Below are 72089 nucleotides of genomic sequence, written 5' to 3' on the forward strand. Positions count from 1 at the left end.
AGGGTCACTAGTGTAAGGAGTCAAACCAAAGCACAAGGCTTGATTATGCTTCCAAAGTTTCAGAGACATGGTTGGGCTCCATTATTTCCTTTCTCCTTTGGTTTTAAACATTGAATATTTACCTTATAAGAGTATCTGCACTTATGGCAGGCCTTTCTGTGTCATATCACAGCATATTCTTAGGATATGTGTGCGCCAGCCAACTCAGGAAATAGGTCAGTCAACAACCCAGGGGACAATGCTCTTTGTTTTCTGGTTAAGTTTCTGAGGGTGCCTTAAATGGCCATAAAACCATTATAAGAACTGATTTTAATTCTCCGTTGTCCCTATTGCTTTTAGTAGTTTGTCAAGCCCACGTCTCTAATGGAATAGACAGATAAAAATTCCTGCTTGGCCAACCAGTGCTGGTGTGGATGTGGGGAAAAGGGGACATTCTTTCACTGTTGGTGGGAATGCTGACTGGTCCAGCCTTTCTGGAAAACAATATGGACAGTCCTTCAAAAACCAGAAATTGGGCTTCCATATGACTCCACAATACCACTTCTTGGAATATATCCCGAGGATGCAAAAAAGCACAGTAGAAATGACATCTGTACCTGTATGTTCATTGCAGCACTGTTCATAATAGCCTAAATCTGGAAACAACCCAAGTGCCCTAGAACAGATGACTGGTTAAAGAAACTTTGGTACATCTACACAATGGAATACTATGCAGCTGTTAGGAGAGATGCAATCATGAAATTTGCTTATAAATGGATAGACATGGAGAGTATCATGCTAAGTGAAATGAGTTAGAAAGAGAGGGACAGATATAGAAGGACTGCACTCATTTGTGGCATATAGAAGAACATCACATGAGGCTGACACCCAAGTACAGTAGATACAAGGGCCAGGAGGATTGCCTCATAGCTGGAATCCTGCTTCATGAGTGGAGGGGAGAAGGCAGATGGAATAGAGAAGGGATCCCTAAGAAAATGATGGCAGGAGGAATTGGTCAGGATGGGAGATGTGTGCCGAAAGTAGATAACAGACCAAACATGATGACCTCTCAGTGTCTGTGTTGCAAGCCATAATGCCCAAAAGTAGAGAGAGAGTATGGGGAATATTGTCTGCCATGGAAGCAGGGGGACAGTGGGAAAGGGGGGGTATACCCGGGATATTGGTGGTGGGGAATATGCGCTGGTGGAGGGAGGAGTGGTAATTGTGTGATTGTAACCCAAACCTGAAAGCTTGTAACTATCTCACGGTGATTCAATAAAATGAATAAATGAATAAATAAATAAATAAATAAATAAAAGAAAAAATCCTGTTTGGAATGTTGAGAACATATATATACTTAATAATTTTCCAGCGCCATGATAATTTGTCTTATAACCATCATTTACTCCCAACATATGTTTCATTTTCCACTGACTCCCTATTTTTTATGTTTTTTGGGTTCAAAATTTCATAATTCTCAATTAGGATTTACTCATTTGTTGATATTCTTGTCTCTTTCATAACGTACACCCCAATTCTCACTTCCAGTGACCTATCAAGACAGTTCTGTCCAAATAGCTTTGCACCATCTGTCTAGACAATGATTCATCTGTTTCTGTAAAATGTGCTTCACAATGCTTTTATACCCAACCCTTCTGCATCATTTCTGACATAGTTTAGTATCTTTCAGTTGGACCACAGCATGGCCTAATATCCAGATTCATCCAGTCACATCCAATTTTTCCTGCATGGATGCCAGATCAGTTCTAAATCAATATCATCTTCTTGACCCCAAACATTTACTGAGTACCACCTTGCAGGAGAGAGAATATAAATACCTTTCACTTCAATTATCAGGTCCTTTGTAAAACTACCAACCTGCTTTTCCAATCCTGTCTTTTCTTGGCATGTTCTGCGCTCTGGCAACCAGATAATCTAGGGGCTTTCAAATATATCCACGTATTTATTATTTATAGTTGCTAGTTTCTCTTCTTCTAGAATGCCTGTTCTCTTATCTCTTGTCAAAGTCTGGGTATTTTCAATATATGCTTATCTATTTCAAATTTCTCTATAAAACCTTTGATTTTCATTCTTTCTTCTTTTTTTTTTAGAAAGTCCCTCTAGCAGTGATCAGGACCTGGTGTGTGTGTGTGTGTGTGTGTGTGTGTGTGTGGTGATTCCCAGTGATACTCATAAAGGCAATGTGGACCTGATGGCTAAGTGCTAGGTCACAGTGATATGTTACTCAGTGCAGTAGTTCTGGTGGTGGTGAAGGGTCATTTCCATGGTCACCCCAACTGTGGTTGGGAAGTCACGCACATGGTACCAAGGATAGAACCTTGGACATACCAAGCATGTGCTCTGTTACCTATCACTGAGCTACCTCTCAGGCCCTGTTTCTAATATCCATCATTTGTCTTAGGAAAAGACACTTTGTTTTACCCATCAAGGAACAGTACAATCCACCTCTGCTAGATGAGCAACATCCAGACTGTATCCTACTCATCTTTGTCTCCACGATGGAGTCTTTGTGCTTAGTACAGAGAGAAAAGCATTTAATGAATATTCATAGAATTTGTTAGATGTCCCTGCCTCTATTCACTCTTGCTATAAGCTCATTTAAATAATCGCTTAATAATCAAGGCAATAGAAAGGTCTCTTTTTGTTTCTTTATCATATGTAAGGCTTCAAAACTCACTCACATCTATTATTTCAACTGATTTTCATAAATAACTTTTCCAGGCAGGCAGGAGAGATAATATCTACATTCTGTAGATAAGAATACTGAAGGTCATAGAGGGGAAATAAGTTGCCCAAAGCTACAAGCAAGTAAAGAATGTAGCCATTAATTGAACCCAGAACAGCATCCTGATCGGCAGTGGGAGGTCAAAGAATGCACGGTCCAAGCCCTGTGCGGGCCAGTTCTTCCAGCATCATCGAACTCGACAGCCTCAGACATTCAGGGTCCTTGTCTAAGGGAAGCCAGTTGGGTAAGGAGAGTCGGGCTGATGGTGTTGTGTGTTCCACAATCATTTTGAATTTGTGCCTATTTTTCTCCTTTCAGTCCCTGATAAAGATACTGATTGTCATAGGAGCACCAGGAAACTTGGGCTCTTTCTTAAATGAAGACATAATCCCATCCTTCTTTTCAATTTGAACATTTGTCAGATTCTTGCTGCACCCAGCTCATCATGAACCTCTTGGAGTGCCTTATCAGTAACCAGTCATCAGATGCCCTTGGGATGGGACCTAATTTTCCTCCTTTGGGAGTGCCCCAAACTGACCCCTCATTGACCTATGATGATGATGTATGCATCCAGTCTTCCATCTGTTCATGGATTCATTTTCAAACAGATCTTCACAGATCTCTACATCACCATGCACTCCATCTCCCTGCCTTTCCTTCTTCTCTTCCAGAGAGAAGAACTATACTGAAATTATTTATAGGTTAATGCATTTTCTTTTCCTGGAAATGCTTGTGCATTTTAACAATGGACTTAGCCAAAGGAATGTGAAGGCTTTATGAAAGAAAGGTGGAGGTAGAAAACAAATTTGGGTAAGAAATTTCTTTCTAAACAATCCTTGTATTGTTGGGGATGGGTTTTATCTCTAACTTCCAGTTGAAAATTAGTTGAGGATAGATTTAATCTTGAATTTCTAGGTCCTCCCCACCCCAAATCATACCTTTCTTTTGTTATTCAGCGCACTGAAAATGAAAGTGACAGCTAACATTCCTAAAAATACTAGTGATAGCTCATATGGCACAGGTTTTCTGTAGCTTTTCTATCTAGAACTCAGGTCAGATTATTTGATGGACATTGCCATTATTTGTAAAACAGTTTGAGGGGGGACATGGTGCAGAAGGAGTTTTCTGAGATTTAATTACATTGAGATTATTACAAAGTAAATTCGGAGACATAGGGAAGGCAAGAGCACCAATTATACTTGGTCCCAGAAGTGTTAGTAATCCATGTCCCACCCTGTTTTACACCTCCTTTCTTTGCCTTGAACTTCAGTGTTATTTCTAGGGTCTCTATTTTCAAAGGACTTCCTGGTCATTCCTTCTCCACACCTGGATGGATGAGTGAAGTTTAAGAGTTGCTGGTTTTTCTCAGCATTTAATGGAGAACCTTACCTGGCAAAAGCAGACTAGTGAGATATACAGTATGGTACATGAAAACAAATATGATCCTTGGGTTCAAGTGACGTGAAAACCCTTCCAAATAACTTTACCTTTTCACTAGGCAAATATAATTTCTGAGATCAGTTACATTTCTTTTAAGGTGGCAAGAGATTTCTTTCCTCAAATCCTAACTTTGCTCTTTTACTCCATTACTCAGAAATGCAGTCTGTGTTCTCAAGGTTTTGAAATATCAGACACTTGAATCAACACTCTCATTTCATGATCGTTCGATACAAATGAGTCACATTAAGTGGCATGGTACACATTCAAGAATTCATTTATTTGTCCTTCCCCCCTCCAAGTTTAGCAAAATTATCACCTATTTCCTTTGGGTTGTAAACAATGCCCCTTCTCAGAGTTCAGAGCCCTTCAGAGATCTGAGAGCAGGTGCAGTTGATTTGTGCTTTTGCTTGTAGTCAGCTGGCTGATAACAGCGGGTTCAGTGCACAGTTCTATCAATGCATGTGGTTTGGAAACTTTCCCTGCTCTGTGAAAATTCAGTTGGATATAAGAATAAATGAGAATCGCTATTAAGAAGTTAAAGGTGGTAGTAATTTCTCCCAGAGCAACCTTTATATAGGATCTCATATCATTGACTAAGACTGTTTGTTGCTCTATGAGTAACTCCGTGTGACAGCTAAGATACACATTGGTATATTTGAATGGACTGGTCAGTCAACCTTAGAGACTTAGGAATGAATTATTTCACAGTGATCAGATTGGTGATCTGAAAAATTCTTTTGTTTATATCTAAACTTCTAGTGACAATCAGACATAGTTTCTTTAATTTCAGCAATCCAGTTTTATTATTTCCTGATAGAAAATTTTATTATTTCCTGATAGAAATCTCTTCAGTCTTCTCTTTCTCTTTTCCACTATACTTGCAAGGATGAATGTCAACATATTCCTGTATCACTTTCTGCACAACTTGCTCAACTTGACTTGGTAGTTGGGATGCAAAGTTTGTCATTGACAGTGCCATGGAATGGAATTTTGGGATTTGAAAAGGAATACCTCATGAGTAGATGGTAGCTTCTTGATTAGGTTGATGGTCTTTCCTTCAAGATCATGATATTTCACCATCCAGATAACCATATGTGGATCAAAATATTCTTTGCGATGGGCTTTTATGAACTTGTGGTGTCACTGTATCTCTTGGGGAACTTCTTTAAATTTGTGAAACAAGATTATTTTATGTTTCAGTATTTCTATATTTTGGGGTTAGAGGCCATGCCTGGTAGTACTCAGGGCTTAATCCTGGATCTGTGCTCAGGAGCCACTCTTGGTGATGCTCGGGGGACCATATTTTGTGCTGAGGACTGAAATGCAGTTGGTTGCCTGTAAGGCAAGTGCCTTACCCCTTGTACTATCTCCCTGGACCTGTGAACAAGTTTATTAAATGTAAAGCACAGGTTTTCTTTCAGGGATTCAAAAAGATATGGAATATGCTTGTTAAAGATTAAGCTGATCTCCTGTGGGATAGAACTAATGAGAGAAGTGATTTTTTTCTCCTTTAAGTCCTTAATTTTTCCTTCCATCTCTTGGCAAACATGGTGTAAAAATCTCTGAAGACCACTTAGCATCTCTGTAGCCTTCATAGACTGAAGGTCACTCAATACCTTTTGGATTCTTTGAGATAAATGCATCAGTAGTTCCCCCCACTCCCATTTAATTTGTAGGAATTCAATTAATTCAGATTTCACCATCAGGTCTTGGAAATAGGAAAATACTAATTTTAACCCACTCAGGATTTCTGAGTGTGCCCAGGAGAGCACTTTCGCTATTTCCCTCACGGCCATGGTACAGAGCTCATCTCCAGTATACATTCCACTTCTTCCGGGGATCTGGAATCGGGTGAACTTCAGGAAGTTGATGAATGACTCAATCACATATTTGACGGTCGCACTGTATTTCTGAGCAGCTCCGATTAAACCATCAAACAGTGTACTGTGGAGTTTCTGAAAATCAGCTCGACCTTCCAGAGCCAACAAATCCTGGTAGAGATTCTGGGTCTTGTCTTGCCACTGCTGGTAGATTCCATTGGTACTTCTGGCTACTCTCTGGAGCCTGGTGTCAGCCTCATCAATCTGCTGCTTAGCAGAGTGATAGGCCCACTCAGCAGTTTTTTGAAGGCTTCTTTTCACTTTTAAAGAAGCATCTCTTAGGTCTAATCCTGTATAATTCTGGTGGTACCCATTGACACAGTCATAAAGGACTCCTGTGGCCCTGGGCACGTTATCTTTTATAGAGCGTAGCAATTTGGAAGCTTCTTCCCAGTTAACCTTGATCTGAGAATTTTCAGATTTATGGTACCTGAATATGCTGAGTGTTTTATTTGGAGTAGACTAAAATCAGGAAAAAAATAGTAAAATGAAAAGAGCATGTTATTAATTTTCTGATTATATCATATAGAATTCTAAACCGTTATTCTGTTTTATTATAAGTAAAAATCAGAGGGTCTTTCATATTCGGAGGAGGAATTATCTCTCATATATCAGTTCATGTGTTTGTCTTTCTTATGGTTAAAAAGACCCATCATTGTTATATCCTCTTTATCAGGTGCCTTAGATAGGATAAAATTATGCATGGCATTTCCATAGTAATACTCAGTAACTTGAAGGCCTTCATCTGGGGAAGATTGAAGACTGGGAGAGTATGGGAAGAAAAAGGAGGAAGACAGCGTGTGAGAGTCAACAAAAGACCACATTAGAGAAAGGAGAAGTGGCACAAAAGGGAGGGTAGAAAACCCGGGCAGCAGAGCCTAGGATACCAATTTCAGAAGTCATTCATTCTTAAGCTCAGGATAAGCCTTAGCAAGACAGAGATATTTTTTTCTCTCCTTATGGAATTTTTGATTTATCCTTGGTAGGGCTTGTTAAAAGCAAAAGAGAAATGTAACTTTTCATTTAAAATTTTTGTCACATGAAGAATTTTGAAGGCACAAATACTTTAGAAATCACTATCTGAGAAACATACTTTGCATGTAGCAGACTGTCCATGATCAATAGTTCCCAGATTTATTGGTCTACCACCCCATTTAAAAATATCTACCTTTTTATTTTAAGTGAACAAATATGAAGAGCCTCCCTCCCATTATACCTGAAGCTATTACCTATTATGGCTTCCTTTGAATCTTTACAGCACTTCTTGGGGTGAGGCAGAATCACCCACTTGGGAAATATTGGTGACCCTCATCTCCTTTTCCCCAAAGTAATAAAATTAAATGGTAACAATGTCATGTATTTATTGAATACTTAGAATCAATGAAAGACCCATACTACTCTCTGGAGAAGAGTTCCTCAGAGCAAAAGTTCAACACGTGGCTCGGGTTTTAGCTCTTCTGGTAAAGTCCTAAGAGAATACTTTGTACTGACAAATTTATCTGCCCAAATTTAACTTGCTCTTAGGGGACTCACCTGAGGTTGGTAGTAGATATGCCATTTTAAGATATTGTCATTGTCATCCACATCTATAGTCACAGTGCCGATAGCTGGGGAGGCCACAGAGGAGGAAACGCCACGTTCACCTGACTGGTAGCGCAGATGTAAATCTGTGAATGTTGGACTAGTGATGTCAAGGTGAACATCTACTATCCAATCCCTGAAAGTAGAAGAGCAGATGAGCCGTTGTGAAAGGAATATGCAAGTGGTCAACAACACAATGATTTGAAAAATGGTGGTGTGACCATTAAAGTTCCATACCCAAATCCTTTGTATTTGCCATCTTCTTTATATTCTGCTTTGAAGTCACGATGTGCAAATGTCCCATTCATCCGGCAGACTAATGCTCCATTTTCAATTCTGTGTGTTGCCACAACTGTATTAAAGGAGTTTATATTTCATTAGATTAACAGAAACAGGATGTAAACATTTTTCATTATGAAAAGGGAAAATTCTATCTTCGCTAAATGCCTTACATGAAATATGCATACCACAATTTAAAACAAAATAGAAAACATTACTGGTCTTAAAAGTATTACAGAAAAGTATTTTCTTTCAAATTACCCTACTCAAATAGCAGTCATTATTTTACAGGTGGCTTTGTACATATTAACATGTATTTTTCCTCTATTGCTATAGAAAATAATTGCACCTCTAGTCTTAACTAAATACAAAATTATTTCCTTATAACTCTGATTGAAAAACATGTAACATCTAGAAGAGAAGTCAAAACATTCACTTACCATTTAGGTCATATTCCAGGAATTGAAGGCTTGAACTACAGGTGGACTCCAGGAATGTCTCAACATGGTCAACTTTGTTTTTTAAACCAGAAACCCAATTAGCACTATATAAAGGAGAGGCCACCATAAAACGTGCCGTAAATGTTCCAAAAGAAGGAATGAAAATTCCAGCAGGTATAGAAAACTTAATGGGAGGAATTTCAATTGTTTGCTCAGGCATAATGGTGGATGGCAACTCAAAGTCTGCAATCTTCCTGGTTGCCTCGTCTAGATCCCAGTTAATAATGCCAAATGAAACTCTTTTTGGAAGCGTGAACTTGGACATAGTTAGCCGAGATTCAGGCACAGTGATCTCAAAGAAGGGAACCGAGGAGTCTTCTGGTTGGAAATATTTTGTTAACACATCAACTTTGGGAAATGTTAGTTTGGGTAACAGTGGTATGTTGAGGTCAAATGGAAGACTACTTAGATTCTTGTAGACTTCAATTTGACTGAGGTTAAGTGTGTAGGAAGGAAACTGGAGGTTTGTAAATGGAACACGGAATGTAGGCGTAACAAGAACTGAATTTAGGTTATTTTGTTTCAGTCCTGGTATAACGAACTTATTAACCAGTTCTTGAACAGGGAGAGAGAAAAGGCGGATATTGGGGGCTTTGTTGTACACAAGAGCAGTGGAAGTGTGGAGGTACTGTTTCCTATTAATGTTGCTGCTTATGTTCAGCTTTAGGAGGTCCCATAGGCTCTTATCATAAACTGGTAGAACAAAACCACTGAGGAAACCTAGGTATCCTTCTAAGGAACCTGCCATGCTAAGGCGCATCTCTTTTGGGTCATTGGAAAGCTGTACGTTGTTATATAAACGCCCAGAATGAATCTGGACCTCACTCTTCCAGTGGGATTTCTGATTCTGAGTGTCAGCCTTCAGGGACACTTCCTGGACAAGGGACTTGATATCAAGGAGAGAATTGGGCTGACTTGCACGGACCTGAACAAGGGTTGTCATTTTCCATGGGGAGAGTTCTAGGGTGGCTTTGCTTGCATGATTTCCAGATGTTAAAAAGAGGTCCATCAGCTGCAACTGATTTTTTGCATTGTGTTCCCATATGGCATAGATGCGTCGGAAAGAGGCTTCTCCAGCAAAAGTTTCGTTTACTTCAAAGTTCAAGATACCATCAACTTTAGAAGTTCCTTGCAGCTTCACTGCAGATCGAGTACTCTTGGAATTAAAATAAGTGCTGAACTCACTGGCAATAGTTCCTAAATACTCCCGTGAAAGGACTGACCCATTAATATCTCCTTTGGTAGATGACTCAATGGAAAAGTAAGAAGTAGGATTTTCCAATAGGAACTTGTGGTCAACTGTCCCAGTAGCGGTAGAGCACAGACAGGGGGAATTGAAATTATATTTTAATTCAATGAATGAAGAGATGGCATGTTTTGACTTAGTATTTCCATTAAGTTCTTGTGTAAAATTCATTGTCAAAATTGGAAGGTGGATTTTTGCAGTTGTTGCTACTGATGCTTCCATGTTTTTCTTGGCTAAGCTAATGGTACTATCATGCTTGCCTTCAACATATTCATTACTTAGAGACAAGGCTGTGGCTAATTTCAAACCTCTTTTTCTGGTCAAACTTGAGGTGCCCTCTAATTTGTACTGCAGTGCATCAATGACAGATGAAGAGGATGTTATGACATGAGCAACAATATCTGATTGGTTATAAAGTCCAGCATTGGCATTCAGTGTAATGACACTTGATTTAAAGGAAAAGTCATAGGTAATATTTCCCAGGGCTGGAATAAAAATATTCCTTGGGATACTCAATTCTTTGAATTCTGGAAGAGAAAGCTCGAGAAACTTAGGGAGGTGAAGGGTTGGTAGTTCTGGAATTGGCAGGACTAAAGTATATGAGGGCACTGAGAAGCCAGAACTCAGGATGGTGAACGTGGGGGTGTTGATCGCTCTGGGGATCACATAGCCGAATGGAAACATCTCTATTGTGAAGGGAGATGCTTCAATATTGACAACAGGAATGGTGTAGCCTGGAATTTGAAAGGTCCTTGGGTTTTTGGTGTCAGATTTTTCAACATTATACTCATCATATTTAACTTTTGCTTCATTATAGGATTCAATAATGAAACCAAATGTCTTCTCTCTGACTTTCTCAACTTGCCTGATAAAGGAATTGATATTATGATTAAAATACACATAAAACATAGCCAAAGGATGTGGGATGGGATACATGTCTTTGTTTTTCTTATACTGAGTCTTTACACTTAAGTCAAATGATTGTTTTGTTGTTTTCAAGAATTTCTTCAAGCCTGTTTTTTCCCATATGGAGAAATTTTTCACCTGTGGAGTTTTGAGCATTGTATAAGGTAGGGTCATTTCAGGAATTGTTAAAGGAATATTTAAGAAATCCAAGTTGGCTTCACCATTCATTCCTACATGGGCATCTATGCTGTTCTCATTGTTTCCAGCAGAGAAATTTTGATTGTACTTGTATTGATTAAATCTGACACTTGCTTGCCAACTTGTTTGCTGAGCACTAGGATTCAGAAACAGAGCGTAATTATTCAGAAAGTCAATCTTCCCTGTTAATTTCAATGGAAAACTCACTTTCAAATTCCCCTCATTGTTTGTGGAGGCAGTCACCTCAAATGGTCGTGCTGAAAAGGAAAGAGAATTTTTTAAAGTTCCGCTCACTTTTCCATTTAAATGAGCATCATGATTGCCAGTCACCGCTGCTTCCCCTTCTCCAAGTAGCACCGTGCCTTTGGCAGTTAGAACACTGCGGCCCACGTGCTGAGATTCAACTTGCGACTGGATTTCAAATTTAGAAAAGTTAAAGAATGCACATTCATAGCTCAGACTTTGGTTTACTTTGAGATGTTTGCTACGGATCTCATTCAATAATCCGAAGGAGGAGATGGGTCCTTCCAAAGTGAAACTGATTTGTGTTCCTTGTGTTCCTTCATCTGAGAATCGGGGACAGGCCCATTTCCATGACCCGGTCCCAGAAGATGTCCAGTCGATATGTCCAACTTCCAACAGGGTCTTGATTTCGTTACGCAGGTCAGCCTGACTGGAGAATTCCAGTTTGGGGAAGTTCAGTTTGTGGGAGTACTTGGTGCTGCTCTCCAGGGTGAGCTGGTTGTTAATCTTCAGCAGCAGACCATTTCTGAACTCCAATGTATTTTTGTCTGTGTGCAAAGCAGCCACGGTGTTTGATTTCCCCTTAATGGCATTTCCCCCAAATTGTACTTCACTGTCATGCTCTGTTTTCAGGTACTTGTTGGAGAACCTCGCAAATTCCTTCAGAACCAATGGATTCATCTTTGGGTCCAAAAGTTGGGCATTTGCTTGAAAGTGAAAATTGAGAAGTTCTAGTTGGGACACTCCTTTGGCAGTGATGGAAGCTGCAATCTCTGAGTTGTTCACTGAAGAAGTGATATTCTGAATGTTAGCATTTAAGTCTAATGTGAAAAGGGGTGACTTGATTTTCAAGATGCTGTAGAGCTTGCCAAAAGCAGGCACTTCAATTTTGTGGGAGAGGCGAGGAAGCTGGAATTCTGGGATGTGAAATTCTGGAACTTGATAATCTCTTAGGTGAAGATTTGGGATTATGAATTCTGGAACTCTGAATTCAGGCAAAGTGATATTTGGCAGAGTGATGCAAGCAAGAATGATGTCCACTCCCTTTAGATCTCTCAGATAGACTTCTGGAACCGGCCACCGCAATTCACTGCTCAGCATTTGATCAATGGTTCTGATGATCTTTATTTTTATTTCTACCAAATCAATTGTAAAGGAAGGGACATGGAAGGTACGGAGGACAGTAAATTCTGGTGTGGAAAACTTGGGTGGGATTTTTATCTCTTTCAATTTTTTGATGTTGATCTGAAATGATGGAACCCTCAGATCTGTCAGGGGGACGATGAAGGCAGGGGTCTGATATGTAGCTTCCTGAAGGGCACGAAGACTTACTTCAAACACAGGCATGGTCCCAAAGGTGGTCTGAATTTCAGGAACAGTGAATCCTTGTTCTACCAATGCTTTCACGCTTTCAGCCCAGCTGCGGATAGAATACTGTTCTGCAAAGTCAGTGAGGTTCTTAGCAGCAAGACGCCACCAGTCAGTAATGTAAGTGACAAGGGTGTTATACAACTGGCCTATCAGAGACAGGTATCGTTGAACTTCCTTCTGAATGTCCATCTGATATATCCGGTCTCGTACATCCTCTAGAGTGTCTTGGAATTTTTCCTGCATGTAAATCAAATATGCTGAACTTAAAGGCTCTTGTAACCAATCAAAGAAAAACGTTATTTTGGTGTTCTTCAGGTTCTCCAGGTAGAGTGAGAGCGTAGCCTTCAGATCCTCTACAAGCAGTGTCAGTGCCTTTGCTTTTTGTGGGAGTTCCAGAGCCTGGATTTCATCATTGATTCTCTGGGTCACCTCACGGATTTTGCTATTGGTTTCTTCTATAAACTGGTAGTAATCAAATGACTTTAATTTGTTTAGCAACATGGCGAGGAATCTGTTTACTTCTTCAATGAAATTTTTAAATGACAATGCTTTAAGCTTCTGGGTGGTATCATCAATAAACGTAACCAGTTTCTCAAAGTGGACTTTTATCTCAACTTGCTGTAAAGCATTGCTTAGTTTCTGCACAGTCTCTTTCAACTTATATTGATGGGACAACTCTATTAATTTATATATTAAGACCTGGATGTGTCTATCAATTTCAAACGACTCAATTAGCTTATGGAACATGACTCTGAAAGCATTAATTTTCTCAGTTACTTTTGAACCTTCAATAAGACTTTTTACACAGTATTTGATATGTTCAATAATTTCCTTTATTTTTTGAAATGGAATTGTAGCTCTCAACCAATCCCAAAGCACTCTGACATCAACAGTCTCAATATATTGCTTTAACTTTTCAGCAAAAAGCTGGATCTCTATATTTTGAATCTGTGTCTTGAGTTGCTGCAATTTGTTTTGTATCTGGATTCTGATTTGATACTTAGTATCCATAGTTTGAACCCAAGATGCAATACTATTTCCAATTTTATTTAAATCAATCTTTTCAATAAAAATATATATGTCATTAATTACCTTTATGAAATTTACTTTGATATGATAATGTTCATCAAGAATTTTTAATTTTTCAATGATTTGATCAATGATCTTAGCAATAGTGATTTTTAAATCATGTAAGTCATAATTATCTTTAATATACTGATCAAATTGTATCACATAGGTTTGTAGTTGAAATAGCATTTCATTAAGGTTGATTTTGGCATTGTTCAATGCGATTTTTAGATCATTTTCTGTAATTCCATAATTTTTTGTGAAAACAGCTAGTTTCTCCTTGGCTTGTGAAACATGCTTCTCCCAGTTGGATGCATCTATGTAATCATTAACTTGCTGTGGGAGTTTGATCATAGCTTCTCTGTAGTTCCTCATGAATTGATCAATATTGGTATGCCTCAGTTGTCTCTGGATGGTTTCTAGTGCAGTTACCATTGCTACTCGATTCTTCTCAAAATATTCTGGCATGTCTTTTAAAAATGGGAGATTGATAGTGTGAACATCTTGGTTCTTATCATATTTTACAGAAGCCACAATAGCAAATTCCTGGGGCTGGTCAGTAGCATCCCGTAGCTCTAGAGCATCAATTACATTGACAGGTTCCCTGAGTAAAAATGGCACTTCAATGGGTGAATCAAGCATGGTGAAGTCAGCTAAGGCTTGTCCATTAAACTCAGCACCAACTTTGTCTTCAGTATTGTAAACATCAATGTCCTGGCTGTATTCATTTCTGTTCAATTGAGTCTTGAATTTCCAGGTGCTCGTCTGCTCAGACAGAGTGAGCAGTACACCTACTTTGTGATCCAGAGCAGTGCTGGTACTCTTCCCGGACATGTGATGGTGACTTGTGGATCCTTTGAAATCATGAGTCAAAGTAAGGGCCAGAGGTTCTGCTTTGAAGAGGAATTTGTTATACAACTTCCCGGTGTGATTTCCCCAGAGGACCAGTTTGCCATCACCATTTGTGTGCGCACTGATAGCCATTTTAAATGGGGCCATCGCAGAATGGAAAACATTGCTGAAGTGCAGGGCTTCTGAATTATAATTGGTGCTGGTGTCGAGGGCGAAAGCCAGTCCAGCAAGGTCTGTGTTGAACTGATGGCTAAACTCTGTATCATCCATCTTTACTTCAGTGTTCGCATTATAATTTGCCAACAAGTCAGCATAAGAAAGGGTGTAGGTATGTTTTGCTTCATTATTTTGGTAGGCTCCTCTTACAAACCCACTCATACTCAGTTTCAGGGGTTCTAGCCGTAGTTTTCCAAGATTGGTCAAATTCAGAGCGTTGAATTTTAAGTCATTGTTTAAAGAAGTTACAAGAGAAAGGGGCTGAAGCTGTAAATTAAAATTTTGTTTATAAAACTTGTCGGAGCTGTAAATATTATCAAGCTTTGAAGAGAAGTCCAGTGATAAACCTGCAATGTTCAGTTTGTTGGAATGGTCAAGTTTCATTTCAGCAAATGAGCCCATCATGTCATTTGAAAGCTTGAGTCCCTCTCGGTTAATTTTGAAGCTGAAAACATTTTTGCTGTCCACATCCAGAATCATGGCCTGATAGACGCTTCCCAGCGAGATCTCTGTGAGAGCAGCTTTCCCATCTAGGTTGAACATTGCGTTGTGTTCCCTGTAGCGTCCGTTTGCTGTTAGTTTCATAGATGCCCCAGAGAGACTAAGGCCTGCATTCATTTCATTCTCCAGAACTAGGGGACTAAACATCACATTGGTAACTGCACTGCTAGATATTCCATCTTGGCCAATCTTTAGTGTTGCCTTGTGAGCACCACGGTGAGCTGTGCCAGAGCCCAAGATGTCAGCATTCAATTCAAGGCCTTGTGAGGTTAGTGATCCAGAAAGCAGGGTGAAGAATCTCAGTAACTTGTAATCAGCCTGATACTCAGAACGCAGCAGCACATTCTGTTTAGAGAAGGTTAGATCCACTTTGTTGGAAGTAACAAAGCCCTCGTACTTTCCGCTGGTGTCAGAGTTCACAGTAAGCTCATAGTTCTCGTATTTCAGGGATGCACTGTTTTTAATAAGGCCATCTTGCAGATCCGAGGTGGAGGTGAGGGTGAAGAGTCCATCTTTGTAGAGTCCTGTCACGTGGTTGTTGCCCTGAATGTAGGTGGAGTTAAACTTCAGATTGGACTCTCCAAGGAGCTGGCCAGTGGTAGGATCCCTTTGATAAGTCAGACCATATTCTCCATTTCCATAGAGTGAAGACACTCTGAACTGCCCATCAATCTTGACTTCCTTGATGTACAAATGTTGTTTCTTTCTCGAGTCCAAATTTACTGAAGCAGACATTTCTGGTCCCCAGGCACTAGTGGCAGAGAACCGCAGCAAACCTTTTGAGGCTGGGTTGTTTCCAAGTTTTGCTACATGACTGAATTTGACATTTGAATCCAGAAATTTGTGGTGTAGAGAACCATCACATGCCAATGTGACTGTATTCTTGTGGTCATAGGTTGCTTCCCCAGATCCTATTAAAAAAAAAGAAAACATATTTGTTAAATAAAGTAATATATTTTCAGAGCAATTTATAGTTTGAAAATATTTTGATAATAGAGTCCCACTGAGTTGGGTCAGTTTCACAGTGAAATGGTTTTATTCAGAAACAATAACCATTAAAGCAGTCAAAAAGCACACTTTTAGGAGCCAGACCAATAATACAATGGGTAGGGCATTTGCCTTGCACATGGCCAACTAGGTTTCAATCCCCTGAACCCCATATGATCCCTCAAGCCTGCCAGAAGTGATCACTGAGTGAAGAGCAAGGAATATGCCCGGAGCACTACTGGGTATGACCCTCTCCCCACAAACCAACCAACCAAACAAACAACACCACACTAATACTGTGAAACAGAGCACACATACTCAATCTGGGTCATTTTTGCAACAGTATCTTCAATCATAACACGAACACCCAGTGTTATAACAAAAGGAATCAGGATACCTTCCCTGTTCTTTTCTGTTTTGGGCTGGCTCCCTTATCAAGTATTTGTGCTAGACCTTCTGCTCATGCACTAGACCTATTACCTATTACCAAACCTCTTCTTTATACCCTAATAACTTGCCTTTCTGTTTGCTCTCCTACTTCCTGGGAAAAAGCTTGCTGTATCGAATATATCTGTTTAATACATATTTTTTTGGCTGACCAAATGGGAAGATCGCATGGAAAATATTTAAGAAAGGGCAGGTCTTCTCTCATCCTAGAGGTAAATATTATGATCAGTTTGTACAATGCCCACGCAACCCTTCTCCCAAGCCTGACTCACCTCGCACACTATAAGACAGCAGGTCCACTACAGACGTGGCCTTAATGTGGTACTGGGATTGAAAGCTCAAGTGGTCTTTGCTGGTGTTTCCACCGGTGTAGGAGGCAGACCAGTTGTACAAGTTGCTGTAGATGTTGGTGGAGAGGTCTAAGACACCTACAAGAGGTATCCGCAGCTGATACAACTCGGGAATGGTGAAGGTGGGTACTTGGTACTCTCGAGGTGGCATGTAGACTCCTACAGACTTGAGGTTGACGCCTGGTGTTCGAATAGTCTCTAACATCTTCAGATCTTTGGAGGATTTGCCACCAAAAGGCAGAGGAATGTCAATTTCCATGCTGTTCTTGTTCAAGGTGTATTTGACTCGGCCATCACTGAAAGGAACAATAGACATATATACTCTCACAGTCAGACATTGAGCTTAGAATTGTCTGCCTTCTGGCATTCTAAGCAAGTATATATACTTCTTCTTCAAATATTTTCTCCTTTCAGTTTTTTATATCTGGAGTTTCTTTGCTTGTGATAGCACAGTGGGTAGGGCATTTGCCTTGCACGTGGCCAGCCTGGGTTTGATTCCTCCATTTCCTCTTGGAGAGCTTGGCAAGCTACTGAGAGCACCCTGCCTGCATGGCAGAGCCTGGCAAGCTACCCGTGGCATATTCGATATGCCAAAAACAGTAACAACAAGTCTCACAATGGAGACGTTACTGGTGCCCTCTTGAGCAAATCAATGAACAACGGGACGGTAGTGCTATAGTGCTACAGTGTTACTTCTACTGATCAAACTCAAGTCCATTCAAAACTATTTGATGAACTATTTCCTACTTAATACCATTCCATCTAAATCATGGTTAAATAATTTTGTTCTTATAATGAAAAGTCCCTCCCACTCATCTCAAAGAACATGCTTATCTCAAAGAACATGTCATGATTTTTCTTCTATAAATAGTACTTATTTTCTTATTTGTCAGTATCTTCAAAATATCTTCCTTGGAGGAAGGATAATGCATTTTCTGGCTTCAAAAATATTTTAAGTGCGCCTGCTATAATATTTTGCATGCAGGGGACACTGGATAAATATTTGCTAACCTGAACTGAGGTAATGATATATAGAAAAAACCAATAGATGTGGCAGTCAGTATCCACAGGAGGTGGTGAAGTTAATAAATTTGCCTCTCTGAGTCCTAGTAATTTTAGTCATATAGTAAAGTTATCAGTGTCCTTTCTGACTTCATGGAGGGAACATTGGACTACAAATGAGAAAAAGACATCTAAAAGCATCTTGCAATCTTTTCCGAACTGCACATGTACCATGGTGATTATAACCCAAGAATAGAGTAGGATGTCCTAATTTAAGTATCATCAGCAAATAACTGTTCATTACGCCCGCCCGCAGGGAGTGGATGCTGCCTATCAGCCCCCTGACATGCAGTAAGGAAGGCTTGAGAAGACCCTGCCCATTGTACAGTTCCCTTCCCTGTCTTTCCCCCACAGCAGCAAAAAGACAAAAAGAGTAGTGAAGGAAGTGATTTCTGGGTTTGTTGACGCTGCCACTTCCTACTTATCTCCTCAATAGTCCACGGAGATGCTCTGGAACACATCAGCTTCCACAGGCACGAGCTCTGTTTCACTGTGTGCTAGCAAAGACCCGTGTGGACAGGTCACTTGTCTTAATTCTTAAGATAACACAGGTAACAGTGTAAAAAAATACTCTTTTAAGCACCTGCTGATTATTTTAAAAGTTCTTATTCAAGGGCAATAGTAGAGTGGGTAGGGCAAAAAGTTTGCCTTGCATGTGGCTGACCTCCTGGGTTCAATCCCTGGCATCTCTTATGGTCCCCTGAACACTGCCAGGAGTAATTCCTGAGTGCAGAGTCAGGAGTAACCCCTGAGCATCGCCAGATGTGACCCCCGAGACACACACAAAAAATCTTTATTTTATAAAGAAGAGCTTTATGTGTGTTTCTATAAATAAAGAAGCAGACCAAGCAGTCTGGAATTTGACTTCTCCATGAAGATGAGGCCACATGGCTGAAGTGAAATGTTTTTTCAGAAAGTTGCCTTCATGCAATGCTCAATGGTTCAGTGCAACAGCAAGCCTATAGAGAATGAATCCTTTAGTCACTACAGCTCTGAGTAAATCTCAATTCTGTGCAAAGGGAGGATTGGCTGAAAATGAAGAAAAAGAGAACGGTGTTCTAATTCAGATGACACTGAATAAAATATCATTGGATGAAAGTACCAGGACTCCTAAATGACTTTATTCAGTACTTTCTGGCTGGATTGGCATTCACATTCTGTCGGCATACTTAATAATGTGAAAATGCCATAGTGTTTGTGCTTTAGTTAGGAATATCTTTCACATGCTTAAATTATTTCTCATAAAATGTAAATTAAAAACAAAATGTCTGAACTGTGCCAAGTTCAGATAAATCTTCAATTTTTTTTTGGACAGATCAAGGCAGTTTTTTTTAACTCTTTCTTTCTTTCTTTCTTTCTTTCTTTCTTTCTTTCTTTCTTTCTTCCTTCCTTCCTTCCTTCCTTCCTTCCTTCCTTCCTTCCTTCCTTCCTTTCTTTCTTTCTTTCTTTCTTTCTTTCTTTCTTTCTTTCTTTCTTTCTTTCTTTCTTTCTTTCTTTCTCTTTCTTTTTTTTACCTTTTCAAGAAGAGATTTTCTGGGAGGTGGATGTCTGGCAAACCCATGTTCTGGAGATACAACTCTTTCAGTCTGCTGAGGCGATCCTGCATATTTTGGGTGTAAGGAAGATTCTTGGATATGCTCTGAAGCAATGTGTGTGTTTCCTACAAATAAGAGAAGGTTTTAGAGCAGTGAGCATGAATGAGTCATCAAACTACAATTGATATTTGGTGATAATCCCTATTTGACATCTAGGATGATATGCTAAGGATGAAAAACAAATCACAGAAATTTATGAATTTGAATGGTCAGCCATTGATCACCTCCTGTGTTCCTGAAAAGAAATATACAATACAGCTAAGGTCTCATTCAGTGTGCTTGACTACCCTTTTGATATCTCAGGCACAAACCCCTCTTCCACGGAGCAGGATTCATTTGGTATTTACTCCACACAGCTTTGTGTAGCTGGTTAACTCTGCCTGCACGCATGTTTCATTTCTCCTATCCATCTTTGAATATTCTCCTTCACCTAACTCAGGATCGAGGGTGTAATTAGCACTTAGAACCATGTATTTAATGACTGACTGATTTGTACTTACAACTATTAATTTAGAACCCATGTGCCGGAAAGTCATGTCAGTTTGAGGAACTCTCTGATCTAAGACACTACTGGCATACATTTGCAAGCTTTTAGGATAATCAGAGAGGTCCACAGGGAAATTGGAAGCTGCCTTTTTGGTATCCACATTGGTGCCTGCATTCCATTCAAATTCAAGCTTCTCTTCGTCTGAAAATGAACATGAGAAATGACAGTCAGCGGAATCAAATCAGCCGCACCTCCCTCACCCCCAGCTCTGGCTTCGTCCTCTCAACTGAGAGTCGAGTACACAGAGCTCTGAGAAACAGTCCCAGGGAGAAGAGGTACAGACCATAGCGCCAGGCCACCTTCTTGGAGATTGTTGAGCCATAGGCCGTAGCAGATGAGTCAATTTGCAGGAGTAGTTTTGTGGGGGACCACAAGGTGTGGATTTCACTTCTGGCTTCTGCTTGCAAACGAGGTATAGAAATAACACCTTTGATTTTGCCTTCTTCCTTCCTGTTACAGCTATTGGAAAGAAAAACCAATGGATATCAACATCTTGGTCCATCCCATGGGTTAAATACATGTACCAGGTGTAGTGATAAAAAAGTGATAGACAAAATGATTTACAGAAATGACTTTAGATTAAATTTGCTATCTCCTAAATAGTACAAACTTAGGTCTTCCTAGGGGAACACAGGTGAAAGATAGGTTTTTCAAAAACTTTTTATACCCTTCTCTACCAATTACTACCTCCATAGCTTTTATTTAATCCTGTGCCAACATTTCCATATCTGTAAGATGAGGGGAAACCCATACATATCTTGTAATTTATTCTGAGAAATTATTAGTTTTTTAAGCACCCAGCAACATGCTGGAGGTATAGCACATGCTAAGTGTACATCAGTTACTGAGCCTATGCAGAGGGTCAGACCGTTGGGGGCTCTCTCTCTCTCCATCCCTGAGCTAGTCTTTACCCTGGTCCAGTCACCTCTGAAGCTGAAGCTGGAAAGGGCCTACAGCCCAGGTCATCGATCACCCACAGACCAGCAGTCACCCCACTTCCTTACCTGAGGTGGCCGATGAGAGTGATCTCGGTGATTTTCTTGTTCTGCATGTCCAGGGTGAGTTTGTAAGACTTATGTTTCTCAGAAGATTCATCACTTACTCTGAGGATTGTCCCAAGGTTGACATTAAAATCTGGAATTTCGATTTCACTAGACAGAGTTGTCTTCTGCCGGTTATATCTGAACGTCACAAAAATGCCATTTTCCTGCAGGTTTGAGGCTGTACAAGAGAGTTAGGAAAATATACTCAGATGCTGGGCTGGAGCAATAGCACAGTGGGGAGGGCATTTGCCTTGCACGAGGCCAGCCTGGATTCAATTTCTGCATCCCTCTCAGAGAGCCCAGCAAGCTACCAAGAATATCCCACCCACATAGCAGAGCCTGGCAAGCCTGGCAAGCTCCCCATAGCATATTCTATATGCCAAAAACAGTAACAAGTCTCACAATGGAGACGTTACTGGTGCCCGCTCAAGCAAATTGATGAACAACGGGATGACAGTGCTACAGTGCTACTCAGATGCTACACTTAGGAAAGAAGAAAAGGAAGTGCAGAGAGGACCCAAATGATCCAAGGTACTTATGCTAGGACAAGATTTAGAAGTTCACCTTAAACTCCTGACCTAGTGATGCTCATGCATTGGTACACCTGCAAATATTTATTGATTTCCAGGGGAATCCCTCCCCTCATAGAATTTACTTTTGAGTGCTGGGAGATGTATAGAGAATAAATGTCAATGATTCATGCCATATGGTGATATATATTATGAAGTAAACCTGAGAATATGATAGAGGATAGGAAGAGAGAGAAGAGGGCTGGTGCATGTGCAGTGCTTAGAGAAGTTCTGATGAGGAGTGGGGCAGAGAGGCTGAAAGTGGAATAGTCAGAGGGGCTGAGCCATGCTGCACAGTGTGGGCATGCATGTTTGTGCATGTGTGCGTGCGTATGTGTACGTGCATGTGTGTGCATATGCGTGCGTGTGCATGTGCACATTTTTCCAGCAGAGGTAACTGGAAATGCAAAGATCCCGAGGAAGACAACAGCATATTCAGGGACAAGTAAGGGGTGGAGCTCCCTGTGAGTTGGGCAGACATGACATCTTTACGTTGGTCTCCACTTAGACGTCCATCCATGCTCTTCACCACCCATGCTCTTACTGGTTCTCCACACTTTCTGTCTTTATAAGATTCCTGGTTTCCATCCATTCTCAGGCTAGATCACTGGATCACTGTCATCCCTTTGCTCAATGATTTGCTCGAGTGGGCATCAGTAACGTCTCCATTGTGAGACTTGTTACTGTTTTTGGCATATCAAATATACCGTGGGTAGCTTGCCAGATTCTGCCATGTGGGCGGATTACTTTCAGGCTAGATATAATTTGATATATTTTGCAAAGTTTCTTTTAAAAAAAATTTTGGGGTCACACCTGGCTATTCACAGATGTTACTCCTGGCTCTGCACTCAGGAACTACTCCTGGGGTGCTAGGGGACCATATGGGATGCTGAGGATTGAACCTAGGTTGGCTGTGTGAAAGGCAGACACCCTACCTGCTGTTCTGTTGCTTCAGCTCTCTTCTGTAAAATAGAAACATTCCTCGGCAGGTACATGCTTTCTCCAGTCTATTTTTTGTGATACACTATTTCTTCACAGATAAGTCTTCCAAAATGACATTTACATTTTTTCCCAGTAAAAACCTATTCCCCCAGTACCACTTCTTTTTTAGCCTATGACAGCTCCATTTTCCAGTAGTACAGGCCAAGATGAAGAGTTATCCTGTGATCTTACGTACATCGTTTCTTATATACATCTTACACTGTACCAGCAAACCCTGTTACCACCACATTTTATCTTCTAAATGTCACCAGAATCAGGAACCAGAGCAATAGTGCATTGGGTAGAGCACTTACCTTCCATACAGCTGACCAAAGTTTGATCCCTGGCACCCTGTGTGGTCTCCCAGGCCCCTCCAGGAGAGATCCCTGAGCACAGAGCCAGGAATAAGTCCTGAGCATGCCAGGTGTGGCTGAAACCATGCCTTTTCCAAACAAATAAATCACCAGAATCTGATTCTCAGCGCTACCCCTCTAGCCTGAATTATTACCACAACTTCCATTTTCATTTCTATATCATTGTCCTTCTAAGATTTTTCCTCAACATATACATCACATAGAACTATCTGGAAGCTTTTTTTCTTTATCACAAGCAAAACCTATGCAGGAAATACCTACCACAAGAAAAGCAAGACTATCCTTTCCTACTCACCCTCACGCTATAATTTTTCTCCATAATCTTGCTGCTTTAGTTATTTTCTTCAACCTGTTCAGGGACTAGTAAAAATTTGAGATCCCGTGTTTCAGGCAGACATCTCTCCATTAGTCTCTATTTATGACATCTTTCCTGGTGTTCCTTCTCAAAGGAAACTAGCTGCCTTATTTTTCTCCAAACATGGCAGCCATGTGCCTGTCCAGGACATTTGTACCTACCAGGTGCTCAGCCGATAACATTATTTTCTTATGTTTTTTGTCCTCCTACCTCTTTCAAGTCCCTTTACTTATCAGCGAGACTTTGGCAGATCATTCTCATTGGTGCTACCTTTCTCCTTCCTTCCCCAGCTTTCCAGCCCATTACTGACAATATTTCCTCAGCTCCTCTCTTCTCTTCTCTGCCAGAACCAATGCGATATTCAGAATACTTACTTCTTTGATTGTTCACTGGAAACCCCATGAGGGTCGAGACTTTCTAGCCTCTCAGAATAGTCTGACTCTTATTAGGCAGACAGTGGATAGCTTTTAAATATATTTTACTATGTGTTTCATGTGAGGACTGGACCAGAAAACAGAGATGGAGGAGCCCTTCTCTGGATACTTGCCTTCTGCCTGAGTTACAAGCTTAAGTGTGTCCACCAAAGCTTCACCTTCTCTTTGGAGTTCATAGGTTGCACTGGCAGAGTACTGTCGGACCGCTCCCGTTGGCTTCAGTTCCAGGACAAAGCTAGAGACATGACAGTTAGTACAGGGCGTAAGGTTAGAGACAGTAAGGAGGATAAGGATTCCCAATCTCCCCAGACAATTCTGCCACAATTATGGTCCTTATTTTAACATTGTCTCTTGTCCTTACTAGTATAGATCTTGAGAATCACTTCTAATCCCTCTATGAGCCCAAGGCAGGTGGATGGCAGAATTTGCAGGTACTTTTGACAAACAGAGCCAGAGCTGGGCAGTTGTCTCAATTGGAGGTGGGGTTTAAAGACAGGAAGTTCTTAAGCTTGATAAGGGCTCTTAACCTATCAGTAGGCTCCAGGAAAGGTCAGAACAGTGTGTTCCAAAGTCAAGAAACATGGATGTTGAACTGGGAGGAACCACCATCAGAGCCATGATCTGCTCATGTAATGGAGAAAGAAGGGGGCACTACAAAGAGATACTTCTTAAAGGAATGATTCTCCGTAGAAATGGGTACAATGCTCTGGAGACAAGATGATAAAACCACCTTAATTTGATTATTTTTTGAACTAAAACCCATTACATGTTCTGGCTTTTCATATTTCACATGTCCTTCTTTCCTACTAATGGAAAATCTGGCTTTAGACTCAAAGATTAGGCAGGAGTGAGGGCAACACTCAATTAGATAGAGTCATTATCTTAAATAATTCCCCAGAGGATGATACATTTCCGTTTATCCCAAGGCAGATGATATAGGCCTACAATCAACACCCTTTGCCTGCTAGATGGCCCTTTAGTAGGTGAGCAGATGAGATGCTGGTAAGATACTGAGTTTCTCTCACCTGGTGTCCCTGGTTAGTGGATAGTCAAGGGCAGAATCTGTAGAACTGGTGTTGGAGTAATATCCCTTAATGCAGTAATTCAGGCCAGGGAAAAATGGCTTGCAAGTTGACCAGGACTCTTTGTTAAATATGAGAGATGGAATTCCTTCAGTTTTGGTGGTAGAGACCAAACGCAAGGTGTTACTGTAGAAGAAAGATGGAATTTTGCCATAAGAAACCATTATTAGCAGTACTGTAAACCACAGAATATCAATCAACAACAACAAAAAAGAAACAAAAGAGAAGAAAAACAAGCCCAAGTTTCCTTTAAGTCATGAATAGAAATGACTTGTTATTCTTTTATAATAACAAATGACACTTATTCTCAAAGGTCCCCCAACGCCCCCCCCCTCTCTTCTGTCCAACCATACCTCAAATTCATTGATTTACTCACAGATGGGAAAAACTTAACATCAACATGGCTGGCAATCACAATGAATCTTACACTTTAGATATTGCACTAAATTCTTTCCACAGCTATCCTACAACAATAGGTATCAAGAGTCTCATTTTACAGAGGAAACAGCAGCCCAGCAATGGGTCTCTGTGCTCTGAACTTAGGAGCCTTCTCGTAGGGTCAAGGTAAGAGGGACCTGGTCTCCTTTCCCCCTGAAATTGTTCCATCTCCCCTGACTTCTTTTCACTGTCAGTTAGCATACTCAGGTCTCTTTTCTCAACACACACACACACACACACACACACACACACTCACTCGGAATTGTCATCTGTCTGTCTTTGCAGTCTCAACTTCCACTACATTTCTCACGGAGCTTTCCTATGACTATCACTTCCCACGGCACCCCAGAACTGTGTTCAGCAGCATCTTCAATCACCTTCTGCTTGTAACTAAACATTTTTAGGATTTGTTTTCATGATTTTCCAGGAGTGCTAAGTATTATTTCTCATTTAAAGTCTACTAAAGACTATAAATTTTCTAATATTGGAAAAGATGATGGTGTTTTCCTCCAAAAGCACTTAAAGAATGATACAGAACAGGGGCTGGAGCAATAGCACAGCGGGTAGGGCGTTTGCCTTGCACACAGCCGACCCGGGTTCGATTCCCAGCATCCCATATGGTCCCCTGAGCACCGCCAGGGGTAATTCCTGAGTGCAGAGCCAAGAGTAACCCCTGTGCATAGCCGGGAGTGACCCAAAAAGCAAAAAAAAAAAAAAAGAATGATATAGAACAAATTCAACCATATCTTGATTTTATCCAAGGATGATTTCCTCAGTACTGTTTCCTCATCTGTGGGGTGTGGGTGTGGGGCAATACCAAGGGGTACCAAATGGTACTCTGGGGCTACCCCTGGATTCATAGCTCCCTGGTGGTGCTTGGGAGACCTTGTAGTGCTGAGTATTGAATCTGGGATCCTGCAAGAAAGTGTGCACAACTGGTGGAGGGATGGGTGTTGGAACACTGTGTGACTGAAACCTAATCATGAACAGCTTTGTAAGGGTCTATCTCACACTGATTCAATAAAAAAAATTTAAAAAAGAAAGAAAGTGTGTACTCTAGTCCTCTGAGCTATCTCCCAAGTGCTGTTTCCTCATTTTGGGGTGCCTACAGTCCAAGCTTTGCTGGTGAACTGGACTCTAAGAACAGATTTGACTCTAAGGCTGTGATTCTCCTTCTATCTTCCTTTCCTTCCCCTCTCTCTTTGACACATTTCCCTTTCCCGCTTTGCATGTGTCTCTGTATTTTTATCTTTCTTCCCTAGGTCTTATTATATACCACTTATTATTTGACCTCAACAGCCTTGATTTATCTCTCAAACTTATAGTCCAAACCTCTACCAAGTTCTGACCGAATGGTCCAAATACCAGATGGACAATTCTAATTGATTGCTGACAGGATTTCCAATGCAGCTTATCTACTACTGAATTTCTCACCTTTCTCACAACCTCTGCTCTCAGTAGTCCTTTTTTCTACAAAGGCGTCAGAAATAAGTCACCTCCCTTTCCGCTTTCTACTTCAACACCTTCCATATCCACTAATCCACCCTGTCTGCATGTTTCTACCTTCCTAGGAATTCCAGAGCGTACTCACTTCTCTCTACAGCACAACCCTCCTCAGGGTGGTCCACTGTCCTTTCCCCACAGACTGTTCACTATTAGCAAGAAAGTCTGTGAGCAAGGAAACGACTCCTTATCCAGGCGAAGCCCTTTCCATCCACGTTTCACTCTGGGTCTAAGCAGTTCTTCAAATGTGAACCTTATTCTGTTTATGGTCCCATTAAAACTCTTTGGACCTCATAAGAGTTCAGATTCCTTTTCCTGACAGGGGGCCCTGGTGGTCTCTAATGCCATCTCTCACCATGTTCCCTGAGCACTTCACTTCTGGCATTTCCAGACCCATTTTTTTTCTCCCTCAGACCATTTGTACATGCTTTTCTCTTTGCCCAGAAACATTCATTCCTTTTTTTTTTCTGTATACCCTGGTACAATCTTCATATATCAGTTCAAATGTAACTTTTATTTTCAGAAGGTTTTTCCCTATCGCCTTTTTATGATAGACAAGTTCCTGGCCCGCAAACACTTTCTCTAATTTAGTACTCACTTTATAGTTACAGTGCACTTCAGCATATGTCCTTCCTGTTTATGATCACCTCAAGAAAGTCACGGGCCTTTAATTGTCTCATTCAAATTGAACACCAAGGGAGATCAATGTTTGAGGTTATCATTGGAAACCCAGCTCTCAATATCAGGCTGCATACCATATCATAAAATTAGGACTTTACATTTTATCACTTAATTTACTACCAAAAATATCAGTAAATCTTCTGGTCTTTTTCCTGGGAAACATGTTCATTTCGCAAGGCTGATTTCTCTAGAGCTAATGTTTCATCATTCTCAAGAAAGACAAATAACTATGAAACCTTTAAAAACCCAACAACAAGCAGTTAATTAATAGCTCTTAAGTTTCACTGTAGTAATATGTAGAAAGTCAAAGAAATTGTTTAGTGAGTCTTAGCCTCGTTAAAAATATGTAACCCAGAACCTTCTTCCTTTGCCCATCTGGCCACCAAGGAGACTAGGATGAGCTCAGAGTTGCACAGAGAGACTCCCTTCTCTCCCTGGCTCATTAGATAGAGTCAAAGGAGTTACCTGAAACTGAATAGCCTGATTGGTTTCTGTGGAGGAGGAATGATGAACTTCAGCTGTTTGGCTTTCAAGGCAACTCTTGTCTCCAGGCCCGACTCCTGGAAAAAGTTGGTGTTTCTTTGGACCCCACTCACAGCAAATTCTGGAAGGATGATACTCATACTTGTCACAAATTCCAAAGACACAGAGGGTTTGGCGACCAGTTCCATCTGCATCTAGAAGTCAGAAAAAGGTTTATTCGACTTTGTGAAATACCATCACCCTTGGAAGTCCTATCATCCATCCTCCTTCCCAGCCCTGGGAGACTCTCTCTGGACAGCTGACATCTCAGGGAGCATTGTTATTACTTGTTCGGGGGAAGAAAAGCTAAGGTCTCTGATTCCCAGAGTCTGGGTACATGGATCACTCGGTCCAAGAAGTATTCAAGTGAACTTTAAGCAGCACAGGAGATAAAAATGACAGGGATCCTCACTTTATTACTTTCTTTTGAGTAAAAATTTTCATGGTTTTTGGGAAGAAATAAAGGCTTAATATTATTCTTATGCTCAGGGCTTATTCCTGGCTCTGTATGCAGAGATAACTCTTGGTAGTGCTACGGGGAATCCAGTGTGATGCTGGGGATGAAACCATGTGCAGAGCAAGTGTCTTAAACCCCACATTCTCTCTCCAGTTTGGATAGTTCTGTTATTGAGAGAATAGCTGATTATCACTTGACTGCCCTGCCCAATGGACTTAACAAGCTGTCATATCCCAGTAGGACCCTTGAGTTTTTCAGCGTGAAGGAGATCATCAATGATGGTTGGCTTTGTTTGAGCTGGAAACATGTTTTACAATGGCACAATGAGTCCTATCAAGGAGGAAAAGAATAGTTTAATTAGGGTCTTACATTGGCTACTTCTAGTCTGAACCCGGCCTTGACTCCTGGAGTGATGATGCCAGAGGAAGACACGTGTAGTTGCAATCCAAGTCCAGTGGGAAGTTCAAAGGCATTGTCCATGAAGATGTAGTGAAGAAACAAGTCATTCCTAGACCCTTTCCTTAGGGTCTCTCCAATCTGTAGACCCAATAAAGAAGAGTAACTAAATCTTGAAGCCAGTTTCATGAATTCTACTTCTCACACATGGGAAAATGATTCTTCTTTGCCCACAAAGGAAAGGGCTAGTCTATTTTGAGAAGCTAAATACTCTAAGATCAATGATGCTTGATTTCTATTAATTAGCATGAAAATATTGCCCTGGATAGATATGAGTCAATGGATGACTCAGAAGGCACTTGGAAAGTGGGCCAGGCCTCAGAGTCAAATGACTTTAAAGTATAATTTAATTCTGGCATCTCAGAGTTTAAAGAGTGGATTACGGTGTGCCAAATATATTTTCTCCTAATCATCATATCACTTCAGTATAAAAAGGAAAAAAAATGTAGGGTAGTAGGTGGGAGACAAATTTAACATTATTTTCCAGATGAATAATTGAAGGCTCTTGAGAAGTACAATATTACTGTATATAGCTGCTTTCTAAATATTGTCAATCTGTGCAATCCAAGAATCTTCACTAAAATCAAGGCCAACTTGCTTCTTTGAAGGAAGTACCTGCCTTTTCTCTGGTTTATACCATCAGGATCATAAGATACTCTGGGAAGTCTGATAGGAGCATGGGCAAGTCTTTTTGTCCTCTGATGGGATGGGGGTGACCCACTCACCATCTGGGGGATCCCCCGCAGGGAATCAACACCGTTCAGCAGTAACCTTCCCAAGAGCTGCAGATCACGAAGTCTCACAAAACCAAGCTCCTCTCCCAAGATCTGGAGGTAGGCCCTGGCTTCAGGGAATTCTTTGGATTTCAAATCTTTGATCAGATTCTGAACATTGAGCATAATTCCTTTGACCATGTCCTGGGATTTAAACAACAAAATACCGAGTGAGTTACAGTCCCATCAAACACTTCAGATTCCTGATGTAAACCTGTCCGCTGCACCCTTGAGAGCTCAGCAGGCTCCTCTCTTATACTGAAAGATAGTCGGCAACTCCAGAGTCAGCTGAATAGGGCGTGGTCTTGCCAGGGAGGATGTTGATTCTACAGTATTCTCAGCTCGGATAGTGTAGGCATAGTCTGGGATTCGAGGGCCCTCGAGCTCCCATAATGTAGTGGCTGAGATAAACTAGCTGAAAATTTGAAAAATAACTGATCCTTGAAAGTTCTTTGCACAGAAAATAATTCCATACCCTGATGCAAAGGTATGGGGGCAAGAAGAGGGAAGACAGGCCTAAGACAAATCCAAGGCCACTAGAGTGTGTCAGGAGGAGATGAGCAAAGGCCACTAGAGTGTGTCAGGAGGAGATGGGGGTGGGTCCCACCTGTGAGCGTCTGGGGGTACGTTATCATCCTCCTTCTCAGGTGGAACTGTGCATACAAATTACCTGAGGATCTTATTAAAATATAGGTTTTGATGGCCTGGAGGATGGCTCAAGGAGTTGGACCACATGCTCTGTATGTGCAAGGGCCCAGTCAAACCCTGGCACTACATGGCTGCCTGTATACTGCTGGGGTGGCCTTACTGGCCATGTGCCCTGGGCTGGGTGGTACCTTACTGCTGGGCTGAGCACTGAATTGTCAGGTCCATGTAGACTGGCCAATATTCATCAGACAGGCCCCTAGTCAATGGTGGGGAGTTCCCCCCCCAAAGCAAAAATAAATAAATACATGGTTCTGACTTAACAAAGTCCAGGAGGCCCAAGGACCTTAATTTCTAGTTTTTCATCTGATGCCAGTGATTGGATCTACCAAACTTTGGGTATCAAAAAATTCAAGAATGAGAATCTCCCAATGATACAATTTATTCTCTACTTCTTTTCTATTTTTCCTTCAGGCCACACTCAGAGTGCTTGGGTCTTACTCCTGATTTTGTGCTCAGGGGTCACTCCTGGTGGGACTTGGGAGACCCTATGTGGTGCCAAAGGTCAAACCTGGGTTGGCTGTGTGTAAGGCAGTTACCCTATCCACCGTACTATTGCTCTGGCTTTCTTTTCTATTTCTTAAGTGGTGGTTCACGCTAATTACAAAGTGGATTTTGTTCTCATTAGCTGGTGTACTAGTATGAGTGGCAGCTAAAGAAACCAATAAATCATAACAATACATATAAACAAAAATTATAATAATACATATAAATAAAAATAAGATAACAAATATGCACATATGGAACCACATGTGCCAGGGTCAGACACTCTGTTTAGTGCTTTATGTATTTGCTTCACTCAGTCTTTAAATATCCTAATAAAGTCAGGATTATTATTAGCACTCTGGGGGAAGCAGAAATAGATGCAATATGAAAACTTGCTCAGAGATACACGGTGTGAAGTTGAGTTAGAATTCTAAGCCAAACCACAGAGTTCATGAAACCATTACGTTCAGGGTGTGTGGTTTCTAAAGGCCCCTTCCTGGGCACGGGGGCTGAGTTGCCAGGAAACCCACAACTAGAGAACACAGACCTTGATCCCTTGGGCCTGACTTTTCACCTCAGCTAGAATGAAAGTTTCCATCTTTTATACCTACATCTAGCACTGGATTAGGGGGTTGCAAATGAACTGAATTAACTTGTTCTTCAATGATACTAAATTTTATACGAGACTGTTTTGCACTGGTCGGCAACAAAGATTCTCTGGAGAGGACACTTAATAAAAACATACCTGCTCGTGTTTCTCATCTTTGGTGTAGCCAAAGTGGTCCACCAAGACCTTGGAGACCGGATCAGGAACTTGACCATCCACCCAGTACAAAGCCCTGTTGACACTGTCTGGGAAGAATCCTTGATTCCCAAACAGAGCTTCCACTGTTGGCTCAAAGCCTGTTCCTTCCAGACCAATCTGAGGAAGAAAACCAGGGAGAACATGTTAAAGAAAGAGTTGCCTTAGTTCGTGATTCACTTAAGGGCCCCTTTCATGAAACTAGTGTTTGATTAATACTGGAATCAGGACCTGAGTTGAGTATTTCATAGGACATGTCTTACTGAAATCTCACCAGAAACTTAAAAAGGTAGAATTGATTTTCTGCCGCTATCCCCCCCCACCCCCACCCTACCAGGAGAAGCAGCTAATGTTAAAAAAAAAAAAACAGAGTTTGGGATGGATTCGAACTTTCAACCAGATATGTCTGCCTGGCTCATGACTTCCCTGATTTTCTATTTTGGATTTTTCAACAGAACAAGGGAGAAATAAAAAAAACTATTCTTTGATCTCACACATACCTCAAAGAGGTCAGTCGGAGCAACTCCCAACACAGCAAGGGTCGTTTTCAGCATGCTTTCTTTAGGAAGGTAATTTTTGGGGTCAAATATGAGATTTCCTTCGATTTTGGCTGAGACTGAGTCAAGTGATGGAAGAGAAAAAGATTTTGAAAGGTGATAATTCCGGGAGAACTTTGTAAAGTCCATGAGAGTTGGAAGCTGAGACTCTTCTAGAGCTTTTCCCACCAATTCTTTCAAGCTAGATGAAAAGGAAGAGTATATTTTATGTAACGCATCACACTTTTTATTCACAGCCTCACTCCAAGTATATATGTATTTCCGATTGCCACCAAACTAGATTTAATTTGCCCGAATAACTTGGCTACAGTCTTTTCCACTTTTTCAAAGAAAATAGTTTTTGTTTTTGTTCCAAAAAAAAAAGAAGAAGAAGAAAGAACACTCCACAGAAGACAGGAAGTAGAAGGAAGTGGCCACCCTAGAATCCAGGTTTGGATTTTAGTTCTTTGTGGCAGATGGGGGAAATGATTTACTTACTCTTGAGTGTACAGTTCTTCTGACTTTAGGATGTTGGCAATGTGGGAAGCCACAAAGTTCTTCACTTGCTCATTCTGTTCTTGAGGGAGAAGTTGGATGATTTCATTAACGTCGGACTGAGAAGGGCTCCGCATCAGCATGAGATAGGCAGCCAGTCGCTTCTCCCCTGGGGAGGTGTGATTGAGGAAAATCTGAAGAAGGGCATCTCTGACCTGTAGCCAATGGAGGAGACTATTATTGTTGGCTATTACTGTTACTATTACTATTACTCAGAACATACACCATATCTGGAAAGCATTTGCATGACTGCTAGTGATTTATCAGATACAAAATCCAATTTCTTGCAAATAACTCTTCAAATGATGGGACTGCTTTCTTTTCTTCAATCAACTAAATTAAGAAAGGGACTTAGAAACTCCCATGGATTCAACTGCATTAAAGTATGAACAAAGTTATGACTTGATGGAGAACTGCCCTAACTGACAATACAGTTCCTTTAATGTAAGTTATTTCAATGTGAGGGTAAAGTATGGGAGGAATAAAAAGAGGTTGGGGCTAAGGAATAAAGTTGTTTCCAAAGATCTGAGGTCATTGTCCTCTTGACTATCCTAGTTTTGGGGAGACCCGCGGGAAACCAGGCATGTTTTCCCATGATGCAGGAGATGGTAGATCTGATTGGAAGATAGCACGAAGCCAAAATCTCCTATTCTGCATACTGGTGTGCAAGGTCAAATCTTTCTGGTGCATATACCACTAGGCTGAGGTCTATGGGCTGGTGGGAATTTGTAAAGGTAAAGCAATAAATGAGGCCAGAGAGATAGTACAGTGAGTTTTGATCTCAGTACCAATACCCCAAGCACTGTCGGGATTCCTGAGGACAGAACCAAGCACAAACCCTGAGCACAACTAAGCAGGGCAAACAAAAGCAAAAACAACCCCTCAAACACCCCCCCTAAGAAAATCCCCCCAAACAAACAGACTAACTAAAACTAAGAACCAAAAAAAAAAAAGAATTCAAAGAAAGCTGTAGAATAAAGCAAGAACGATGGGATCTAGGTTTCAATTATTCCAATCCTTCATCTGCCTCAGCTTCTCCCGTTCAGCTCTGCCCTGTACACTGTACCTCATCATTGAGTTCCATTTTCCGAAGGGCCTGGATGGCAGCCTTCTGGATCAGCAGGGAAGGCTCTGGACTCTTGATACATTTCAGTACGGAGGACTTGAGTCTTGGAGTGACCTGTTCCATGGTTCTACCAATATTGCCAATGACCTACAAGGAAACAAGACAAAAGGAAATGAGGGCACAGAGGGAGAATTCAGAGGTGCCTGGGAAAATGCTTCCTAAATGATGCCTATTTTACAAGAGCATGAAAGTACCCTGAGGATCAGGTAGATGTGCTCTTCATCCCCTGAGCAGTCCTCACGAATCTGTTCCGACAGGTAATCAGCAACAGCCTGCAGGTCTCGGGTCACTGTAGGGTTCGCCTTATGAAAGCTGTAAGATAAGAATGAACAATCAGGGGCTTGAGCGATAGTACAGCTGGTAGGGCATTTGCCTTGCATGTAGCTGACCCGGGTTCTATCCCCAGCATCCCATGTGGCTCCCCGAGCACCTCCAGGAGTAATTCCTGAGTACAGAGCCAGGAGCATTGCCTCTGAGCATTGCCGGGTGGGATGCAAAAAGCAAATAAATAAATAAGTAAATAAATAAGGATGAACAATCAGCAAGAAGCTAGGTTTCTCTTAAAATCTCAACTTGTGTTTGTTGATTTCTTTTCAGAATGGAAAAGAAATTTTACTTAGAATTTAAATTTAATTAAAATTAATTTAATTTAAATTTTAAATTTTAAAATTCAAAATTTTATTTTACTTAAAACTTTTAAAATTGAAATTCTGTGGTTTACAGTACTGTTAATAATGGTTCCTCAGACACATCATTCCGGCACCATCCCCATCACCAGCGTGCCCATTTTCCTCGTATAAGGACCCCAGCATCCCTCCCTCTCAGACCTTCCCTCCCACCAACTCTGTTGTGTGCTTAAGCTCTCCTGTGATGTTGCCTGGGGACCTTTGCATGTCAAGTCATTGTTCTCAAAATGACCAGGATAAAAACAAGAGGAGGTGAAAGAGGTTGAAGTGGAGGGAGGGGGACAACTTAATGCAGACCTGGGGGGGTCTTCCTTGAAGTGTGTGAATAACTCACTTGTTGACCACGTGACTGAGAGAGTAGAGGGTGGCCCGACTCTGCTGCTCCTTTGCCGTGGTGAAGATCTCCTGCAGCGCCTGGGCGGAGGGCTCCGGGATCAGGGCTACCAGGTAGGTTGCTACGTCCACCAGGAGGGGGTTGGCGCTCTCACTGCGCAGCCAGCGGAGGACGTGAGTGTAGCAAGGGGATTGTCCACACTGAATCAAGGCTTGTAAGGTGATGGGGCTGTGAAGACAAGCGCAGAGAAAGTCACACGGATTGCCTTCGGGACACTTTGGGAGCAGTCTTCGTCTATTTATTCAGGTTTCAGGCCACACCTGGCAATGCTCAGGGGTTACCCCATTCTCTGCACTCAGGGAATACTCCTAGTGGTGCTTGGGGGACTAGATGGTATACTGGGGATTGAACCCAGGTTGGCCGTGTAAGGCAGGTATACCTTACCTGCTATACTTTCTCTCCAGCCCATCTTCAACCTTTTTATACTTACGGACTGACACCTGTCCTACACATCAATCCATGGACCAGTAGTTATAACCAAGCAAAATAGAAGAAAAGTGTCTTTCAACCTTTCTACACCTATGGACTGTTTCAGCAATCCACAAGCACTAGGGAAATATCTGGACCCTCCCCTTACCCCTCATCAGCTTGAACAAAAGTTCCGTTGACCAGGGGTTATTTTAGCAGCACATGTTTTCAACCCCTGGTGCATGGACAGGATTACCTCTCTGAGATCTAAATTCCAATTATTCCAACCCTTCATCTGTGTAAGCTTTTCCCATTCATACCTGCCCTATAAACTGTACCTCATAATTTTCCGAAGGGCCTGGAGGGCAGCCTGTGGGAGTGCCCACAGTTCCCCCTGTTTTATTATCCAAATTCAACTATTTAAAAAAATATATCCAACTGTCATCACTGGAACCAGGCTACCTTTCCCAGGAATGTTTTCCACTGGAAAAGCCCCTGGGGAAAAATCCGTAGAAGAACCCATCTACCCGGTGCTCATCACCCAAGAGGGCTGTTGTCCCGTTCTCTGGGAAGGACATGGACCCTGCCAGGCAAACACTGGCATCCTCTTACACCAGTCCTCTGTTCTTCCTTTCTTTGAGCTGGAGTCTTGAAGCAGAAAGAAATCACAGCAATTCTTTGTGTTTGCCTGAATTCTCCCTCCCACTAGCTTAAGACTTTCAGAAGGTACGGCCTTCTCTTGCTCTCAAACTTTCCAAGGGACCCACAGTTAAGCTAAGATGTAAGGATGCCCATAAAAATATTCCCCTCTCATTGAACATAAAAATACACATCTGCCTTGTCAAAGTGTGCGTCTGCATGTGCAGACCTTGAGGTTACCCAGCTGATATTTTCCTACCCAGGACATATTAACGTTGGGCTTGGTTTGAAAGTTCAGATAGCTCCCCTAGGTTCCAGCAAAGAAGGATCTGTAAGCTCCAGAGAGGTACCTAGACACGTCCATCAACTTGGGCAAGAGGTCAGAGACTGCCTTATCATCAAGGCCTCTCAGCTCCGTGACCAGTTGGTTGAAGAGTTGAGCCCGCAGAAAATTCTGGTCAGTGACATGCAGTAGCTGCAGGTCCTGGAGGGTCTTTAGAACGGCCTCGGCCTCCTTTGGTGGGGATGTGGATCTGGTGCTTTCAAAGGCAAGCCCCACCTCCTCAGTTCCTGCAAAAGAAAAGCATTGACCTCATAAGCACCTAGCTCCCCGGAACCGGATATCAGGGCAGCATTAGCCAAAGGGGATGGACATTTGTACATGATGCTGTTAGGGAACTGTCTGTTGTCAAGGATGTGTACAATTCCTGTAGGCCAGTATTACTTTTCAATTTAAAGATAAGGAAACTATCACTCAGAGACGAGCAATCCACCTTGCCCAAGTTCTCTCTGGGTCTAAAAGGCAGAGTTGAAATGACATCCAGGCATATTTGAATCTGATATCAGATTTCCTCTTTGAAAGAACAGGGGGTGGTACAGCCACAGGCCTGAAAGCAGCTGCTATGAGGCTCACTGATGCTCCTGGTCATTTCTTTGCTTGATCACCTGCCCTGCCCTATGCTTGGGAAGGGGTTGGTCAGAACGGTGGTATGGTTTACTACTGGTCCTTGAGGTTCTGTCTTGAGGCTCACTTTGCACTTCATTGAAGATTTTATGACATATATTTGTGCCTAAACATCTCTACCATCTCTCTCTCTCTCTCTCTTTCTCCCTGTCCCTCTCTCTCTCTCTTTCTCATAGGTACAAAAGCATACATCGTTATCACCCAACATCACAGGCTGCTGAAAACTATCAGGTCAAAATTCAAAGATTTTAGGCTGGAGCAGCACAGCGGGTAGGATGTTTGCCTTGCACACGGCTGACCCCGGGTTCTATTCCCAGGATCCCATATGGTCCCCCGAGTACCACCAGGAGTAATTCCTGAGTGCATGAGCCAGGAGTAACCCCTGTGCATTGCTGGATGTGACCCAAGAAGCAAAAAAAATCAAAGATTTAAAGAAAACAGATTCCTACTTAAAGTCCATTGGTTCATGGAAACTGGGGCTTTAAGTGAAACAATGTTTCACTCTAGACATTGTCTAGAGACTAAATGATAGAAACACAAGTTAAGTCACCATGGTTTGTTTCTACCTATAAAACACCACCAAACTAAAGGTCCTAATATTTCTTTTCTCCTTCCTTGAAAAATGTTTTTTAAATAAAAAAAACCATGATCTACAAAGCTACCGATGGTTGAGTTTTAGGCATGCAATAATTCAACACCAGTGTCAACTTCCTTCCATCAATTTTAATAAAAATAATCTTCCTTCATTCATGCATTCAATCTCCATTCATCCCAGCTAAGAGTCGCAGGTGGTCAGGACACATCCTGGCAGCCTCCAGCACAAGGCAGAGACCGCTCTGGGTCAAAATTCCCTCCCATGGCAGGGCATGTTCCCATATGCCCACAGCCACTCCCACTGGGGCACTGCAGACAACGCCATCACAAATCTAACATGCGTGTTTGCAGAGCAGAAACCGGAACACCCAGAGAAAACCCATACAGACTCAGGAGAACACGCTGACATTAGCTCCCAACTGGAATAGATGTTTATTTATTTTTTTTCCTCATCAAGATGAATGGAATTACATTGAATAAAACACTGGTCTTCAATGACCGGCTGCACAAGAAAAATGTAAGCGCAAATGAACTGTAGCTAAAGTTCTTTTCAGCTTTAAAGACCCATTCCAGGTCGCAGTGGCCCTTTGCCAGATGCCCTCCCTCGTGCACACACAGGGAGCATGAGATGCCAGAGCCATCACAGGCAGACCTAGGAAGCCAATATCCTACTCGGAAATGCCCAGTCAGCTTTGGAAACTTCTCCCTGTCCTTAAGTCTCATTGCTGTGTGACATTCTGAAATGAATGGCTATGGCTGTTTTCACCAGAGTATTTTAAACTCAGAATACCAGAACCCATTCGACCCATTCATACATTAGCAGATATTCTGGAGGGTCCATCAAGCAAGGAACAAAGGCACCACATAAGCTTTGGCTTGGGTGGGTTTTCCAGCCCCAGGCCAAAGGGGCATCAATTCTTACCTTCATCAAAGAAGCGGCTATTGATCTTAGGTGTGTCTTCAAGTTTCAAAGTCTGCGTAACCTGTGCCATCATCCCGTACTTAGTCCTGGCCACGAAGGAAGCACGTCATGTGAGAGGGATGGCCACACACCCAACCCTTCTGGCCCAAGCAGACTTTTTATGTTGAATATTTCCCTACTGTCACCTTTGTACGACCCTGCCTGCCCGTCAAAGCATGGAGACATCCAGCTCTCTTGAACCCTCTGGAGAACAGAGCCGGCCTCCCTGCTGACCACCAACTGTCTTTCCATCAGGAGGGGATAGGTGCCTTAACAGCCTTCCTCGATAAAGTGACCAGAGAAATAAGAGTCTTAAGTCTCCAGTCCAGATCCCATATCAACCAGCGTCAGGAAAGCCTTCGATAAGCAACGGCTTTTCCTGATCCCCAGCCCTTCAAGTAGGGACCTGGAACATCCTTTCTGGGTCTCCTTGTTCTGTACAGGATTCTTTGCCAAGCTGTCCATTGGCTTAAAAAGAAGGGTGAGGACAAGTTTTACTTCGGGCCTTTTCATCGTCCCTATCCAGGCACAGACACTGAGAAGCATCCAACTTCTCTGGGCCACCTGATATGACAAGCCAGGGGTACAGTGGTGACTTACTTGTCAGAGAAAGGCCGGAGCTGGTGTTGCTCCTGGCACGTGGCCTCTGAAACATGCTTCCTCTTGGGGTCCAGAGTGTACTGGCAGGACTGGTTGCTGTTGATCAGTGTTGACAAGGGGCGGCTCTGTGAATGACATGGGGCAGGAGAGCATTTCATCAGCCTTCAGGTGCTAAGACCTGAGTCTTCTGCCACAGGCCCTCAACTTTTCTTTTTCTTTTTCTTTTTTTTTTGCTTTTTGGGTTACTTGGTGATGCACACGGGTTACTCCTGGCTCTGCACTCAGGAATCACCCCTGGCGGTGCTCAAGGGACCATATGGGATGCTGGGAATCAAACCCGGGTTGGCCGCATGCCAGGCAAACGCCCTACCCACTGTGCTATTGCTCCAGCCCAGCCCTCATCTTTAAGGAAGGAAAAGGGAGGCGATAATGTCTCACTCAATAGAATCAGGCAAAGAAGGGAATGTGAACATGTAGACAAGGGCATTCCACAAGTTGGCACACTCAAAGCTGAATAAATTCGCAGGCATTTTATTCCACCCAATAGGCAGCTTTGTCCTGCCCAAGGAACAGATAACAGGGTCTCTTCCACAGCTGGCTCCGTCCCACACTGACCCTGGACATACTGCTGCTCAAGGGGTCAGTCTTCATTGCCTTGGCACCTGCCTCTTGCATTTACACATCCCTTTTCTCTCTCTGCTTCATGTTACACATCCTCCATGAAACTTGGCCATGGGACTCGCTGATAGCCATGCAGCACTTCTTCTCGTTGGCTCTTGAGCAGCTCTGCCTAGTGAATGCTGTCCACTGTGCTTTCTCTTTCCTATCGAGCTCGGGGTACTGGTCTGCACTGCTTGACTTATCGGTTTATTGGACTCTGTCATAACCATCTTTTATTAGCAGGTATCTGAACCCTGTGCCTACAAGCACGAGGGGGGAGGGGCCAACGTCGGGGAGAAAGTCCATGGTTCATCTGTCTCTGTCCCTCCCTCCATGTTGCCCAGAGCAAGGCTGAACACACAGGCAGTGCTCATAAAAGCCACATAAGCCAGGACCTTGGCCTCTTCTGACTGTCACTTCTGTGGTCACTGGGCTTCCTAAAGACCAGGGCCAGGAACATTCTCAGGAACGGTGCTGATTGTCCTATAGCTGGTTTTGCCTGAGACAAGCTGTGACTCGGCCACCATGGATGGGGCTGTGTGACCCTGGGGAGCAGCTGCAGAGAACCTCAGTGCTGAGGGAGGGGGGGACCCTGGCAGGGGCAGAGGGGCCTGCTGGGGGAGGGGAGGGAAGGCCACTTTCGTCTCTCCTGCCTCTGGGAACGAGTCAAGGAGAACAGAACATCCTCTGGGCCCTGGGACTTCTTTTGAGCCCGAATCTCAGGGCTGAGGGCGCCCAAGTCTGGAACTTACAAGGACCTCCAGAGCCTTCTTGGGGAGAAGCATCAGTGCCCTAGAGCCGGGGGGAGGGGGGCGAACTGGCATCATGATGGAGCCGGAAGAGAGGGATCTGGGCTGGAACTTGGGAACCTGCTCTGCCACGAAGCCACTGGCGGTAGGTCAAGTGGCCTTGGCCAACCTGCCCTGTGTCTGGCCATCATTTTCCAGCCATGGTCCACCAGCAGCTGGGCAGCACCTTCTCTAGGGTCCTGCTGGCGCCCACCTTCCAGGCTGGATTCCAGTTGATGTCTCCCGAGCTGTATTCATGAGGCCCTGCAGCCACTCTGGGGAAGCCAAACTGGCTGGAGGTTCAGTGGGAAGCCCTGAAGATGTGGTGATGCTCGGGGATGACCCTGGCTACCCCAGGAGCACTTGGGGACCTCCAGGGCAGCACCCAGACATAATCTTAGGAGCGCGTGGTGCTTGGGAGGAAGCTGGGGTAACTGCATGTCAGGCACATGCCTTCACCCCATTCCAGCTCTCTCACCCCAACCTCCCATATTTTACTGTTGATTTTTAAGCCGTGCCCAGAGGAGCTCAAAACTCACTCCTGGTTCTGTGCGCAGGGATCACTCCTGTCGGTGCTTTGGGGATCGCATGGTAGGCCAGGAATCAAACTGGCTAAATGCAAGGCCTTAGACACACACACCTTTACCCTTGGACTAGCTCCTGGGCGCAACCTTTCAGATTTGCGATAAGGAAGAGGCGCAAGCTCAGACATGCAGCAATGTTGGTAGGAGACGTACCAGGCCTTGGATGAGAGCCAGCGGGCTGACGCCTGTGCTCGCAGGCTGGAAGTGCTCACACTTCTCCAGGTTCCTTTCGATGGATATTTCTGTGGCGGTGCTGCCCTTCCTGGATTTCACTGTAAAGTCGCTGGAGCAGTTTCCATACACCGTGTCCTGCAGGCGCAGAAGACACATGAGTTCACTGAACCCAAGCAGAGACCCCGGCTGCCAGCTACCATGGGTGGGGGAACCAGCAGGGAGCCTGAGAGAAAAAGTCAGGAACAAAGCAGATCGGGGTGCCGGAAGGAGGGTGGGCTAACAGGTGTCGAGGCTGGTCTGGTGCCTGATCATGAGATCATGGCCCAAGTATCTTTGGCTGGAGAGTCTGTGCTCTTGGCATGTTCCCTAATGTCATGGATTCTAGTCCACTCCATTCCATGTGTCTCAGGTCTCCCATACCCCTAGTGCCACCACCCCCTCCACCAAATCTTGGTGTTTTGCCTTAACTTGGGCTTCCGGTGTACCAGGCTATATGGCTAACTCCTGGGCCCTATTGCGTGTCTGCACAGCACATTCACTCTCGGGGTGACGGTGCCCCCAAAGGGCAGGGGAGTGCCAGGCTCTTACCAGAAACAGCACTCGTGTGTCCTCTTCTGTCTCGGGGGGCACCAGGAGGGCAGAAACGATGCCCCTCTTGATGTTCAGGATGTGTTTGGTTTCACCCTTCTCAGGATAAAGCACGACTTGCTTCCCCCCAGGAACGGCCAGCCTGAGCTCGTACCTGCCCCGGAGAGGAGGGGACACAGAGAGACTCTGTCTGTCTCTAGGCCACACACCAGCGGGGTCTTCCGCCCTCTACATGCCTGTTGCCCAGGATGTGGGGCGGGGTGGAGTGACTCCCAGCAGGACTGGGCTTGGATTACTGCTCTGCTCGAGCCCAAAGGTGCTGGAGGGGTGTGTGTGGGGGAGGGTAGGGCGGGGGGGGATGCAGTGCTGAAGTCACACTCGATTCCCCCACGCGCAAGGCATGCTCACACTCCCGCCCTCGCTGCTCTTTCCCCTCTTGTTTGTAAATCCATCCGCGCATACATCTAGGTATCCCGACACCGTGTGTTCTGGGCCTTCTCTTTCTTCCTCTTGTCCTCTCAGCCTGCCCGTTGCCTCTCTGTTTCCCTTCCCCCCTCTCCCGCCCCCATCTCGGCTCTAGGCTTTCCCAGGGAGCAGTCTACTGGACAATCCGTTTGTCCCTCCTCACCCAGACAGAGATGGGTTGGGGTAAACAGCTTTGGGCCAAGAGGTCGCCGTTGCGTCTTTTGTAGGAACTGCATGGAATCACCCACGCTTTTTGTTCTTTTCTCTGTTCGCAGTTATACTCCATGAAAATCACTCTGAGGGATTTGATGTAACTCTAGCACTAATGTTCCCAAGCTTATCTGGCCTTGTGCCTCTTTTCAGAAAAAAGATTTACTCAGTGCTCCAGGAAATTTACCTTCTTAGAAGAACAAACCGCATAAATTGTCTGATCCCCCTGCTCCCAGTTGCATCAAAATCTCCTACCACACCCCCATGTCACTCCAGCAAACTGGGGGTGGTTATTGCCCACTTTGGAAAACAGGCTCAAATAGATTATTATTATTATTATTATTTTTGCTTTTTTGGGTCACACCCAGCGATGCTCAGGGGTTACTCCTGGCTCTGTACTCAGGAATTACTCCTAGTGGTGCTCAGGGGACCATATGGGATGCCGGGGATCGAACCCAGGTCGCCTGCATGTGAGGCAAATGCCCTACCCACTGTGTTATTGCTCTGGCTTCGCAATAGATTCTTTCTAAAAAGCACATACAGTTCTGCTCTAGTTGCAGATAATTGACTGCCATTCCCCCACTGATGGCACTCAGTCATTCACTGATTTCTTCCCTTTCATTTCCCACCGCACAAACAATACTGACATGTACACACACGTCCTCATACAAACATCTTCGCACAGCACAGCTTCTCCAGCCGTGGGCTAGAGTCCCAGGCTGACGTATTTCAACTCTAATGCAGACTGTCTGGGGCATCCTTTGGGGCTGCTCTACTCGTAGGCTGTCCGCGGGCTGCTGCGAGTGTTGGTGGACTTAGGGTGGGAGGCGATACGTGTCTATTGGACAAATCGCATTTCCGAGTGAACCTGAGTCTCTCTGCAAACAGGGGTGGGGTAGCCCCTCTTTGCCATGCCCCGGGCCACGTCTCAAGCTAAGGGATTTCCCTCGGGGACTTCTTTTGCGTGGCTTCCAAAGGTCTAGTGCAGTCCGAGGGAGGACAAGGACACGTGGCACATCTGCCACAGCTCTCCACTCTCAGAAAGTTCCAGACAGAAAGTTCCAGACAGAAAGTTCCAGACAGACAGAAAGTTCCAGAGCTGCAGGCCTGGCGTGTCTCGGAGTGGTCAGGGCAGGAGGGCCTGTTGCTTGCAGAGGAATAAGGACCACCCTAGCCACGCGCCTTCCTGCCTGCCACCGGCTCCCTCGTCTGTATCTCAGTCTCAGGTGGGTGACGGGGGCTGCTGAGGACCACTCAGGGCCACTTTGCACAGACAGGATTAACTTTGGAGTCTTCTGTCCAACAACCGGGAGGAAGGGCAGGAAGGGGGTTTCCGCTCTTACTGAACCCACGGACCTCGACTATCTGCACACACTTGGGGCGCCACAACCTGTCTATGGGGGATGAGGCAGCGTGCCGTATGGCGTACGCAGCAAGTGGAACCAGGGCCAGCGTATCTGGATGGCGGCCATCAGAGACGAGGCAGCAGTCACATCACGAAAGGCCTGACCAGGGTCCATGGAACGCACCCCTAGGGCTGGGCCGTGCCTTCCAACAAAAGACCCTGCCCTGCCGTGGGACCACAGCAAGTCTTTCCGGAGACCCTCCCCGAAGAGCACTGGGCCTGAGTCCTGCTTAATTCTTTAAACAACAACTCACAACGCAAGCAAACATCTGGGCTAGACTGAGTCCAGGAGCCACAAACCGAAGATCTTCAGACACCGATAAGTGAGGATTAAGATTAAGTGAGATTAAGAAGTGAGGGGAGAAGCGCTAACGCATTGCTTTTGGTGCATGGCAAAACTCAGCAATTCTCTCATCTGCACAGAAGAGAGATTCAAGTACTCAAAGCTACACCCATGCCTGCTAGGGACACGCATCCTAACACCTGGAAGACACACACATTCCCACCGCAATGGACACACACACACACACACACACACACACACACACACCCCTACATGCATGCAGACTCATGCCAGGGCACCCAGAGATGATGCCCCGAGCTCCAGCGTTCACCCTCCGGCCCCGCCTCACCTGGACATGGCGGCAGCGAACTCGTCCGAGTTCTTGGTCTTCATCAGCAAGGCCTTGCCCTCCAGGCTGAAGCCATAGGCCTCCTCCAGGGTGCACTGGCTTACCCTCAGGATGAAGCTGCAGAGTTGGGGGACCTCCAGCTCGACCTGGGAGGGGAAGTCAGCAACCCATGAAGATGCTCAGTCAAGACTGTGGCGTCCTCCCCCACGCTCAGGGCTTGCTCTGGATTAGGACACCCCGGATGGAGCTGCTGGGGAGCACGGCAGCTGCCAGTCAGCACCACGAGCATCCTTAACGCCCCTCCCGGGTCCTCCGCGATGACAGCCACACTCAGCTTGATTTTTTTAATCTTTCCCATGTTCTGTGATGCCAAGTTCTTCCTTCCTTCCTTCCTTCCTTCCTTCCTTCCTTCCTTCCTTCCTTCCTTCCTTCCTTCCTTCCTTCCTTCCTTCCTTCCTTCCTTCTTTCCTTTCTTCCTCCCTCCCTCCCTCCCTCCCTCCTTCCCTCCCTCTCTCTCTCTTTTTCTCTCTTTCTTTCTCTTTCTTTCTTTCTTTCTTTCTTTCTTTCTTTCTTTCTTTCTTTCTTTCTTTCTTTCTTTCTTTCTTTCTTTCTTTCTTTCTTTCTTTCTTTTTCTCTCTCTCTTTCTTTCTTTCTTTCTTTCTTTCTTTCTTTCTTTCTTTCTTTCTTTCTTTCTTTCTTTCTTGATTTTTGGGTCACACTTGGTGATGCACAGGGATTACTGCATCAGGAATGCAGTAACCTTTCATTATTTCATTCCTCTGCACTCAGGAATTACCCCTGGTGGTGCTCAGGGGACCATACAAGACTGGGAATTGAACCCGGTTCAGCCATGTGCAAGGCAAACGCCCTACCCACTGTGCTATCACTCACTCATTATTTCATTATTTCATCCTTTCATTATTTTATTCCTCTGCACTCAGGGATTACCCCTGATGGTGCTCAGGGGACCATACAGGATGCTGGGAATTGAACCCGGTTTGGCCACGTGCAAGGCAAACGCCCTACCCACTGTGCTATCACTCCAGCACAATGCCAAGTTCTTTAAATGCACCACTGACACATGTAAGAGGGGATTTTCTTTAAAAAAAAAATCTACTGCCAGCTGATCTCATTTAATTCTGAAGTGGCATGATTGACTAAAAGACAAGGAGGGGATGAATCAGGGAGAGTGATGGGTAATGTGAAATCATTGATTTCAACAGCAGCTATTTCCTCAGCATCGCCAGAAACAAACAACTGTCTCTGCTATTGAGACTGAGTCGCAGTTTCACATTTAGCTGGCCCTCAAACAGGTCCCCGGTTGTCATCCAGCCCTGTTTAAGGACATTTCTGGAAGGGTGGAGACCACCTATAGTTTCTCTGTCTGAGAGGGTGGCCACGAGCCACGGGTGACTACTGGGCGCTGTGAAATGTTACTAGTGTGACTTAAATGGAATGAAAATCATATTCATGAAGTGAGGGCTATGCTGAAAGCACAGCGCAGAGCTCGAGGAAGAAGACGGGGTGTCTCAGGCTGACTGGCTGCCCTCCGGGGCGGCCCTGGGGTATGCTTCATACCAACGAGGACAACGAAAGTCAGGACCCATAAAAGGTACACATTTATTTGAGAAAAATTATGTTCATCATATTTTTTTGATCCCCCTCCCTCCCTCCCTCCTCCCCTCCTTCCTTCCTTCCTTCCTTCCTTCCTTCCTTCCTTCCTTCCTTCCTTCCTTCCTTCCTTCCTTCCTTCCTTCCTTCCTTCCTTCCTTCATTTCCTTCTTCCCTCCTTCCCTTCTTCCCTTCTTCCCTGTCTCCTTCCATCCCTTCATCTTTTCATTATTCCATCCTCTCTCCCTCCCTCCCTCCCTCCCTCCCTCCCTCCCTCCCTCCCTCCCTCCCTCCCTCCCTCCCTCCCTCCCTCCCTCCCTTCCATCCTTCCTTCCTTCCTTCCTTCCTTCCTTCCTTCCTTCCTTCCTTCCTTCCTTCCTTCCTTCCTTCCTTCCTTCCTTCCTTCCCTCCTCCCCTTCCTCCCTTCTGTCCTCCTTCTCTCCTTCCCCCTCTCCCTTCTGTCCTCCTTCCTTCCTCCTTTTCTTCCTTCCTCCCTCCCTCTTTCCTTTCTTCTCTCCCCGCCTCCCTCCCTTCCTTTGACTTTAGTGATAAGATCACTCTCCAGGGAGACATCCACTTCCCCTCCTTCCCTCCAGGACCATCTCTCTCCTCTGCTTTCCTACACAGCGACGATTCTAGATCACATATCTTACAAACTCACGGTAAATCTGGCTGCCTGAGTTTTCTGTGGCAGAAAACTCTGCAGAGTGGGTGACTCTCAAAGCCAGTGTTTTTCTAGGCCCCCAAGAGAACAACCCATTTGCCCATCTGGTTCTGGCAGGAGCCGGCGCAGCTCGGCCCGGGGCTCCGGGTAGTTGCAGGCGCCTCACCCCTCCTACCTTGCAGCTGATCTTGGTGGTGCTCCTCGAGTCGGCGGTCCCGGGGAACTCACTGGATCCTTCTGCTTCGTAGCTGTACACATACTTCCTGAGGTATTTGAATCGAGTTGCATCTTCTAAAAAGATGAGAAGTCAGTCAACAAACTAGAAATAACTCCCCAGGACAGTCAGTTCCGGGCCTCGAGTTTCCGTGGGATAGATCATTTGAAAAAAGAGACACGTAAACTCCAATTATTTAAACTTCTCTCAGTATACTTAATTTTCCCACCTAGATTTTACCTTCCCTGTGATGGCTTTGCCGAGGACAATGTTTAAACTGGTTTGCATTCCTTGGCTATATCATTTGCGCTATAGTGAGTGGAAGGCCGAGTCATGGGCCTCAGAAAATTGGTTGGAGAGAACTGGAAAACCAAGAGTGGCCAGCAAGAAGCTATCCCGGAACATATCAGAACCGTCTGAGTCTTTTTATTGTGCTACCAGACCTCTGAGGCAGAGTTCATTAAGTATCAGTGGTATCTCACTGTTGGAAGAGACAGAGACAGAGATACACAGATAGAGACAGAGACAGAGACAGAGAGAAGCCTTCCAAAGAGAATTTCTGGAGGTTTCTGCTGTACTTGAATCTTCTAGTAGTTTGAAAAATTGTATTTGGCGCCTGAGCCTAGGTGCAGTAATGCGAAATGACCGCCAGATGGCAGTGATGCTCCACCACAGGCAGCCTGCCGCTCGCGGGGATTCACAGGGACCCTGGGTCAGGTAAATAGGAAGGTGTTGGGGGGTCTGGGTCAGCGAGTCCCCCCCTGGGGTGCTTCCCATCGGTGAATGATTAGCCATTTCTAAATAGGATGGCGGTGTCTCCTGGAGTGTCCAGGGGCCCCCAGTTATCCAGCCCTTCCCTCCCCACCACGTCCTGGGCTTAGCTTTGGGGACATGCAAATTAGGACTCCCTGGGGTGACAGAGGCTCAAAGAACTGGCCTATGGGGGCTCAAGGCAGTGCACGCCAATTCCATCACCACACCACTTCTGGGCACAGGGGGGCTACTGGTGTGTGTGTGAGTGTATGTGTGTATGTGTGTATAGAGAGTGTGTATGTGTGTGAACCTTTGTGAGCGTATGCGTGTGTATCTGAATGTGTGTGTCTGAACGTATGTGTCTGACCATGAGTATGTGAGTGTATGTGTGCAAGCCTGTGTGAGTGTATATGTGTGTGTGTCTGAGCATTTGTGTGTGGTTGTCTGAAGGAGAGTATGTGTCTGAATGTATGTGAGTGTGTGTGTGAACCTGTGTGAGCGTATGTGTGTGTATTTGAGTGTATTTGTGTGTATGTATAGCGAGTGTATGTGTTTGTGTGTGTTTTGCGTGAGTGTGTCTGAGCGTATGTGTGTCTGAACATGAGTATGTGAGTGTATTTGTGGGTATATGTAGCAAGTGAATGTGTGTGTGTGTTGCGTGAGTGTACGTGTGTCTGAGCGTGTGTGTGAGTATGTGAGTGTATATGTGTGTCTTGGTATGTGTGAGTGTCTGAGCGTGAGTGTGTCTGAACGTGAGTATGTGAGTGTATCTATGTGTATGTATAGCGAGTAGATATGTGTGTGTGTTGTGTGAAGGTCTGTGTGAGCATGTGTGAGTGGCTGAGCGTGAGCGTGTGAATGTCTGTGTGTCTGAGCGTGGGTGAGTGTCTGAGCATGAGTGTGTGCGTGTCCGTGTGTCTGAGTGCGAGTATGTGAGTGTCCGTGTGTCTGAGCGTCAGCATGTGTGTGTCCGTGTGTCTGAGCGCGAGTGTGTGCGTGTCCGTATGTCTGAGTGTGTGTGTGCGTGTGTGTGCGTGTGTGTGTGTCTGAGCGTGTGTGTGTGTGTGTCTGAGTGCGTGTGTGTAGGTCTGAGCGTGTGTGTGTCTGAGCGTGTGTGTGTCTGAACGTGTGTGTGTGCGTGTGTGTGCGTGTGCGTGTGTGTGTCTGAGTGCGTGTGTGTCTGAGCGTGTGTGTGTGTGTGTGTGTGTGTGTGTGTGTGTGTGTGCGCGCGCGCGGGGTGGTGGAACACCCTTCCCGGCCCCGCGGGGACTTGTCTTACTCGGGCAGCTGAGGCTGGCGCTTCCCGGCACCTCTTCGTCTGTAAGAAAGGAGACAGCGGCGTGAGCGCCCCCCGCGCGCCGGCCCGCCCCGCGCTCGGCGCCCCCCACGCGGACCCGGAGGCGCCCCCAGGGGCTGCCCGCTGCGTGCCCGCCCCGGTGGGAGCTCCAGCCCGGCCCCTGCGCGCACTCACGGGCCCCGGCGCCGGCCGCGAGCAGCAGCAGCAGCAGCAGCGGCAGCCGCAGCGCGGGCCCCGGCTCGCCCATGGCCCTGGCCGGGCTCCCTGGCCGCGCCCGCTGCTGTCCCTGGCGCCGCGTCCACGTCCACGTCCGCACCCACTGCTGGCGGCCCGCGGACTGTGCGGCCGGCGCCCGCGCCCGCTTTATACCCGCGGCGCCCGAGCCACCGGGCGTTGCAACAGGTTCAAAGGGCGGCGGCCCCGCGTGTTTGCGTTTCCAGCCCGGCCCAGGACCCAGACGGGGCCGCCCGGCACCCCCGCCCCCGCGGCGCGCCTCGGCAGGGGGCCCCGACCCCGGGAGACCCCCGCACCCAGCTCCCGTCTGCGGGAGACGACGCGGGGCCTGGGGCAGCCCCCGGCCCGTGCCCCCGGCTCCCCGTGACCCTCCAGGGGCCCTCAGTGAGCTGAGACGGTCCCGGCCCGCTGTCCACTCTGGTGGACTTTGCCTTGCTTGGGAGCCCCTAATCCCCCGCAGGACCTCTGATAAGTACAGAGCTGGGAGCCCCAAGGACGCCCCTCCTCCAGAGAGCAGGAGAGGGGGAAGGGAGCCACTTCGCATCTGGGACAGGGCGAGAGAGTGTGAGAGGGAGAGAGAGAGACAGAGACAGAGACACAGAGACAGAGAAAGAGAGACAGAGAGACAAAGAGAGAGAGAGACAAAGACAGAGACAGAAACACACAGATAGAGACAGAGACAGAGAGACAAAGAGAGACAGAGAGAAACACAGAAGAGAGAGATGGAGACAGGGCGAGAGAGAGAGGGATGTGTGTGTGAATGAATGTGAGTGGATATGTGTGTCAGTGTGTCACTGTGTTGTGAGAGTATGTGTGTGTGTGAATGAGTATGTGCGTGACTGTGAGAGTGAACGTGGGTGTCAGTGTGTGTCAGTGATTTGTGAGTGTGTGTGTAGTGCGTGTATGGGTGTGTATGAGTGGACGTATGTGTGTTGTGCGTGTGTGAGAGTGTGTGGATGTGTGTATGAGTGGATGTGTGTGCAAGTGTGTGAATGAGTTGTGTGTGTGACTGTGAGAGTGAATGTGGATGTCAATATATGTATGGGTGTGTGTGTGGACGTGTATATGTAGGTATGTGAGAGTGTGTGTGAGAGTATGTGTGTGTCAGTGAGTTGTGAGTGTGTGTGGGTCTGTGTGAGTGTATGTGTGTGTATGGGTGTGTATGGGTGTGTGTACATAGGTGTGTGTGAGAGAGCGTGTGTGTATGTGTGAGTGTGTGTGTGTGTGTGTGTGTGTGTGTGTGAGTGACTGTGTCTGGAGAAGACCACCTTGGCAGAGGTTTCTTGGGGGGCCCTGAGGAGCAGAGATCCGGGTGCCCTTCCCTGCCGTGGAGCCCCAGGGCGGCAGAGGTGCTCCTGAGTCCGCTGCGCCCTGCTCCGGCTCCTTCCTTCCCCCGTGTCATCTGTCCCCACCAGAAACAGCCCCAGTGCGTTTCCCCTCCCGCTCGGCACAGGAATCCCAGCACCAGTGATTTTACTAACTGGGAAGCACTCAGGAAGACTGAGTGTGGGGACAGCGCGGTGGGGGACAGTTGTCTGAGACTGGCGTGGGTGGGGTGGGGGCGGCGGCGGGGGCGGGGGAAGCTGGGGGCAGAGAGGAAAGTACTGCTCAGCGGTGCGGGACCAGCAGGGAAGAGACCGGTGGCTGCAGGGAAGCCGGGAGTCAGGATTTAACTGACCATTGTTGGAAACACAGCAAGTTCCTTGGGACATCACTCAGATCTTGTGGTCACAAGACGGATAATTCTAGAAGGATGACGGTCAGAGGAAACGCATGCTGGGCAAAATCTCTGAGCACCATCGTCCCTGTTGTCCCCCCCGCAGCTGCCCCTAACCCGCATGGTAACTACTGTCCCTAGTTGTGGTGATTCTGGAGTCTCAACCCAAGGCTGGTCGTACCTGCACCACAGAAGCCCGGCAAAAGACAGTGTCCCGAAGCCGCATTTCTCTCCGGGCTTTACGGCACTCTCCTGTGCGCGTGGGCTGCCCTGAAGGCTCCAGGGTATGGCCCGGCTCCCCGTGAGCCCAGTTGAAGAAGGATGGAGCCCAGAGCTCGAGAGGAACCAGAGACTGGCTTGCTCTGGTCGACAAGCTCCAGTCCTGCTTTCTCTGTTGCATGATAGATGAAGCAGAGTCTGTAGAGAACCGGCTTCTCCAGATTCGGAAATCAAAAGGATGAGGGGATGGCAGGAAGCCGTGTGGAGTGCTCCGGTGCCCCGGACAGACTGTGTGCGTCTTAAAGGAGAACAGCCGGGCACTTGGAGGAATCCCGGCCAGCTTCTCTGTCCCGTCCTGATTTCCCCTGAAAGCCACATATCACTCGGCTCCAGTGCTCAGCCTCTGACAGGGTCACCTACCCCAGGAGCACAGAGCTGTTGAGTTGCTGAGCCACCTTCAGTAGAGAAATCCTTTATTATTATTATTATTATTTTTGATTGAACCACTGTGAGATACAGTCACAAACTTCCATGACCGAGTTTCAGTCATACAATGATCGAGCACCCATCTCTCCACCAGTGCCCATTTTCTACCACCCATGTCCCCAGTGTCCCTCCCGCCACCCCCACCGCCACCCCTGCCTCTGTGGCAGGTACATTCCTTCTGACTCTCTCTACTTTGGGGCATTATGGTTTGCAATACAGATACTAAGAGATGATCAAATTTGCTCCTCAGCCTACTTTGACCATCCGGAGCGATCCCTTCAACCATCGTTTACTTAGTGGTCCCTTCGCCATCCCAAGAGAAATCCCTTAAGGATTGGAGTGTAGGTTGCTCTTAATGTGTCAAGTGCACCTAGACCTTCTCTTACAAGCTGTTTGAGAATATGTGCTACTTGTGACCTCAGAGAGCACCTTTTCCTGTCATTGGCCAGTCCTCAGTGACTTCTCCTAAAACAGTTCTATGCTCTACAGGGTACATATTAATCTTCAGAGGGACATCATATAAAATCAGTTTTGAGGAAATTTTTGTGTATAAGTTACTCATCAGACAGAGAGTGTACTGGTTCCAGGTAGGGAGGTCAGAAAAATAAAAAAAGTAAAAAAAAAAAACACAATGTGAAGGAAGATGCAAGTGGACCAGGGACAGACTGCTATCTGAGTTTCTGATGAGATTTGTCACTTCGGGCAAGTAGCTTCTCTTCTACAAGCCCCTATTTTCTCAGCCCTAAGACAGAATTAACAATAGATATTGTTAACCTCTCAGGGTATTTTGCTAAAAACTTGACAAGACAGTTACGTAAAACAATTGCAGTGATAGAATGAAGCTTACTCTCTGGACCCAAAGTCAATAATAAATGGTGACTGTTACTTATCCATGATCTGGGTAGAATGGGAGTGTAGTCTCAGGATCACTATTTGAGCTTGTTAACTCTGTGTGTTCTAAACAGAAGTGATAGAACAAGAAGGAGAAAACAGGCTGAGGAGAAGAGGCAGAAATAAGCATAGTGATGGCTCTGACCAACGGTGGGTGTTTGAGATCACTGTGCTTTACTTTATGGGAGGCTTCCTTTGGCAAGCAGACAGGTGACTCCAGCAGAGACACATTCTGGTATGATCGGCATTTATCTCAGCCAGTGGCTATGACTTATCAGCTCGTGAATGCAACATTCTACCTGTGAACCATCAGTCTGAGTAATCACAGAGCTGGGTATCTATTAGAGAGCCCCATACTGGGAGAATGTCAAGGAATTAGTTAACACTGAGTATCTCAGGCACATTTCTAGAAGTAAAACTATGTATTCCAGTTATCTGCAGGTGATCAGAAGGCTCCTGGCTAAGTTCAGGGAATGACTGAAGCTATTCAGCCTCCTGTTTTGAGTCCGGCACAGCTCTCATACTGAAATGGATGTTTGGCACATAAAGTCCATAAACTCGATTCACACTAATGATTGCATCTATGATATTCAGTGATACCCAATTGCTTCCAGATATTTATGTACTGTCATTGTGAGACTGAATACAGAATTTTTTTTTGTGATGTAAAGCAAGAAAATATAATCTGATAGAAATGATTCCCAGTTATATTGTTCAGAAACACCTGGCAAATAGGGACCAATACTGACAGCAATTAATTAGCTATAACAGCATTGTAATTGTAACTGAGAGCCGTGAATAAGGCAAATGGAAGGCTGTTGTCAGCTTCAACGTGATGAAGCCATAACCGATGGATGATTCCTCCTTCCTTCTGGAGGAAACTGAAAGCAACTCCTTCTCTATCTTTCTTTTATGGAATAGCTGAGGGCAGCAGTTCTTCCAGGAAGAGAGAAGGAAGGAGTCAGCCCTGTTGCACAGACAGGGAGATTCTATTCCCAGGCAGAATCACTGCCTTGCGTCCACTCACTTTTAGGGGCTCTTCTCTAGCTCTCCATCCCCCTCTTTTGAGGCCCCTTCCTCTGGACTCAGTTCAGTTAGCAGTCATGACTTTTGACCTCGATTAATTCATTTATTTATTGCTCTGGGAGTCACATCCAACTGTGTTCAGGGATTACTCCCGGCTCTGTGCTTAGAGATCACACCTGGTGATGTTGGGGGACCATCTGGGGTGCTGGGGAGAACTCAGGTCAGCTGTGTGCAAGGCAAGAGCTCTGCTCCTACGCCATCTCTCCAACCCGTAAAAGTCAGCTTCTTTGTCAAGCCATTGATCTTAAAATCCTTCATACAAACCCATTATTGTTACCTGAACTTACATTTTTCTCATCATGTTATTTTATTTTTCTTGTGTTTACCTACTGTCTTGCCAACTAGAGAGATGAGACTGGAAGACAAGAACCTCGTATTGTTCCAGCCTTTGTTTGTCCTCTCCTCTCCCCTCAGTCTACTGGGCAGGAAGTGCCTAAGGAGTAAAGATCGTAGTTAGAATGTGAAATTGCTCGTTTGAGACAGGATTTTTTATGTGCACACACCATTTTCACTCTTGAGTGTTATTGCATATACTTGTATCTTAATTTAAAATGTGTGGTAAGGTTAAATTTACATGAGAGGAAGAATCTATGGACTACGATCATGTGGCAGTCTCTGAGACTCTGAGAGTTATCATCGATGTGATAAGTGAAAAGGATGAAATAAATTCTTAGGTGTCTTCTAACTGACTATTTTGAGTTTATGAAGACTTTGAAACTTTAATACTAGTGTATGAATTTAACTGGACTCAACTCATAGCAGTTAGGAGCTAGGGCTGAGAATTTAGTATCATTGAGGAGGATACATTTCTGGGATGCTATCTGCTTTTATCCCACTACGAAATAAAGCCTTTAACAATTTCAAATTAAATATATTTCTAAATAAAGAGTGGGAATGTCATCCTGGTGGCTTTGTGTTTTCAAAAAGTTTTTTTTTTTTCTCATTGTGTCTAGCTTTGTCATTACTGTGGCCTTAGCTTTTTTTCTTGTAAGACTTTTTTTTGTTTTTGTTTGTTTTGCTGAGTTTGGTTGGCTTGTCTTTATTGAATTTCCAAACAGTTTTCTTCATATTACCAAAGAACCATCACCCAGAATGCATCACATTTAGAGAGTTGAGACTAGAGCTGATGATAAAATCAAGGATTTCTATGAGAAATAAGGCTTTGCCTTCCCAGTCACCATTAGGGAATAACGGTCTGCCTTCTGAGGGTTTACATGAGAAACTATATGTATACACCAGTTAATTGCAAGTGTAAACAAGCTTCCCATGTGCAGTCTACATGGTCAAACTGCAGTGGTGCGATGTGGGTCTCAGACATCCTAGAGGAGGTATGAGATGCTGGATCCTAGGTGATAGGTCCAATTTAGGTAAATCGAGTGCACGATATCACTGAAAGAATAATGCGTGAGCACTGCCTACGTGTGTCACATGTGATGGTCTGTCACCTAGACAGCCAGAAAAGTTCAGGGAAGAATAGGGGGAAAACAGGACAGGGGTTGGGAGGGAATATGGTAATGTGTTGTGCCCAGGCAGGGAAAGGACATTTTGTTAATTAACTCTTTCATTTAGTTGGGGCGTACTCAACAAGCTCTACATCACATATTTGTCATTAAATACAGTACATGTGGCCTTAAACTTCTAGATTGCTGTAGAAAGAAATGTGTGTTGGACTGAGTTCTCCTTGAAGAGAAGACTGAATTCTGAGTTCACTTTGAAGGGAAATAAGAACTAGAGAATTGAATTGACTGATCACAACTACTGAAAGTAAAAGTACCTCCTACTATTTCCCCTACCACCCACCCCAACCCAATTCCTCCATCATACTGTTTCACCAATGAATTTTAGGCACAGTCTCCTTAGACTCTTAAAAATACAAAAAAAAAGAAACAGCTCCAAATGCATATTTTGAAGCCAACATTATTCTGATACAAAAACCAGACAAGTAAATCACAATAGGAAAAAAAGAATAGAAAAGGAATACTACAAACCAATATCCCTGATGAACACAGATGCCAGAAATTTCTCAACAAAGTAATAGCAAATTTAATTTAACAATTCCTCAAGAGACTCACACATCATGACCTAATGGGATTTATTCCAGGCATGCAAGGTTTATTCCAGGCGTGCAAAAATCTATCGGTGTAATATGCTGCATCAAAAAGAGGAAAGATGAAATTCAATAGATGCCTAGAAAGAATATGACAAGCTCAGTACTGATTTATTATAAAACTCAATGAAGCGAGAATAGACAGAATATATCATAATAAAGGCCATATGCTACAAACCCACAGTTAACGCCCTATTCATTGGTGAAAACTGAGGTTTTTTTTTTAATCAAGACAAGGTTGTACATTATTATCACTTGTATTTTTAGTATTATAGATCTTCAAGAAATTGGCTAACAATAGGAAATAAGAGGAACCCAGGCTTAGAAAGGAGTAAAACTGTCATTGTCTGCAGATGACATGATAGCATATTTAGAAAATCCCCAAGACTTCATTAAAAAGCTGTTAGAAACAATTAGTGAGTAGAACAAGTGGCTGTTTACAAAATCAATAGACAAAAATCTGTTGCATTCATATTGCAAATAATTAGCCACAAGAAGAAATTAAGAAAGTAATTCCATTTGCAATTTCATTAAAATAATTAAATACCTAAGAGTAAATTTGACAAAGGAGATGGAAACAAGTCAAAAAGTGCTACATACTCTTAAAAGATATAGAACAAAATAATAAGAGATGGAAAGGCATTCCATGTACATGGATAGGGAGAGCTAACATAATTAAAATGTTTTTACTGAAAGTAACTCAGTACTAATTCTAGTAAAAATTTCAATAACTTGTTAAAGGATATAGAGCAAAATGAATTTTATATGAATTCATAAAAGAACATCAATTGCTACGGCAATAATAAAGAAGAAAAATAAAAACAAAAATCATGTTATTTGATTTCAAACTATGTTATAAAACCATGCTGATTAAAACGTTATGGTGTTGGACTAAAAGTAGAAACATATGTAATGAAATAAATTGATATTCCAGAGCACATTTCTAAATGCTTGATTTTGGTAAAGGATATAAGTTTATACAATGGGGGGAAGGAAGGTCTCTTCAGCAATTTTGGAAAAATTGGACAGCTATAAGCAAAAGAGTAAAACTGATTTATTCTCTAACCCCATATGCAAAAAACAAATTCAAAATGGATTGATGTAAGACTCAAATCTGTAAAGAACATAGATGATACCAAAGATGAAGTATTCTATGATATTAGTGTTGGGAATGGCTTGGGAAACTCTGAAAACAAAGATAAACAATCAAGTTTCTTAAATTGAGAAAGTGTTGAATAGCAGAAGAAAATAGAGCCAAACACAAAGAAGTTTTCTGCATGAGGAAAGATATTGCACATCATACATACAACAAATGGTTAATAACTAAAGTATATAAAAGTGTTACTAACAACAAAATAATAACAAAAAAACCCCAACCTAGTGAGAAGTGTGCAGAAGATATGAACAGACACTTCTCCAATGAGGATGTACACATGGTCAACAGACATCAAAAAATATTCATCATCACTCATCAGCAGTGCAAATGCAAATTAAGACCTACATAACATTTCAAATTTGCTTACATCAAAAGCAGCAGTAATAAGTGTTGAAGAGGATACAAAAGAAAAAAATTCTCATGCACAGTTGGTGGAAAACTGAACTGATGCAGGAATTTTTGAAAATGGCATGTGTAGGATAACATTGGTTTGTGCTTTCTCCTCTGCCACAAAGAGCTTAGGTTTACTGAGTAATACCTACCACAATGCTCCCAAAGCCCTCCCTTTAACTTATCTGTGGTCTGCGTCATCTACTGTTAATCACTCATTTCCCCTAAGCAGAATTTAAAAAGTGACTTAAAAGTTAAACTCTTCAGATATCTCTGGATTTGTAAGTAAAATATCGCTTTTCTCTTTTCCTTTTGTCCTTTGCATAGTTTACGTTAGAGCAATGTCCTTTTTGTACAGACACAGGAAGACAGTTATGCTGTGATTTTGTAACTTGGGAGTCAATTGACTCTGAATAACTTCCGGGCATGTCATATTTACTCAACTTAAGCCTCAGTCGCCCTTAGTTCCTATCACCCCCAAATCAGGGTCCCGACAAAGGGACTAGATGGACCCAGGGCAAGCTGTGAGCTACCCTGGCATCAAAATGGGACAGGCCAAGTGCCATAATACTTAACTACAAGTTAAGAGCATGGTCAAGGACAAATTCTGTCATGATCCAAAGAGTAACAACTGGATAAGACCCTGCTAGGGTTAAGAAAGAACTATGTGGCCTGAGCACTGTAGTCTGGAATCTATAGTGAAATGTCCCCATGAGAGTCACCCTATAAGATTATTACATCTCTTACTCTGTCCATACAAAATGACTAGAAAGATTATTGAGTAAGTAAATCTAATATGCTTGTTTATGGACTAAGGAAAGGAGAAGTATGTCCTTAGATTAAAAACACGTCCTTGAGTGAAGATCCTTGTCTTAGAAGAGCTTCCCTGGAAGGAAGGGCTTTACATATGTTGACTGTGCTACCTCACCCAGAGGTAGCTGCTATCCCCAATGCTCGGAGGTGGAGGTCTAGATTGAGGTTTCGAGACAGAGTGTGCGGAGAGACAAGCACGGGGGACGGGGGGAATATGGGAGTGGGTGAGACTGGAAGGAGGCAGAGGGAGACGAGATTGGAATAAACTGAGGCTGATCACCAGCCAGCCTGGCGGCCCTGTTCCCCCATTCACACATCTGTTGGCTGTTGGCGGCTGCAGGCTGGGGCAGGGAGGCGACTCCTGGCCACTGAACACACATGGCAGGGGAGAGACCACACCGCTTTTACGTATTTATTTTGTGATTACACAGTATGGAGCTGTCCCAGTTGCTAAAGATAGAGTTACCGTACATGCAGCAACTCCACATTTAGGTGCTTACTCAAAGAATTAAAAAAATATTAGCACAAAAAGTTATAATTGCTATGATGTTATGCCATTAATTTTGATAGCTGAAATGATGAAACAGCCAAAGTGACCGTCAATAGATAATCTGAGAAAGGGAAGGCATATTTATAATATTTTCCAGGTTATCCATGTTGTAGGGTTTCATTCCTATTTATCATGAAATAATAGTAGTTGTCTAGATATAGCTCACTTTATTCACCAATTGGTGTACAGTCATGGTTCACTAAGTACTTATTAGAAATATACTACTATGAATACATTTTTTGCCTGCACATTGTGTGTGTGTGTGTGTGTGTGTGTGTGTGTGTGTGTGTGTGTATAGGGGTGTTGGGCCACACCCAGCTGTACTCAGGGCTTACTTCCAAGCTCTGTGTCCAAGGATCACTTCGGGCAGTGCTCAGGGACCAGATACGGTGCTGGGGATTGACCCAGACTTGCCCTATCTTTCTGGTCCATGGACCTAAGTTTTACTTTCTTTTCTGTATAGACCTAGCTGTGAATCTTCTGAGTCTTATGGAAATCTATGTCTAATCATTTGTGGAATTGACAGACTGGTTTTCAAAATAACTGTACCGTTTTGTACTTGCTCACTAGTGATGAAGGCTTCAATATTTCTCTTTTTACTAACATCTGCTGCTATTGTTTTGTTTGACCATTTGTTCAAGTCATCCTGATAGGGCATCTTGTTATTCTTCTCTATTCTTTTTTCAGCTTTTTGGGTCACACCTGGCGACATTCAGGGGTTACTCTGGGCTCCTTACTCAGAAATTATTTCTGGTGATGCTTGGGGAATCCTATGGGATTGAACCCAGATCAATCGTACAGAGAGTAGCAAATTTCCTGCCCAATGTATATTTACTTTGACTCTCTCATTTTTCCTTTGATGGGCATATCCATGGTGGTTAATGATGTTGAGCATCTTTTTGAATTTTTAAAATTAAATTAATTAATTTTTAAGTTTAAATTTTATTTTTATAAAGTTGTTCATGATGATTACATTCAATATTCCAACACCAATCCCATCTCTTTTTGAATTTTTATTGACAATTTGGATAGTTTCTTTGGAGAAATATCCATTTAAATTTTAGGAGCTTGGAAGATAACCCCAGGATCTGGCACGCATGCCTTGCTTGGCAAAAATCCTAGTTTGCGAGTATGACATTTGCCTTGCTTTCAGCCGACCCGGGTTTGATTCCCAGCATCCCATATGGTCTCCTGAGCACTGCCAGGGGTTATTTCTGAGTGCAGAGCCAGGAGTAACCCCTGTTGCATCGCCAGGTATGATCCAAAAAGCAACAAACAAACAAACAAACAAACAAAAAATCCTAGTTTCAGTCGTGACAGTTCAAGTATCTCCCCATGGCGCCATCCCTGCCAATACTGCTGGATGTGGCTTTTGTGGCCCTCAAGATCTCTAGGTTCCGGTCTGAGTTCTACTGCATCATAGGGCCCTGCCATAGACCCATGTGGTCTGGTTGGCCAAGAATTGCTGTGGCCCTGGTGTCTCCCAAGCACTGCCTGGAAGGTTCTTCTCAAATCTTTTCAGCTTTGCGTTTTTTTAAGTGGGTTGTTTTGACGTATTTCTTATTACATTGTAAGAGGCCTTGGTAGAATAGATGTAAGTGCTTTTCAGGTACAGGATTTGCAAAGGTTTTACATACTAAAGTTTTTTCTTTTGAGGAAGTCCAGTTTATTTTGTACATAGTCCCTTTTTGTGTGTCATATTTAAGAAATATTGCTTAGAACAGGTCAAGAAAGTTGACGCCTATATTTTCTTCTAGAAGGTTTGTAGTCTAAGTTTTGATATTCATGTCTGTGATCCTTTTCATAGTTAGTGTTATGTCTAACACTAGTCTCTCAGGAGAATCCCTCTGAGCCTCAATGTTAGAAAGTCGTAGGTTCTGGGAACCTGTCCATAGGCCTGAGTAACTGCTTTGACAATCTGATAATAGGGCATGAGCTGTCCCCGTGAGGATGACATCATTGCTTACTGCTCAATGAGCAGGATCAGGCCTTATCAGGGCGCTGCTCCTCCCGGGTGCTTTCCAATCTATGACCAGTCACTTGGACATCAGCGCCTCACTACTGAGGACACAGGCTGGATCCTTGTATTTTCTTTTTTTTTTTTTCTTTTTGGGTCATACCCGGCAATGCACAGGGGGTTACTCCTGGCTCTGCACTCAGGAATTACTCCTGGAGGTGCTCAGGGAACCATATGGGATGCTGGGATTTGAACCTGGGTTGGCCGCGTGCAAGGCAAATGTCCTATCCGCTGTGCTATCACTCGAGTCGGGTCCTTGTACTTTTTTCAAATTTAATATTTTATTTTATTGAATCACCATGATGTAGAGCATTACACAGCTGCTCATGATTTGCTTTCAGTCACACAATGTTCCAACACCAGTGTAATTTCCATCCCTCCACCAGTGTAATTTCCCAGGACCAATGTCGCCAGTTTCCCTCCACCCACCAGACCAACCCCCATCCTGCCTGCCTCTATGGCAGGCATCTCTCCTCTTTCTCTCTTTCTTGGGTCCTTGTAGTTTAAGAGAGAATAGAGATGCTCTAGGCCTCTGAATCTGAAATCCCAAGTTCTTTTTGACTTCATTATGCTCTGACTGGCCATTTTTCTTTTTCCTTCAGAAATTGTCCAGAGACAAAGAAATCCCTCAACAATTCAACATTTTGTATAAGGAAACTGAAAAAAAAACAGTGGTCAATAAATGAGTAGATGATGTTATACCCAACATTGTCAAATGCTGCTTTGGGGGTGAACAAGAGAACAGAGATTGGGAGTTGGGGAGTACGGTGCTTAAACCAACCAGCCCACCAAAAAAAAAATGATACAGGAACATTGATAAACGTGTGACAAGAGCGTGTTTAATGGTGAGGACATGGTGTAGTCATCTCTCTGTCCCCAAGTGGTAACAGAACCACCTCGTATCTTTGTTCCTTTTGGAAACCTGAATATCAAGCACCAAACATTCCCATTATCATGATAGTTGACTTTCATAAATGATCTCATATGATGGTCAATAGAAAATCCTTGAAAAATTAATGGCTTAACCACCATTCCTGCATATACAGAAACCAGGGATAAATTCTACATAGCTCATCAAACTCTAAACCAAGTTGAGTTCTTCTTTTATTCAGTGGAGAGACCTGAAGGGTTATTTATAGGTACAACAGAAGAGCTGATGGGCAATATGAGGTTGTATCTCAGTGGCTATGGGCACACACATTCAAGTTTCTCTATGTCTGGAGAAATAAGACTATCTTATCAAAAGGAATTTATAATGTGCAATTGTTAACATTTATTAAGCAGACTTTGGTTCCACTATTTATTTAAATCCTAATAGCCCTGTGTGTTTTACATTATCTATCACACGCGAAGACCTGAGACTAACTGGAGTTAAATTACTTTCTAGGACTACTTAGCAAGTCACCAAATTCAGGTATTCTGACTTCATATCTCAGGTACTCTGACATCCTGGTTCACATTGAAAAGATTAGGAAATCCAGAACTGTTGATGAAATTTGTTAGAGAAAGAAGGTATGGCACTCTGAACCTCACCTTGCCCCAGAGTAGATGCCCAGAGAGGCAATATGAAAGTGCTGGGGCACTTTCCAAGCAGGGTAGGGACTTACCAGGGCTTCTAAAGGTAGGTTGTTAATAACATGCGTGTTTCTGATGAAAGGTGCACACAGGGGAGAAGCAGAGATGTGATGAACACTGATGGCCACACACAGTTTTTTAGATATATTCTTTTTTAACAAATTTTATTTTTTTGCTTTTTTTTTGGTCACACCCAGCAATGCACAGGGGTTATTCCTGGCTCTGCACTCAGGAATTACTCCTGGTGGTGCTCAGGGGACCATATGGGATGCTGGGAATCAAACCTGGGTCAGCCGCGTGCAAGGCAAACGCCCTACCTGCTGTGCTATCGCTCCAGCCCCTAGATATATTCTTTTGTAAACGCTTCTTAGAACAATTTTTTTCTTCTAAATGCCTTTACATGTGATCCCCAAGTAAATAAGAGGCAGAGACAGACACATCAGTTAATTATCTATCTTTGATATGATGACTTTCCATGGTCACATATACTGGGTTAATACTCTGGTATGTGAAACACAAAAACATATCCAGAAATTTCTCCAAGAATGAGTCAGTATGAGATGATGTGTCTGTCCCTTCATTCAAGACCTTGTCTTGGAACTGGAGTCTCTTTCTGACACACTAGCCAGTGGCACTCTCTACTATAGGCTGGTCCAGCTGAAGGCCATCTGTGGAACTAAGTCTGGACAAGTCCAATAGAAAATGGTAGATTGATACAGTTAATTTAAATCATCTTGACTTTCAAACTTTTTATGTGGTGGGCGGGGGAGGAAGGAGGCATGGCCTGTATAGTTTAGTTGAAAGAATTTCGGAATTATTTAGATCATTGGTTTATTCTCGCTTCATTAATAACATGGCTATCTTCTTGCTAGAGGGTAGATGAGCTGTTGACTACTTTACTGCTCAGAGAAGCTAGAACCTTTCTGAACAAGGCCCAGATGAGAATGTCAGATAATGGGCAGCTTCCAAGCTCATCCATTATGGCTGAAATCCATATTCTTCCTGTCCCTGATCCCTAAATTCTTTCATGGAGAGACAGGGTACCTGCCTCCAACCTTCTCCCTTCGCTCCCTCTCATTCTCTTCTGGTGCACTCATTCTTGCTTTAGCCATTGAACCTCAGCTCTTAATGGCAAAATCCAATCTTCATTTCTTGAATATGATTTTCTGATTTACTCTCTCCACTCTTCTTATTCTCTATCATTTCTACCATTAGATCCCCCATTGTCTCTTAATTCATTCATTTTCTTACTTATCCTATGGGCTATGTTGCTGGCCCTTGTAGACTGACTCAGTGGCTCCCAGTATAGCTGTTGTATAAGTGTATCTGGGCCAGCATAAGATAGTCACCTGTCAGGGTGATTTAAATGACAGAAACTCTTTTCCTCACTTCTCTGGAGACCAAGGCGCAAGAGAAAGGCATTGGTAGGTTTGGTTCCTCTTGAGGCCTTTCCCGGCTTACAGATGATCACTTTTCCTCCCTGTGGCCTTGGGTGGCTTTCCTTTTATGTTATATGTCTTTTGTCTCATAAAGACACCAGTCAGGTTCGCTTAGGGCTCACCCTAATTATCTACCTTCATTTAATTATCTTTTTAATGTCCCAATAGGCAAATGCAACTATATTCTAGGGCATTAGAAGTTAACAATTCAGTCTGGCTTAATATGTGTTGGCAGCCATAGCAAATGCTTACACATAGAAAACTTTACACAGATTGCTTACACATAGAAACTAATTTTCTCACAGTCTAGAAGGTGGAAGTCCAAACTTTGAGCATGCATATGGTTGGCTTCTGAAGAGGGTTTTCCTCCTGACTTATAGTGGCTGCTATTTCCCTCAGTCCTCTCAAAACAGAGGTATGGAAGTGGGGGCCTTGGAGGAAAGAGGAAGAGAGTGTCATCCCCATGGCTTGGCTAAACCTTATATCCCAGAGGCCTCATTGAAGAATATTTTACTATCATTATTAACTATAAAATATTTTAAACTCATTGAGGTATGTTTATGGCCCAGAATTAGGTTTCTGTTAATTGATGTTTCATGATTTCTTGAAGAAAAATGTCTTCTATTGAGTTTGTTGAAATTTTCTATAATTGCGATGAAGATTTTGATGATGCTGAATTCTTTATTGAGGTTAGGTCTTCAATATATGACTTTGTGTCTATGGTAAGGAACAGACCTGAGTCCATAGTAGTATGAATGGAGACAACAGACAGAAGTCCATGATTTCCTTGGAATGGACCCAGGCTCCCTGTCTTGCATGCTAAGAACTTTGTAAACTTCCAAGGAGATACGGTTGACTGAATAGCTTTGTAGGAGTTGTGGTCCAAATGACTATGAAACTTTCTCACTGAGTTACTGTGGATTTTTCAGCATCTGAGAGCTCTCTGAGATGATTTATCATTATGATGATTGTCCTAGAGGAAGAATATAGTTGGAGAATACCTCAAGGGCAGGCTGAAAGGCATCATGGCTGCACTCTGGGAGCCAAGCTGTCATACAGTCCCTTGGCAGTTGTTTTAAGGACAAGACAATCCAGAAATCAACTGCCTTGGGACTTGAGCGATAATACAGCTGGTAGGTAGCTTGCCTTGCATACTGGTCAACTTCCTGCATTCCATATGGTACCGAGTTTGCCAGGAATGATTCCTGAGAGCAGAGCCAGGAGTAAGCCCTGAGCACTGCAGGGTGTGGCCCTAAAACCAAAAAAGGAAAAAAAAAAGAAAGAAAAGAAAAAGAAAACAACTGCCCTGGGACACTGAGAGCTCATCAATAGCAGCACAATAACTGAGGGAGAATGATAAAGCTGTTTTGCCTTTTGTGTTTTAGGAGCTATTTTTTCTCCTAGCGAAGTAAAATCATCCTGCTTTGGGACCCATTGATTAACCCAATTTTAGATGGCTTAACCTCTTAGACTGAATTTTCTCATTATAAAAATGTATTAAGGACTTAATATTTGTCACAGATAATTTAAAACACAAAAGAAAACAGCTGATACATAGCTAGACTGCAACCTCAGAGATGGTTTTAGAGACACATTACAGCGACACAGGAGACAAAAACACACTGATGCGACTACATCAAATTAGAATGGTTTTATATAGCAAAATACTATCATCAGAACAAATAGAGCAATTTCACAATTGGGATAAGTTTTTCTATAAAGGGTTGAGCCAAAATACATTGAAAATGCCAACAAGTTAACAACAAGAAAAGAAAGCGACCCGAGTTTTAAAAAAATGGATGAAAGACCAGAAAGGACATTTCTCCAAGTAAGACTTATAGCTGGCCTACAGACACACGGAAAAAAAAAACCCTCAATATCATTTATTATTGGGTAAATATAAATTAAAAACAAAATAAGATATTAACTTACAGTGGAGAAAAGGGCCTATATGGAAACATCAGAAGCTTGTGTTGTGAGAGTCTGAAGAAGTAAAAGCCCTCATTCACTATTGGAAACATTAACTGCTGTAGCCTTTATTGAAAATGACATCGAGTTCTCCTAAAATGGTAAAGATGTAAATATCATACGATTCAGCAAAACCATTCCTAGAAATCCATCTGAAGGATATAAAAGCATAACCTTGAAAGGATATTGCACTACTATGCTTACTACTCATGATATTACTTATATATTTCACAATAGTGCATGGAATCAATGCCCACTAATTGGCAACTTGCTAAAGATGATATGGTAGAGATATTCAATGAGATATTACTCAGCTTTTTAAAAAATTACTCAGCTTTTAATAAAGATCAAATCATGCCTTTTGTGACAATATGGTTTTACTCATGAGGTATACAAATAGTCCAAACAACCAATCACGAAATGAACCACAAAAATCTCGTTATCACCGATTTCTTGGGCGGGTTCAGTAACCTCTCATTTCCTCCTTTCCCTAAGATCTTAGAAGCTATCTCGACTCGGCCCTCCCAATGATGTCGCACTGGAGGTCTTTCAGGGTCAGGGGAATGAAATCCAGCTTGTTACTGGATTTTGCATATGAATACACCATGGGGAGCTTGCAAGGCTGTTCCATGTGGGCAGAAAACTCTCAAAAGATTGCCAGTTTCTCCCAGAGGTAAAAGCAGGCTACATGACATCGCGTGGCCACAAAGCAGCCACGCGTTTCTGAGAGCTTGCTTTTAAGTCTCTCTCTGGATGTTGGCCGTTGATGGGATTACACACACCTGGGTTCCTCTGCCGGTACCTTCATGCATGAGGCCTGTCTGAATGTGTGGAGAGGGGCCTCCAGCATGGCTGCAGCTAGGTTCCAGTGGTCTTCGGCTGCCAGGAGCTCTGCTTGGGGTGGGGACAGAAGCTGGAGCCCATCCCCTCCGAGGGGCCCTGGGGAAGACAGACAGGCATGCGGGCAAGAGACTCTCCCAAACAACCAAACGGACAAAAAAATCAATAAAACTGCTAGACTCAGTAAAAACTATTATGATTGCCAGAAGGAAAGACAAAGTGTGTGTGCGTGTGTGTGTGTGTGTGTGTGTGTGTGTGTGTGTGTGTGTGTGTGTGTGTGTGTGTGTAGGAATAGAGGAAACACTTAGATAATGTGATGGCTCTAGAATTTTGTTGATGAGTGCAATGAGGCTTTTATTCAAACAGGACTAACTTATAAATGCGTAGTAGTGTTCGGAATTTTGTAGTATTAGAAATCAGTGGCAAATCAATGAAATTTAATAAACGTATTTCCATATCCTGTATCTTGAGTGTAGGAAGGAACTCTCTTTAAACACTTGATGGCAAGTATATCTGGATTCATTGGGATGTGTAATTAGTCCCATGTACTGTTCATATCATTGGGCTATACTAACAGATGACAAGGACAAATGGAGACGTTTCTGGCGCCTGCTTGAGCAAATCGAAGATCAGTGGGATGACAAGTGGTACAAGTGATACTGTTCACAGTTGGTCCCTTTCCAAGACCCAGCTGTTTATAAAATATGACAAATAAGATTCTTCTAAGGCAATTTCCAAGTCTTCATGTAAAGCCCATCTTTTGAATTAAAGCACAGCATTATTAGGAATGCTCCCTGAATTTCCTGAATACACAGTTGGGTTTGAACCAAACAGTCAGTATTTATTAATATTTTGGCCTCTAAGCAGTGCTCAGGAGGTGATTGTGGGGATCCAGGTGATTCTTAGCCAAAAGGACTGTAGTTCGCTATGGCCCTGGAGGCCCTTCCTCCCCCCCCCCCACCCAATAATGCACACGGGGCCATGTGGTGCTGGGAATAGAATTTGGGTCCTCACCTTTCTGTTGTCTTCCAGTTCTGACTGTGAGCATTTTAAAAGAGTGGTTTTGTTTATATCTGGCATGCATTTAAAATGATTAATGAAGATAACTTCTGTTGGAGACTCATTTGTAGTTTATGTTTAAAGTTCTGTTTCAGTTATAAACACACACACTTCGTTCTGAAATCACAATTAGTGGATCAAGAAGGGGAACTCCACCTTTTCTTAGAGCAGTCTATTGTCTGTCACTATTAATATTTATTTTTAACAATTTCTACTAACTTTCATTAGACATAGAACACGTATTTCTTTGTGTCTGTAAAATTCTTTTTGTAAAACACAGCTCTACTCTAAGCAAATACAGAGTGCACTTTTAAATTCTGTCTACAGTTCAGTAATGAGATATAATTTTTACTATAATAAAATTTCTTATTGTTTAGAAAAAAATGAAATAGCTTGGACTGGAAATATAAGCACTCTGTTCTGTGGACCACTGGCTCACTTCTCTATGAGAGGAACTATCAATTCATACCAATGAAACATAAAGTGGTGAAGGGAAGAATATATTTCTCATTTCTCAGCTCTCTGAAAAATGTCACTGGGCCAACTTTAATCATCTTTCCCATTATCATCTAAATGTATATTTGAGATGCTGCATCATAAACTAAATGGATATTTTCAAATTGCCATGTTAGATTTCACTGGTCGTGAAGCTATCTGATGTTATTTTCTTTTGTTTTAGCAGTCAACCGGAATTTATTTAACTTATTTATCTTTTGTGGGGAGGGGCCATACCCTAAGGTTCTCAGGACTTACTTCTGGCGCTATGCTCTGAACACCTGGTGGGGTTCAGGGGAATGTATGTGGTGCCTGGGATCCAACCCCGGTTGGTTGCGTTTAGGACAAGCATCCCACCTGCTGTACTATTGCTCTGGCCTCAATGAGAATTTATTTTATACAACTAGTCTACAACTCTCCAAAATCACAATTACAGTCCTAAAGCCACATGTTGTGTTAACTGTTAACTCTCTCTACCCTTGATTAATCCATCACTAATGACCCAGTAATGATAAAGATAGTTATTCATGTAGAATATTGGAAAAATGGATAGAGATAAAGACTTGAGTGAATAAAGACAGGTCACTTTCTTCACAAAATTTCACAGCATGAAATTTCCACTTTCAGAACAGTGCTTTTAAAATGAATGAGTTAGTTTTGCTTCTATAATTATTTGAAAGAAAGTTATTATTCATATATAGTATCCAAACAAGCTCTCGGCATGGCTTTGTTTTACGGCTTTTGATATATATATGTACATATATATTGTTTTAGAAATATGATTATACAAAGAGAAAAGTGCGCTTTATTTAGATCTTGAAATTATCCTTCTTTGAGTTCAGGAAGGTAAGAAGCTGTGAAATTAGGTCATTGTTAGTTAATAAAGACACATGTGTTTATATTAATTACACAATCATTTAAACATTATTCAGTAATTTTGTGCACATTTTCTGTAGGTACACTTATCTCTAAGGCCCTCAGCAATAGGGTTAGCCTGTGATAAGGAAAAAAATCTCTTTCTCAGTAATAACAATGTTAAACAGCTCAATTTCAATGAGTAAACTTTAGATTTGCTTAGATTCAGATTTAAAAAGAGATTGTGTATAAACAATGCAATTAAATAACAATGGGAACCTGATTTATAAAATGTGAACTTAAAAAGAAATGTCACAGCCCAGTAGGATACAGTGGAACCAATCTAGCATTTTCCTTCCATGGTTTGAACAACAGCAATTACAGTGACAGAATCCACTGTGAGCACTCCACATGCTTCAGACTGATGGCGGAGAGAGTGGGACTGGCTACATTGCCCGCCAAATTGCCTCCAAAGTGGACTTGTTTTTAAATATACTGCTACAGCGAGATAGAAACTGGAAAGCTTGCATAAATGTTAAAGGAGCTAGCATCCTCTACCAGAATTTTCATGAAATAAAGTTCATGAAGACTTTTGCTTAGTCAATGTGTTTGTGTTTTCTACAGAGTCCATGATCCCTCAGAAAGGTGGCACCCTGGTTACTGGAGTTTGCTCATGAATCTTCAAATAGTAGAAGTTGGGGCAGTACATCATCTTTCATTACTCCAGAAACCCGTTGGTCAGATAGCAGGATTACTCCTCTTAAGATGATACAAGGTAAAAATCACAATTGAAAATGAATCATACTAAAATACAGAAATCCAAAATCTCGCGGCCGCTATTGTGGCCACACGACCTCACATCTCTTCATTCTCAGCAATGGAAAACAAATTATCAAATGCTTCTTCTCCAGCAGGTTCGACTTTGCGGGGGGCGGGGGGAACTCCAAACAATAATAGTGAGCTTTTTTTTTGTTGAAAAATTGAATGTAATCAAAGTAAAGAGAAAGTAAAATGAAATTTATCAGCTACACAGTCGGGGTGGGGAGCTGGGTGGGTGGGTGGGGGAAGGTTTACTGTGGTTCTTGGTGGTGGAATATGTGCACTGGTGAAGGGATGGGTGTTCAAGCATTGTATAACTGAGACTTAAGCTTGAAAGCTTTGTAACTTTCAACATGGTGATTCAATAAAATAAAAAAAATGTAAAAACCCAGAAAAATAAATAAAATGATGGAATTATGTAAAAAATTGTGGGGAGCTATAGAGTCCTTTGATGATCTACTCATAGTGAGTATTTATTGTATACACATATACAAGGTCCAGCAAATTTTGCACAAAACTTTGAAGGACTGTGACTATCATCCATGGATGATAGTTTATATGTCTCCCACTCATCTGAATACAATGGCATGGGGTATGATTTCAAGAACTTTGGAAATAAATAGTTTACTGGGGTTGGGGCTGGAGATCTCATCCCCAGTGAGGCTTAGAACACCTGGAAAACTTTGAGGAAATCTCAGTGCTCATGTGTACCCATCTCTGGAGGTCTACTGCCTCCCCATCACCTCTGGCCTGCATGCAGGATGGAAAGATTCCGAATGGAGTGGGGAAGTTGGGAACACTGGAAAGTAGGGGGTGAGTGAGAATTAAGTATGAGCTGGCCACATTGGGCAAGGTATTTATATCACTTAATATCAATGATATCACTTAATACCAATGATATTAAACATATCGCTGCTTATTAGGCTGACCCTGGTTTTATATAATAACAGAATATGACCTTCATATTAAGACATAGGACCTCTCAGTGCAGTTAACTCTGGTGCCACTAAGAAATCACTTCAGTGGGCCAGGGAGTCTGGGCTCTGAGTAGAGTGACACAGCAGGGTTCTAAAGGCCAGAGAGACAGTCATAGCATGTAGGGCACTTGCCATGCACGTGGAAGACCCAGGTTTGATCTTTGCCAGCTCTTATGGTTCCCAGACCTCACCAGGAATGGTCCTGAGCACAGAGACAGGAGTAAGGCTTGAGAACCACCAGTCGTGAAACCATCACCCTGCTCCCCACCACCCTGTAAAGAACCAGGATTCTTGAGCTAGAAATATAGTACAGGGACTAGTGTGTACCAACACAGATTTGACCTCCAGCACTACATACATAAGTGACCCCACTAGGATCACTAGGGGCTCTGGAGGCCCAAGCATCACTGGCGTGGCTCTGGGGGTCTTCAACTCCACACTGAAGAGCAGCACTGTATCCCTGGGCCCTTGCAGTGAGCAGCTTACCTGGTTGGCAAAGAATTACCAGGAGTGATCCCCAGATCTGCTGAGCACTGATTGGGGTGTCAAGAAAAGGGAAGAAAAGAAAAGTATACATTGCATTGTCAAGGAATTTGTGTGATGGAAAGCATGAAAGAAATGGCTTCACTCACAGTCTTTCCTTCAGCCTTTGAGTCAGGAATTCCTAAGCAGGGAGGGGAGAGATTAATGTTGCTCATGTGGGGCTGGGGAAGATTGTGTGTGTGTGTGTGTGTGTGTGTGTGTGTGTGTGTGTGATGGGGAGAAGTCTGAGAGATGGAGATGACAAAATTGATGTCAATCCATGCTTTGAGGGCAGCCTCTGGGCTAGATTTCCTAAAGTACATGCAACCTGGGACACAGCTATAGGTTCAGAGGCAAAGCCATCATTGTTCCAAAGACCCAATACCACCCTGGCCCCAACAATGCTTTCACATCATGGGGCAGGACATGTCGCCAAGAGCCCTTCAATACAGAGCTCAAGTTTCTGTCCTGGTAGCAAAGTTGCACTTGCATCAGGAGCCGAAATGAAGCGTGTCTTAGCTGAAGGTGGTTCCCATCCTACCTCTTCCTCTCGCTGAGATCACTATGTACCATGACTGACGGGACTAAGGGCTAAGGCAAGAAGACCCAAGGATGGAAAATGATTAGGAAGTGCTGGGGTTTAGGGAGAATGAAGCAATCAAAGATTCTTGGTCCCAGAGATTGGTAACATGTCTACCCTTCTTTCCTGGG

The 72089-nt window shown here is 43.5% G+C and overlaps 1 protein-coding gene across 1 annotated transcript; it reads right to left on the reverse strand.

Moving 5' to 3' along the window:
- Positions 1-4464: 4464 nt before the first annotated feature.
- APOB (apolipoprotein B) lies at positions 4465-49410 on the reverse strand. Its single transcript, XM_055121351.1, is given in 35 exon segments — positions 4465-4813; positions 4815-4862; positions 4864-5003; positions 5006-5171; positions 5174-5337; positions 5520-6507; positions 7579-7762; positions 7864-7978; positions 8346-15917; positions 16713-17086; positions 19367-19512; positions 19948-20135; positions 20278-20453; positions 20999-21201; positions 23587-23590; positions 23860-23985; positions 24776-24958; positions 27920-28131; positions 28803-28970; positions 29615-29806; positions 31599-31775; positions 32156-32393; positions 32690-32896; positions 33808-33959; positions 34067-34184; positions 34893-35120; positions 36350-36569; positions 38480-38565; positions 39119-39243; positions 41304-41459; positions 41913-42066; positions 44625-44770; positions 47075-47190; positions 49146-49184; positions 49338-49410. Coding segments are annotated over 35 exon segments (13866 nt in total). The 3' UTR covers positions 4465-4531.
- Between the last annotated feature and the right edge of the window lie 22679 nt (positions 49411-72089).

Source organism: Sorex araneus, chromosome X (assembly GCF_027595985.1).
Source record: "Sorex araneus isolate mSorAra2 chromosome X, mSorAra2.pri, whole genome shotgun sequence".
Lineage (NCBI taxonomy): Eukaryota > Metazoa > Chordata > Mammalia > Eulipotyphla > Soricidae > Sorex > Sorex araneus.